We start from the raw sequence: 60,948 nt of genomic DNA, 5'->3' as shown, positions 1-60,948 counted from the left end.
CCTGCCGGTCATCATTTATATTCTTTTAGATATAAATGAACAACAGCATCCTATTTTCACCAGTCTGGCCTTCATTTGTGTTTATACTAGTCCTCTTGCAGACACAGCGATGTACGTGCTTCTTAGGGAAGGTGCCATTGACACAGTTTTGGCTTCATTGTGTTGCTGTGAAATGTCCAGCGATCAGGGATCGAGTACAATGGACAGAGAAAAAATATCAACTCTGTATACAGAGATAGCTATGTAGTTAAAATGTTGCAGTGAATGAAAAAGCATTTTTGCAACAAACATTTTGCTGAGTATGTCTGATTATTTTGAATAGCAAACTGTGTTCTTACCATATATATTGCAGCTAAATTTGAATAAAATTCTTCAAAGAATGGTTCATGTTTTCACTTGAGACAACTGGCAAAAGTTAACCTTTGAATGTTAGAATAAGGGAGGTGAGCATGTGTGTTTTGGGAACCTCTTTGTTGCAGTTTGCATGGTTCTCCTCATGAGGGCGCCAGGTAGCAGCAGGTCTGACTCCTGACTCCCTGCAGCTCATCCACGGTCATCAGGAGATGGATTTAAGGACGTGGACGCCAGTCCTTCAACACCTGAGGGTTAACCTGCAGCGTGAAGCTCTGAGTAGTTCCTTGTGTCTCATAGTTCTGCTGCTTTTCTCGTCTCAGATTTTAAGATCTGGTCACCAGAGTCTCATGCTCAGATCCTCATGAACTCTGTTATTCCTGGACAATCCCTCATGGCTGGCTCTGTCCCACTCCCTCTACTGCTGTGAAACCTGTCTGTCCTCCAACACCTCCACCGCACAACTTCCTGGATACTCACCTGGAAATCCATGGTCATACCAGTTCTCCCAGTACTGCAAACTCACCTGCCAGATTACTTCCTCCTCTCCCTGGCAAATGTGCGTCACATGTCTCTACAGTAAGGACGACCCAACATGATCATTTCCCTTCATCAAATTCTCCATCTGCTCCTCAGAGCTTCCGGTTCTCTTGCTGTACCAGAAGCCTTTTCTGATCACACCTCCATACTCTTCATTTTCTTACAACAAACCTGAACCTTAGTTCAGTTTGGTCTTTTCCTTCTTTAAAATGTGTTAATTTGACATCATTTGTTTTGTTTGTTTTAACTCTAAAAGTGGACTGGATTTGAAAGTTACAGGATCATATCACCTGTGGACTGGAGTTCTTTTGTAAAAACTAACTTAGTGTAGCTCTTTTGTAATCATTTCACATGAAATCTAGTTTATTCTGATTTACTGTAAGATCAGTTTGTTCATCTCAACTGTTGTGCTCATTCTGTTTCAGCTTGTCTCTGTTTAATTTCATGCTCTACTTCCTGTCCTGATGGATGGTGATTCCTTCACTGTGGAAAATGTTGTGCATGTTGATCCTTCATTCCTCTTCCAAACAGAAGGTGTTTCCTGTGACAGCTGCAGATATGCAGAGTTTTATACCAAGGTTTGGACTAAATATGACTTTGGTATATTACAAAGTGCATTGTAAACAATATACTTTCTAATGTAAATATGCTTTTGTTTACAATAAAAAACAAAAATATAATGTATTAGAATTTACAGTGAAATACACTAGAAAATGTATTTCAAGAAATGTGAGACTTGGTTCTATTTTGGAAATATTTAGTACTATATGAATGGACAACACATTGCTTTTGTGTTTCATATATTTGAAAATAATTTGCTGTGCAAACTAATTCCATCACTATTAGTGGTTACCACATAAACTTAAATAATAATAATCACTGACATCATTATTTCTGCTCAAGTCTGTTGGTCGCATGCCAACGACCTTTGACTCTTGTTACTGAACTAGGTCTGTTGTGTACAGGCTGAACTGATGTGATGCATCAACCAATGAGAATGTATGTGAGGGAAGGTTTCAGATAAACATCCTTCACTGGCCCTCATGGGGGAGAGTCAGGAGTGACAGCAGCAGAGTGACAGACAAAATGAAGTCTGGATAATCTCAAGATCACAATCTGGGAAATAAAAAGATTATTCAGTTTAATGGACTTTACCAAGCTCCGCCCACAACTGACCTAGAAAATATAAAGTCTCTCAAACAAAGCCTCGTGGCGCTTTGTTTCTATGGAAACCTCTATGTAAACATGGCGTCTTCCACTTGGACTGATTCTTTGCGGAGCATTTCCGACTCGATTAGTGCGTCATTTCTGCCTGATTTTCAACAAATATCATCTCCAACAATGAACAGAGGAACTAACAAGTTCATGTCATCGTTTTTGGATGAGATAAAGGTATTTGAGGCACGCGGTGCCTCCAACATTGTGCACATCACAGCAAAATGCTTTCGGTCGATGAGGAAACAGCAGATCCTCACATCAATATAGCCGTGGACAAGATCACTGATGCCTGTTGTTCTTTAAGGTTGGGTAAGTCGGGCATTCGTCATTTTGTAGGTTACTCTTGAAATCAGTGGATGATTCCTGTGGTTTGTTGGCGAATGTTTGAGTGTGTCTAGACCTGATACACTGCACTTGGTGCTAGAGTGGCTAACACGAGTAACAGTTTAGTTCCAAGCCTTTTCTGCTAAAATAAAATCTTTAATGTGTTTCAGATACAGTACACATTAGTTATTGATCTGTTGAGCTAACATAAGACTGTGTAGCAGAAACATCATGTATGCATGATGTTTGCATTTGGGCTCCATCTGCTGGTGTCGGATAAGGATGGGACGCTGTTGGCCCATCACCGCCGACAAAATGCTAATAAATAAGTAAATAAAAAGCAATAATACTTGTAGGAGCCATATGTACATTTTTGGAATTGATAAGCATCTGTAATTGAATCGTTGTTAAGCTTATGACGTGGTGCCTTTTGATTGGTTTTCGAATATTTGGTTTATGAAAGAAAAAAGGACTTGCTCTTTGTAGAAGTTTGGCACCTTAGGAGAAACACAGTCTTTTGACCGTCACTTTATTTGTTTTGAATCTGTTTGTTATTTTTATTTCTTTTAAGTTCAGTAAAGACCTAGAAAATACCGTCGGATTCAAGACCTCCTTTTTTAAGAAGAAAGTGTCGCGTTCGAAAGAGCTTTAAGGGGCTAAACTAGTGAGGCTTGCCGCAATTACAATACTGTCGAGTGCGAGAAATTAACAAAGTCCAAACCTTGTTAAAAAGAGAGAACAAAACACAGCTTTATTACATCTGGCCAGATGGAGAACCCAGAGAGATCTGAGATCTGACTAGACAAAGGAATCACTTCTCTATATTTACTGTTTAATGCCCCTCACACACAGACAGGGTGTCATCGCTGATATTCTAAAAAAGCTTATCAGATTAATACACATGGTGAGAGAAATGCAACCTTTAGTTAAAAACCAGTTTCAGGCAGAATATTCTGTGCCTAATAATAATTACTCAGTCGTTGGGTCTGGTCTGTCACTGGAGGTTTGACAATTATTTACTTATCGCACTGGAGCAAACTTGTGAAGGCTAGAAGAGAAACAATGACTCTGTAAGTCTGAGTAAGATATAATAAACTGATTAAACATGTAAGATTAACATTAAATAAACTTCTAATAAAAGTAAACATACTATGAATAATTATTTTATTCCACAATACTTACACCAGCACACACTCCCTTATTCTTGTTGATCCTATGAAAGTTGAGCTACTCATACTGTCGTACACAAGCTTTGATCCAAGCCCGGCATTCTGCTCCTGATTTTGGAAATCTGTGAATTTTCCGACCACAAATACGATCAGGATATCTGACATCACCACTACAGATACCCCACTGGAAATGGAGAACCATTATTTTTCAATTGTTGATGCAAAAACTTTATGCCGGTAAGCTTGTACAGTAGTAGTCTAGCACTACATTAGCATGCGCTAGTGAGACGCATGCTAATGTGTTGTAACTATGCTATTACGTAGAATCAGCCAATGAAAAGTGGCCCCTCTGGTAAGGTTCATCTCCTGGAACCTGAAGATTGTTACAGATCAGAATACAGTGATCCCTCGCCACTTCGCGGTTCACTTATCGCGGATTCGCTATTTCGCGGATTTTCATAATGCTTTTTTTTTTTTGGTGCATTGTGCTCTGCATTCTGATTCGCTAAAAACTCACTCCCGCTTCTTGTATCAAAACATGCTACGAATTGTGCTATCATTTTGTCGTCTCGTGCAGTTATGTGTACGTACATAAAACAGCTTGGCAAATTTACATTAAGTTGGCCAAATTATCTTGTAATTTCGAAGAAGAGAACACTGCAGAGCGCAGTCAGGATGCAGCGGCCCAGTCTGAAGAGCAGTGAAACGGCCTACACGCGAGTCACTGTATTTGTATACAGTACATGTAATAGTTGCTAATTGTAAAAAAAAAAAAAGTTTTCTATTTCGCGGATTTCACTTATCGCGGGTCATTTTCGGAACGTAACCCCCGCGATAAACGAGGGATATTGACTTGTTTGCAGCTTTATGTCCAGAAGTTTGTCCAAAGTAATTTTTTTATGCTTTGTTGAAGGCCATACATCATTTCACTCTATTGCCATAATTTCTGTCAAGAACAGAATCTAATCTAAATTCTCCAAGAACTGATTGAAAAAAAACAAAACAAAAAAACTTTGCAGTTTCTGTTTTATTGAGGCGCCAGCAGAAAAGCAGCAGGGTCTGTTATAATGCCAAATCCTGCTGTAGGACCTATTTACTTATTTTCAGTTAAAATTGAGATTATTTAGTTCATTTTTATTTGTTTATTTTCTAGTTGATTTATAATTAGAATTTTTGTTTAATTTGTTATTTAGAATAGGTTCTTTGGTTAACAATTCACTTAATTAGTTAATTAATTTCAGGTTAGGTAGGTCTTGGGTATCTAATTATGCACGTGGGTGGTCTTAAGGTTTTTCACCAGTCAGTTCCAGTCACTTCAGTCTATAACTTATTTTGCCTGAACTGGAATAAAAGCAACTAGAAGTGCATTTTGACTGTTTTGATCCCTTTTTTGAACTGTATAAACCAGAACCAACGTTGCACTATAGTGACTATTTGAGTTTAACTCACTTTTTGCTTTGATCACTTTTTGCTTTGAGTTTTTTGATTTTGGAATTTGAGTTGGAGACAAATAGTCACTACACTTGCATTTAAAGACCTTTGGATGTCAGACATTTTTGCATATTTTCGTAACTATTAACTTGTACACAGCTTTCATTGACGTTACATTCAAAACTCAGTGGAAACAAAGAGTTCCAGAGAAAGAAGAAGCATGAAAGTGAGTTTGGTATTCAAATAAGAAGGAGACGTGTGCATGACAGGGTGTGTAAATGATTGTCAGTGGAAACAAACTGCATGTTGTGTCCAGTGATAAATTCTGCAGACTGTTAATGCAGAGAGCAAACCTTCAAACACCAGAGGAGAGAAATCATCTAGAAGGGCCCTGACAGCTTTCAAAGGTAAACAATTTGAATTTATATCTGGAAATATAAAAATGAATAAAACAGGGAAGATGCTTTAGTATTTTAGTTAAATTTTAAATTTGTATTGATCTCTTTTTCAAATAAAATATCCTGAAACTTTTCAGATTTTGTCAGAACTAATTGCTCTTTTTATTAATCAAAACCAAATCCTGAACAAGTAGATGTTGAATTTATTTACATTCTCTGATAATCCAACTCATTCAGTTTTATCACCATAACGTGGCTAAACTGGACCTTTCCAACAAAGTTACTGTCAGATTCTGAACTGAAACTAAATAAAACACAGAAGGATTTTCACATTACAATGAAGTTTTTTAATCAGTTCAACACCAATAACAGTTTATTAAGTCTTCAGGAGAAAAAGTGAAGCTCTGTAAGTTTAACTCTTTAACAATCATTTACTTGATATTTGCACTATTAAATAGATCAGCATTAATAATAATAACAAGGGGATAAGTAGCTAAATATGGAGAGGTATTTTAACTTATTGCTCCTCTGTCTGCTGACTGTACTTCAACATGGATACAGCGCTGAATGTGACTGACATAAGTTACTCTGACAATATGATTGGCTGAAACAGGAAAACTGTCTGAACGTTACAGATCATTCCATGTTAAAAAAAAAGAAACATTTATGGATTGAACTGTGGCAGCAGAGTCTCAAAATTTCCACACAAATGCAGTCCAGAGACCAGAAGCAGCTTTAGGTTGAATATATTTGTCTTTGCATCAAAACTGTAAGTGTGAATCTTGTTCTGTGCATTTGTAAATTATGGGACTGTTTTAGCTCCATAAAAAATGGAATCTAAAACCAATGAAAGAATATGATCAAGACATTTGTCCACTTTTACCAGTATAATTTTAAATAATATAGATTCTGATGGTAAATAGTAGGACTTACTAGTTATACTTAATGGGATAAAAATAATATATTATATATCATCACTTATGTTTACAGTTACCTCAGTCATCAAAATCCTGGTTCAACAGCAAAGAATGGAAGAGCTGAACTTCAACGACACGTCATTCATAAACGACTTTAATTACAGCAACATGAGCCACTACATCAGATACTCAGATCCTGAAATCTTATACGATATTAAGTGCTTTGTGGATTGGGTCACCATTGCCATTGGATTTCCTTTAGTTATTATAATATTGATTGCAGTTTTTTTTCAGGTGAGTACAAAATAACTTTAACCTCTTTAGTTTTAATTATTACAGAGATTCTGTGGAGTTCTCATTACTTTTACAAATCCAGGAAAATTACCTTAGCAACTACGTTTTAGACTCCTGTTCTTCCAACCCAGAACAGGAACTAGACCAGAAGATACTCAGCAACCCTGAACAGGAACTCCTAGTTTACATATTTTAGATCAACATTAGATTATTTTTCTTCTTTTCTTCTTTCCTTTGGTTTGTTATTTTGTTTGTATTTCCTTTTAATTCCTGTAAAACACTTTGTATTGCCTTGTTTCTGAAAATGTGCAATATAAATAAAATTACCTTTACTTATATTTATAAAGGATGAGTTACTTGAGCCTGTTGTTTAACTAGGTGTTCTCTCTCATTTCTCGTCTGTCTTGTACCTAGAAATGTATGTAATGTGTGAAATATTCTACATGTCAAAAATATTCTGTCATTAATTTGTTATTTTCTCTGTTTTATTTCTCTCAGGTGAAAAACGGTCAGGATGCTCCAGTTTATGTTATTAATCTTCTCGTCTCTGATATCATTCAGTTCTGCAGCAGAATTTTTGTATATTTTGATTATTTTAGTTTAATCCCCATTCTCATCACATTTTATGCTTTACTGGTCAGTGTTGGATTCATGATGTGCATCTCCTGTGAACGGTATGTTTCCTTCTTCTGTCTCATATAATCACTTTAATCTGTTCTTATTAACCTTCAGAGACTAAACATCTCTATCTGTTATTGCAGGTATCTGGTTGTTGCCAAGCCACTGTGGTACAGATTCAGAAGAACCATCAAGACATATGTGGTGGTCTGCACTGTGGTCTGGATACTTCCTTTTTTGTTTCCGCTACTTATTTTTATTACTACAGGTGTTAAGATGATTGGCATCATCATTACAGTTTTTCTCCTCCTTCCTTTTCCCTTGTTCATCTTCTTCCTGGTTGGGACTATCAAAGCTCTCTATGGAGCGTTCAATGTCCCAGCAGATGAAAAACGACGAATCGCAGCCATTCAGGTTGTGGAGCTGATTATTTACACTCTGCTGTTTGTGCCCATCATCTTTTGGATTCTGGCTTCGTATATTGATTTTATGCATACTCTGTTTTGGAATGATGTAGCGTTTATTTGTGTTTTTCTTAGTCCTGTTGCAGACATAACTTTGTATTTGTTCAGTCGGAAAAGCTTCATGGATAAGTTTCTGGCTTCAATATGTTGTAAAATATCTAACAATTAGGAGACGAGCAGCACAGATAATGAAAGCAGGATTGTAACAATTACTGGGACTGTTTAGGTTTTAAACAGTTTCACTATTTAGTCAGTACTTTGTAGTTTGTTCCTCTAATCAGACAACTATTTTCAGTAACAAGTAATCTAACGCTTTACTACTTCAAGTCCAGTAATCAGATTAAAGTTACTTATCCAAATCACTGTGCATTATTATTTTTTGTCATTTTCTCCAGTAATTTATTCTATTTACTCTATGCTTCTTGGGTAGTGACCATTGTTTCTACAGTTATCAGCAGCTGATAGCATGCTGCTATAGAAATGTAAACAGTGGAGGCAGGAGAGAGATGTGCATTTAATTACTGGATAAACAGGAAATACTTTTAGTTTCTGTCTGAGTTGCCAAGTCCTATTATTATAGACGGCTTAGGGATTTTTTATTTTTTATTTCTTTTAGTTGCTTGCAAATGGAAAGCAACAGCAGCATGTCATAATTTATAGTGAGTGGTGGTGAGGCGGAGTCTGAGGACCAGGTTGGAATGAAGGAATGATGATTTAATGATGAAAATACAAATCCAAATGTCCAAATGTCCAGGCAGTACAGATGAGTGTAAGGCTGAGTGGTACCAGTTGTACCAGTTCACTACTGGTACAAATGAATAAACTGACGACTGAGTTGATCAGCAGACAAGACAGTTTAACACAACAGATTCAACAAGGAATTCAGGTGACAATAAATACACAGAGAGTAATCAGGGAACGAGACACAGCTGGGAACTATCTAGGGGTAGACAGGACGACTCGTTAAACTGAAGACAAAAACCTAACAGAGGAAAAAAAACAAAACCTCACATAGAAAACAGGAATGAACTGGAGAATCCAGCAGTGAGAGATGGAGAATCAGGAGCATAAATATTGGGACAATTAAATATTTGTGACAGATGAGAAGCTGTGAGAGGAGAGCAGGGAGGATAAAGGAAGGAGGCTGATGAACTAGAGAAGAAACTGAGGAGAATGAAAACAATAAGGTGAAACTCTGATCTCAGGAAAAGAAAGAAAAACTAAGATGGGGAAAAAAACATGAGATCTATGCTGTGCATTAATAGTAAGATGATAAAAAATCAAAACACAAGAGAATCCTAGAACTGAACCAACCCAGGACTGTAAAATGCTTCATTTCTCCTTATTGGTGCTGAATGAAAGTTTAGTCTGAACAGCATCTAAAAACAATCTGTCTCTTTCTGAACGTTTCTCCACGGCTTCCAATTGGGAACATTTTGTACTTTTGCTGTTTTTTTACTTATTAAAATGAGTGTTTTATTCATTCTGACATGTGGTTTAAATATTATTTATTGTTCTTTGAGACAAACCATAACATTATACATGTTTACACTACACTATGAAGCAAAGGGAAATATAAAATAAAACTTAAATATCACAACTAATTCATTTTTAATCCAGTTTGATTGCACCCAAAACTGTAAAGTGGATCCTGAATATAAAATTGTTTTTCATTGAATGAATCTAGAAACTGTTGTGCAAAGTGGAAAACTTTTCATCATCTCTGAATATATTCAAGAGATATTTTTAGGTTTGAAGACAAAAATAAGGCAACAAAAGACCAGAGAGTTAAATGGTTCAGAAACTCACCAAGATTTTATTATTATTATTTCTTTTATCTAATAATTTCTCACAATAGATAAGATGTTATACGCCTGAGCTCACAGTAGGAACCTGAGCTCACAATGATCTGTGATGGTCTTGCTATGGTGTCTTTTACCAAAACCGTCAGCAAAACTTCTTTCACACGAGTCACAGTCACTTATTTCTTTATTTCCATACAAAATGGAGTGAAACTGTCAGAACAGAAACAGCTGAGAATGATTTCAGAACAGCAAACAGAAAATGTTTCCATTCAGTTGCTTGCATCAGCAGTAACAATACTATCTCAGAAGGATAAATAACTCTTCTACCAAGTTGCAATAAAACATTTGATCAAAAGTTTAGCAGTTCCCTAAAACCCCAGTAGATGGAAGCAACACTCGATGTAAAATCAAATATTCTCAGTTCAGAAGCCTGAAGGACAGAGAGGAGATGTTCATTGTCTCCTCAAAGCAAAGAGGAAGAGAAAGTCATTCTGAATGTTTAGGTAGCAGAAATGGTAATAAAATGGATTGGTTCTCTTATTTAAGAATATATTCACATTGTTGTTCATTAAGCAAATATATAATTTCTGTTTCAACAGGAATAAAAAAAAAAAAAACTGCCCAATTCATTAACATAGATACAACATCAATAAAATGTTTTGTTTATTTATTGGATTAAAAGACTGTATAAATCAGACTTGGTTTATCTTGTTAAATATGTTGAAGTGCCATTTAATCTAAATTGGTGTGACATGAAGAAAGTGAATTAGAAAGAGAAACAAGCTAATTCTACTTGGCTACATAATCTACAAAGAAATTAATCAAATATTTTGTTGAAATGCAAACAGGAAGAAACTGGAATAAAAGGGCAACTTACAATAAAGGAAACAGAATCTGTCCTGCAAAATCAGGAAACAAGTTGATTCATGGCATTCAAATAATATCTGAAAAGTAGTTCTGGAGACAAATTATGCTGCAGTAGATTCTGTGGATTTTTATTCATTTCAGCTACTTTCAGTGTAAACAATCTAATTTTAATATTCATATTGAGAGAACAAAGGATTAGACAAACACCATTTGCTTTATCAGTACTGCTAGCAAGATTTTGCTTTTCAATGAAAATCTACAGTTTTGCTATAAATTGATCTGAAAAAAACAAAACAAAAAACCTTTGCAGTTTCTGTTTTATTGAGGCGCCAGCAGAAAAGCAGCAGGGTCAGTTATAATGCCAAATCCTGCATTTAAAAACTTTTGGATGTCAAACAATTTTTGCATATTTTTGTAACTATTAACTTGTACACACCTTTCATTGACGTTACATTCAAAACTCAGTGGAAACGGAGAGTCCCAGAGAAGGAAGAGGCATGAAAGTGAGCTTGGTATTCAAATGAGAAGGAGACGTGTGCATGTCAGGGTGTGCAAATGATTATCAGTGGAAACAAACTGCATGTTTTTTCCCGTGATAAATTCTGCAGACTGTTAATGCAGAGAGCAAAACTTCAAACACCAGAGGAGAGAAATCATCTAAAGCTGCTTCTAGGTTGCTTTAGATGCTTTAGAAGCAGCTTTAGGTTGAATATATTTGTCTTTGCATCAAAACTGTAAGTGTGAATCTTGATTTTTGCATTTGTAAATTATGGGACTGTTTTAGCTCCATAAAAAATGGAATCTAAAACCAATGAAAGAATAAGATCAAGACATTTGTCCACTTTTACCAGTATAATTTTAAATAATTTAGATTCTGATGGTAAATAGTAGGACTTACTAGTTATACTTAATGGGATAAAAATAATATATTATATATCATCACTTATGTTTACAGTTACCTCAGTCATCAAAATCCTGGTTCAACAGCAAAGAATGGAAGAGCTGAATTTCAACGACACGTCATTCACAAACAGCTTTAATTACAGCAACATGAGCCACTACATCAGATACTCAGATTATGAAATCTTAAGAGTTATTATGAACTTTGTGAATTGGGTCACCATTGCCATTGGATTTCCTTTAGTTATTATAATATTGATTGCAGTTTTTTTTCAGGTGAGTACAAAATAACTTTAACCTCTTTAGTTTTAATTATTACAGAGATTCTGTGAAGTTCTCATTACTTTTACAAATTTAAGGCAAACTTAGAAAGTCCAAAGAATACTAACTTATATATATTTAGCCACCCAGAACAGGGATTAGAACAAACTTTTAATCCAGGAAAATTACCTTAGCAACTACGTTTTAGACTCCTGTCCTTCCAACCCAGAACAGGAACTAGACCAGAAGATACTCAGCAACCCTGAACAGGAACTCCTAGTTTACATACTTTAGATCAACATTAGATTATTTTTCTTCTTTTCCTCTTTCCTTTGGTTTGTTATTTTGTTTGTATTTCCTTTTAATTCCTGTAAAACACTTTGTATTGCCTTGTTTCTGAAAATGTGCAATATAAATAAAATTACCTTTACTTATATTTATAAAGGATGAGTTACTTGAGCCTGTTGTTTAACTAGGTGTTCTCTCTCATTTCTCGTCTGTCTTGTAACTAGAAATGTATGTAATGTGTGAAACAGGCAACATTCTACATGTCAAAAATATTCTGTCATTAATTTGTTATTTTCTCTGTTTTATTTCTCTCAGGTGAAAAACGGTCAGGATGCTCCAGTTTATGTTATTAATCTTCTCGTCTCTAACATACTTCAGCTCTGCTGCAGAATTTCAGAACTTTCAAGAGATGCTAATTCAAATGCCCTTTACTTTCTCACATATTATACTATACTGGTCAGTGCTGGATTCATGATGTGTGTCTCCTGTGAACGGTATGTTTCCTTCTTCTGTCTCATATAATCACTTTAATCTGTTCTTATTAACCTTCAGAGACTAAACATCTCTATCTGTTATTGCAGGTATCTGGTTGTTGCCAAGCCACTGTGGTACAGATTCAGAAGAACCATCAAGACATATGTGGTGGTCTGCACTGTGGTCTGGATACTTCCTGTTTTGTTTCCGCTACTTATTTTTCTGGCTCCAGACTTTGACATCACTGTTATCATCACAGTTCTTTTCATCCTGGCTTTTCCCTTGTTCATCTTCTTCCTGGTTGGGACTATCAAAGCTCTCTCTGGAGCGTTCAATGTCCCAGCAGATGAGAAACGACGAATCGCAGCCATTCAGGTTGTGGAGCTGATTATTTACACTCTGCTTTATCTGCCCATCATTGTTTTGTTTGTGACTGTGTTTGTGAAGTGGTATTCTAATTTTTGGTATATTGCAGGATTCATTTGTGTTTTTCTTAGTCCTCTTGCAAACACAACTTTCTATTTGTTGAGTCGGAAAAGCATCATGGATACGTTTCTGGCTTCAATCTGTTCTTGTAAAATATCTAACAATTAGGAGACGAGCAGCACAGATAATGAAAGCAGGATTGTAACAATTACTGAGAGCAGTTCTGTAACCACACTGGCACGGTAAACACAATAAATGTTACTAACATGGGAATTAAATACCCAGTACACTGCTGCTTTAAACATTAAACAGTTGGGGAACAATATATAACAACTTGTGAGTTTGACAAACATACTTTTTAGGGCATTTTGAATATTTTAATATACAAAATGAAGGCAGCTCTGTATGCCTTCCTCTCCCCAGTGCAGCTTGGCGCGAACTGAGGAGGGCAGCAAGAACACACAGGATATGACGCGGAAACAGGAAACAAGAAAATAAATGTTTCTCCGCCAAAATAGAATACAATTCAAAAACTAAGAAAAACAAATAAACATAAATAATGAGGGTGGATTTGAGGTGAAATATAAACAGTTTTACACACATGCTTTTTAAATTGTTTTCTTGTGTGTTTCCAGTCATTGACTTTTAGCATCATTAAAAATACGACATGCAAATCAAAACAGAGCCGCGGTGGATGGAGGATAAATCTGCCCGGGTCTGGATGGACTCACCACTTGGAGCTGGCTTTCAAAGCACAATAAACATTTCAGATTTTTTGTAAACCTGTTCTGATGCTTTAAAATTAACATCCATATTTTACAGCTCCTTGTTTCCTGCTCAGTGTGAACGTCGGAGCTGTCAGACCTTAGAGCCGCTGTTGCTGCAGCAATATGTTGACTTTTACCTATTTACATCTATGAAGTGTAAAAGCTGCTCTAAAACCACATAATATTAAATTCAAGTCAAGGTTTGGTTCTTAACTTCTTGGTAATAGAAAAAGACAACATTGTGTGTTTGGTGACAATAACTACGGCTGTGTAGGACGGCCTGAAACTTTTGTCTAAAAGCATTTAGTGTTATGCAGACAACAGAGAAATCATAAAGAAACAGGATGAAGGTGTTGAGTTCGTTTCTTTTTTCTTGATTTGTTTTTTAGTTCACCGATTTAGCAAATAAAGAATGTAAATGATGAAACACACTGCTTAGACACAAGTTAGGGACCAATGGGATCTAATAACTTCAGATCTAAAACACCTGAAGAGCTTCACGGTTTACAGTCTAATAAAAACCACAGATAAGTCAGAAGTTGTGGTGGAGAATATGGATTGTAGGCCAGTGTCACCTGAGCTGGGATATTTCTATACTTCTGAAAGTATCATGATTTGTAAGGAGAGAGTTGGATCAAAATGCTGACAGGAATAAGAAAGTCTTATTGTGAGATGACTGAAGTCTGAAAACTCAGAGACCTCACAGGAACCCACAAGAGGTTTGACTGATGGCTGCTGCAGAAGTTGATGTAAGCTTCCAATGATGAGGCAATGAAAGGAGTTGTTTAAGTACAGAAGGTATTGATTATTACATAGAGAACTGGTGGCTGATTACTGATAGGATGCAGCTGAGAGAAGAGACCAGACTGGCAGGCTGAAGGAGAGAGAGAGAATAATAGCACAGGAGGAGAAAACACTAATGGATACATAAGTCAAACAGAAATAAAGTGTTTTAAATATGTGACTAACTTCATTAAATTAAACCGCAAAAGTACATGGGCCACATATAAATATCTGTATTTGTAACTTCAGCCATTTCATTATGAGTACAAGTCTGTGGATAGAGAGTCGCTGTGGGGGGAGGTTGTTGGTTGGTAGGCATCTGCACAAGCCCCAATTACTGCCATCCTGTTCTGTTGAGTTAGCTCAGGGAGGCCAACAGGAAGCGACCCCCACCAGTCTCTGTCTGAAGGCCCACAGTTGGCCCACCACAGCCAAAAATAATCATTTAATATCACACAGAGGAGGGAGGAAGAACCAACATGGGTGACGAAGCAAAAGAGAGCCATGCAGAGCGTCCTGCACCAGCATGCCTCTGCTTGACCCTGTTGCATAAATGTGAATCGACGTTAATGTCAGATGTTTTGCTTCTCTAATGTTGCAGTAATAACTTACAAATGAGGTGCTGCTTGCTGACAGCAGAGTCCCAAAACATAAATGGTGTAAACTGCTGAAAGTAAATTAAAATGTTAAAACAAGTGTTAAAACGTAAAGTGTAAATTTTTTGGTCAAGAACCTCGAGAGGATATTTGTTATAACTGAAATGAATTGAGTTGGAACAAGTTGGTTCATCAGAACTGAGTTTTAGAAAACTGAAACATTTAGTTATTTTCTTCAAAGTCACTTTTTTTCTGCTGGTAAAGGAAATGGACGTATTCCATCATCTCTGCACCCGTTTCCTTTAATACAGATAATAGATGTGATTGGTCAGACACTGTAACATAACTATTTATAGAGGACGCTCAGACTGCAGAGCGTTGAGATCAGAACAATAACTGGCTAAAAACAGAAACAGTTTCAGGACCTTTAAACTTTGAAAGGCAAATAGAATTTTTATTTGAATGTATAGAAACAAAAAACTTACATCCAATATAATATTCTGCTGAAAATATATTCCATGTGTTTAAATTAATGCTACTGTTAAATCAAATTAGGAATAAAATTCATTATTTACTCTCATACCTACTTTAAACAGGCAGAATGAAATTCATTTTAAGAAAAATTTATTAAAAATAGAAATTATGTAACACGGAAATTTTTATTTTCATTTTTTGTGTGTGAGGAACCTTCCTGCAATGGTTCCTGGGTAAAAAATAACATTTACCCTAAAACCTGATATGTAAGAAACATCAAATCATCCAAATTATATATAATAAATATATAATCTGCTGTCTCATTCTAAAATTGAAACTGTCCCAATTATTAATGTTTGTTAATGCAGGATTGTTAGTCGATACAGAAAGTAGAGCCGTAAAACACTGAATGGCCATTATTGGGTTTCTCAGGCTGGAAATGCGAATATTGACTTATTGAAACTAGTTAAAGAAAACTTGAAGAACAATGTCTAAACTCTGATTCTGGATAAACTTTTACACTCTTTCCAGTATAATTTTATCTTACATTCTGATGGTAAATTTCAGAATTTAATGGTTATACTTGGACAATAATTAAAAATGATTTACACATTTATTTTATCATAACTTCCTTTTGCAGTTACTCCTGTCATCAATCACAGCAACAAGATGAGCAACTGCAGCAATTATGAACCTCTGGACGGTGATGTAGCTGTAAAAATTGCAAAGTGGGTAAATTGGATCACCATTGGTATTGAACTTACTTTTGGGACTATCAAATCTCTCTCTGCAGCGCTCAATGTCCCAGCAGATGAAAAACGACGAATCGCAGCCATTCAGGTTGTGGTGCTGATTATTTACACTCTGCTTTATCTGCCCATCATCATTTGGCTTCTGCTTATTCTTCAAAATGCAACTGTTAAACACAATGACAGTCGTCGTGTTGCAGCTTGTATTTTCCTTAGTCCTCTTGCAGACACAACTTTGTATTTGTTAAGTCGGAAAAGCATCCAGGATAAGTTTCTGGCTTCATTGTGCTCTGAAATATCTAACAATCAGGAGACGAGCAGCACAGATTATGACAGCAGGATTGTAACAATTACTGAGACTGTTTAGATTTTAATACCTGTTATGATGCAAGAGAGCCTCAATAATAATCAGTTTGCTGCAGCCACTTTTTGGATTGATTAGCAAAAGAGAGATTATTTTTCTGAATTGTTTTTATGGGGAAAATTTCTACAAAAAACTAAACGTAAGTTATCAGCTACTGGAGACACTCTTTGGTTCATTATTTTGCTGATAATTCATAATACTGAATGAATCATTTTTATAATTCATTCTGAAATCAGACCTTTTAGTATAATCATTTGCATTTAAACGTACTTTTTGTTTACGTGTCAGCTTGAACAAACAAACAAACATACTGATGTGTGCATTACTACTCTGCAAAATCAAGTGTTAGGTTTCCACTGTTGGTGTTGTATGTTAAAAATACAGTGTTAATTCAACAACATGAGTGTTGGTTTCCCAGAAGAGTCGGTGTTTCTCCCACAGTGAACGTATCGGTGACATCGTGTGTTTGTCGGAGGAGTGGGGACGGCAGGATGGCGTCTTGTCTGGTTCCATGTTAAGGTTATTGTGGTTTTGATTATTTTTTTATGAGTGCAGTCATTTTCCATTTGCGCAATAGTAGCTGACCATATTGTCAGACATCTGCAGTATGTCTGACAATATTCTAATGATCCCACTTCTTGTGTAGAAGCATTTTATTATTAGCTTAGTTTGCTGGTCCTGATCAATTTTAAAACATTTTAAAAAGCAGAATGATCTACAGCAACAATAATCTATGATCCACATAATCATTTCCAATATAATTTCCTGTCATAATGGCCAATTCCTGGTTTGGGTAAAGATGCAACAACAAAAACAGTAGAGAAAACATTTTTCATTTCATTTTTCAGTTTATTTTTATTTCATTCACTCAAAAATAAATTGATCACCTTCACCCAGACGCATGTAGGAGATGTTTTATATGTGGATGGAAAGGAGATGGTTAAGGGGATGTACTGCTGATCTGACATTTGTGTTTTTATGTAGTTTTGCTTTAACATATTTGCGGCTTTTGTTCTTTTTGGATGTACTGCAGTTTTGCTCCTGTTTCCCAGACAAATTTCTCCTATAAGAGACTAAAAAATGATCTGATCTTCTGAACAGTTCATGTAAGAACAAAAGAAATCATCAATGAAAACAAACTGAATGAAACATAAACATATCTGCTTCCTATTCACATAAAAAAAATAACTATTCAGCTCAAAAGACTATTGCAAACATATTTCAAACACACACATACATATGTGCACACACTCAAAAACAATAAATAAGTCTGTCAGTTAATTCCCTTTTCTCACGAATAATAACCAAAATGTAACAGTAATGTGCCAGTAAGGTGGATTGGATTTGTCAAGACAAAATGGAAAAACCTCATGGACAGACAGATAGACAGACGGACAGACAGATGGACAGACAGCTCTCTTCTACTCTGACTTTTTCACCAAAAACAAGCTGCACCACTCTGGACTTTGAGCAAAGCTCAAGAGGCATGAACGTTTGTACAAAAATAACTGGATTATGTCTGTGAGAAAGAGGAAGCTGCATCAATATCTAGTCAAAACGGAGGTGAGGAGAGGCTGGAGAAAGAACTGGAAAACTATTTTATATTTAAAGACTGAGAAAAGCATCTTTCAAATTTGAATGTTTAAGATTAACAGAGGAAAACTTGAACATTTTGTGTTTATCTGGATGTATAATTTACTGAAACATGATGTCAGTGATTTCCAGTAGATGATGATTATTTTTGTAATGCAGCTGTCCAATCTGTGTGCGTTTTTACACTTCTGTAAATATCTATCAGATCTAATTTCTTAGAAACCTCCAATCACACTTAGATGAGTAACTATTGAAAGAAGAATTGAAAGTTTTCGGGGGGGTTTTCCAGTAAGACACGTTTTCTTCTCAATAATAAAATCTTAGTGTTTCCATCTTTCATTATGTTTGTTTCCTTCCAATAATTTTCTCTCCTGATCTCCCTGTTCATCAGTCCATGGTTCCATCAAAACACACCACAAATAAATAGTGAATCAAATCAGCTTGTTGTTTTGACTGTACATATTTACATTAACAAGCAGATGTTTTCATTTCCTGAAATGTTCTGAGTCATTGTTTATGTGACAATGACTCATGCACGGATAATATCTGATGATTTCATCTTCTAACAGTTTAGTTCTAATGAATTCTCTTTTAACTTCCTGAAAGTGGACGTAGATAATCAGCTCCCAGGTTTTGAGCTTTCTTTGTGGATCTGGACGAGAAGAAGACTAAACCTCACAGCTCAGCTTTTTACAGTAAAGAGTTTCAACTGCTTGAGGTAAAATCTATTCATTGTGATATCAGTAGTGATAACTACCAAAAGGATGGGCATATTCAGTCTTTTTAAAAGTCTAAAGCAACAGTAAAGGAGTCTGTAATTTCTGTGAAAATGTCTTCATTTATTGCAGTAACATGGGATTCTAACTTTTAAAAGAGAAACAGGATATATTTTGTGATTCTTGTCATTAAAAGTCTCTTTTTATGAATACGAGGTATTTGTAAATGTACGTAACTTTATATGCACATCTGGTTATGTTGTTATGACAACAGGGAGATTTCATCCAGAAACTCCTGCTCTGAAAATGAACAACTAACATTTAACTTCATCATGATTTACCATCCATGTTTTATAGAAAACAATGGAAATGCAGGACAACATCACCTTCAACAACACTGGTGACTTCAACATCACCAACAGCAGCAGCAGCCAGTCTGACATTAATATTGAGTCAGTCATGCATTTGATGGAGTTAACAGTGATTTGCACAGGACTTCCTCTGATGCTGGTGGCGATCTGTGCGGTTTATTGTCTGGTACGTACGCTGACATTCACACTGCCTGTCTATCCTGACATTCTGCTGTAACTAAAGACACTTTGGGTCTAAATAGAAATAAATTAAATGTTTTGTGCTGAAAAACAAATTATGTCACTTCTAGGAAATGTTTTGGTGTGTTTAGATCAAAGGTGTTTTGCAGCATTAAAACTGAATAAATCATGATTTAATCTTACACTGTAATTCACTATTTTGTGTTTTTTACTTGTTTTTTATACTTAAAACCACGTCGGGCAAAAAGTGCAATGTTTAACATAGTCAGTTCTTCTAATTGCTCAAAGCAGTATTTTTATTATATAAGCATTATTATATTGAATAAAAGTAAATATTCGCCACTCCAAGCATTCAGCATACTGAGGTGAGGGAATCTTCATCACTGTACACAGAGTAATGTAACATCGTCAACATCAGCATTTTTCAAAGCTTCTGACATGCAAAAATGAGGTCAGAATATTTGAACTGCTGCATATATTTAAATATGTATTCATGGATCAGCTGCTAAATGAGATGCTTTTTTTTTTTCCATAGTACAGATTAACATAGCGATGGTGGTTTGATGGTTTGATTCTACTCCGTCTACCCTGGTCGTTGTTTCCTGGGGTAAAACTTTTCCCTGCAGGTGTCCAGGTGATGTTCAGAGGCTCTAGAGTTGCAGCCTGCCTGTCAGTGAACTGGGCAGCTGTGGCTGCTGTCCAGTAGCTTCCCTCCATCTGCGTGTGAACGTGTGCGTGAATGTGTGAATGACTGAGGGTAGTGATTTAGAGTCCTCTCTGGTCTTGATAAATCAATATACCAGTACAGGCCATTTACCATTAATGCTCATGAAAAGCTTAGTTTTTGTCAAAACAAATCCAAAATATGGCCTTTACTCATTTTTTGTTCTGTTGTATTTATGGAACAAGCAACAAGTTTTATTTCAACATGTTTATGGTTTATTTCCCTGCAGATCCAGAAAGATCACTCTGCTCCTGTCTACGTCATCAACCTTTTCATTTCTGACCTGATTCAGCTCTGCTGCCTGGCGGCCTGGAAGGCAGGCGAGTTACATGACATCATAGGCTACAGTTACATCTTTGCTCTAATCAGCAGTGTTGGATTTATGGTCTGCATCTCCCTGGAGAGGTAGCTACCTTCAATTTACTTCTGTATTTAATTATGTGTCCTGAGTACAATCATCAGTGGGTTTCTTTCATTCCAGGTATTTGGTTATTGCCAAGCCGCTGTGGTACAGGTTCAGGAGGAACATCAAGACATCTCTGAGGGTCTGTGCCGTGGTATGGACATTGGCGTTTGCCAGTGTTCTCACTTACAGTTCTAATGTAAACCATCAGGTTGTAGAAATCATATTTGCTGCCATCTTTCTCATTCCATTCCCCATTTTGATTTTCTTCCTCGTTGAAACCATCAAAGCTCTGTCTGCAGCTCACAGTGTCCCTGCTGAGGAAAAACGAAGGATAGTAACACTTCTGGTTATGGTGCTACTTATTTACACACTCCTGTTTCTTCCTAACATTATTTGGTCATTAGTAGAAGAACTAAGATTTAACCAGATTTTTCACAGCTTGGCTTGCATTTGTCTCTGTGTAAGTCCTCTGGCAGATGTAACCATGTACTTTTGCATTAGAAAAAGTGCGATGGACAAATTACTGAAATCATGCTGCCATTGTGAAATGTTAGGCAATCAGAAATCAAGCAGCACAGCTGTTGGAAACATGTCTGCATCATGCACCGACACAGTGTAAGCTGTGCATGGAATAACCAGTATATTGCTCAACCCATCCATCGTCATACAGGGTTTTCCCCGGGGTCGCCTCCAGGTCACACTGGACAGTCGGCAGTCCATCACAGTACTGGTAAACCTCTACTTCAGGATTCCTTTGAATGTTCCTGCAGAGGAAACGCTTTCATTGTTATAATGGGTTTAGATACAGACAGGAAGATTAGGATTTTCAAATCAGCATTTTCTGCATATGAATTTATGTCACTTTGTTTTGTATGTTAAATGATTATTTTTAATCTGTAGTTGGTTTTTTGTTACAAAAATGTACAGATGACTAAAAAAATATGTATCTGTGTATTAAATAAAGCATTAATAAATGTTACTGTCTGGTTTATGGCTGGTACAATGTGCAACAGTTATTGAAGATGTAAGTATGTAGTATGCATTCATGCTCCTATTTGAATTGTAGGGAATTAATTGGCAAACAGTTTTCCTGAGAGTGCCTCCTGCTAAAAATAATATTGTTGAATTTAATGTTAAAATAAGTAAAAATAAGGTTAAGATTATAAAATGATTCATTAGGAAGAAATAGCAAGAGCAATGGGAGAGAGGAGAAAATGTTAGATGTTATTATATTATCCAAAAGAAAGTTAGAGAATTTAGAAAATGGAATTGAAAAAGTTATGGAGGTCATTGTAATCATAGTGGACAAATGGAAACAGAACATCATATTTTTTGGAATGTAAAAACCGTGAACATAAAAGAGAAATTCTAAACTAGAACATTTCTGAAGAAATTTAAACAGGGCCTGCCAAAGCGCGCCCCTCGGTCTGGACCCGGCGTTCCGACGCTGAAAGTTAGCATCGACGCCACAGAAAGCTGATCGACGGCATGAGGAGAATCAAGAGAACGTCAACTGACACGGACTTGCGCCATTCAGCGTGTTAAAATGAGCGTATGAGCTAAAGTTAGCCTAAATGCTAAAGTTAGCCTAAATGCTGTCAGTAGCCTGTGAAGCATCACCAGCATGTCTGTAATTCACTTACTCATTTCAGCAAACTAAACATGGCAAATAAGTCAGAAAAACAGCTAATAGCTTATTTAAGCAAACAGGCTAATGCTAATGAACTGTCTAAGCTTCACTAAATAGTAGTTAAAACTTTAAAGTAGCTATATACAGTATTATCAAAATCAAAACAGAAGAATTTTTCCAGTATATTTTTCTAAAACAAATCTTTGCAGCAGTCTGCAAAAAACCAGGCTTAATCAGTCCGACCCAACTTTCAATAAGATTAAGAAATCAATAGTTATAGTTTTTATCTTTTACTTTTTCATGTTGTTGTAAATAAATAACCCCAAAAATCAACAAATCCCCACATTTTTTCTGAGTTCATCAAAATTTTTCTCAAAATTGTCCAAAAACATTTGGTGACCGCTGTCTCAGCCTTACTTGATGTCAAGTTACAGTGCATGACCGATAGAGTGATTAATAAAAGATCACATTTAACATCATTTATTAGCTCAAATATTGTAAAAATTCCTTACAAATATTTCTAAATTAGCGCCACAAAATCTGTGATGATTGCAGAAAACCACAAAAACAATCCTGATTAGTGTGAAAAGATCTTCAATATTATGTTATTTTAAGAATTATTGAATGCTGAAACTCCTATTTATTGATATTTTAACAACTGGGTTGTTTTTTATCAGTACGATCTGGAGCAACAGGCCCTTTATGAACATTCAGGTTTTTGATCTGGTCTAAATGGAAATGAGTTTGATGCCCTGATATCTGGGATAAAAATCCTGGACTATTTTGAATGTTAACAAGAATAAAGAGTGAGATATTTGGTGGTGGAATGATGTCACACCACCAGCAAAGGAAGACTCTGTGATGTCACTGCCACAGTCTGTGATGTCATCAACTGCAGAATTGTATGCAACACAATTCTGCATACTCTTCATTGCTCGCAACAACACTGACCAGTTCAGACGTTCGCAAAGCTCTTTAGAGAAGTTTATCAATCGACGATTTTAGTGATTGGATTTAGAAGAAAATGTCTCATCATTCACCGACATTCCACAGCGGATCGATGGGATCCCACGGGACAAGGGGAGGCCAGCAAAACCCCCCAGGCAGGTTCCCTCCTGCACACCCGAATGTCTTACACGGGGAAATCCAGAGACTCAACTACCTCCTGGAAATGGAGAGAGCCGGAAGGTTTGAAGACAACCAGAGACTGGCTCATCTGGAGGCCGAACTGGAAGAGACAAAACTCCAGTTAAAGAAGGAGAAAGATCTCAAAGAAACATTTATCAACCAGGCCAAAGAGGCAAAGAGGGAACTTGAGAGAGCAGAGAAGTTCAGTGACCCGGCAGTCCTTAATGCTGCGGTCACTGCTTCCAAGGTTCACAGTGATGTGAAGTATATGAAGACGAAGTCCTTGGAGCAAGACTTTGAGGAGTTGAAGGTGGCCAACCTCCTCAGCCAGGAAACTTTTGTAGCTGAAGTACAGGCTGAGAAAAAGAAAAGTGAGGCGCTCCAAGAAGAACTGAACCAACTCCAGACTTCCTTCGAGGAGCTGAAACATGAGAAAGACGCCACCCTAGAAAGAGAGAAGGAGAATCTGCAGCTCATCAAACTGCTGAGAGCTGAGAAGGAGGAGCTCCTCCAAAACATGTCCAGAGAAATCACCATCTGGAAAAAGAGAGAGAAGCAGATGATCCATGATCTGGTTGAGGTTCATGTTTCACAGCAGGAGCTAAAACGTAGATGTAAAAGCAAACTTATGGCTATTCAGCAACACGTTGAAACATACATGCAGCAGAGAAAGGAGGAGAGAAAAGCTCACCTGCAGAAAACAGAGGAATACAAGGTGATGCTGGACAAACTGAGCGCAGAGAAGGAGGAGCTCCGCCAAAAAATTTCAGGGGAAATTAGAATTCGGCAAAAGATGGAGAAGCAGTTGCTCTATGACATGGATCAGATTCAAATTTACTACAAGGAGCTAAAATGCAGATATAAAACAGACATGATGGATTTACATCAGCAGATTCAAACATACAAGCAGCAGTTAAAAGAGGAGAGAAAAGATCATCTGGAGAAAACAGAGAAGGACAAGGTGCTTCTGGACAAGCTGAGAGCTGAGAATGCCAACCTCCATGGAAACACAACATCAGAGATCAAATCCCTGCAAGACAAGGAAAGGAAAGTCCAGGCTGAGCTGGAGGAGGTTGACTTTTTGTACCTGGAGCTGAACTGTCAGTTTGAAACCAAAGCCACTGCAAGAGATGATTTACTGCAGCCCGACAGTCAGAGAGCAGAGGAAGAAGATTTCCAGAACCAAGTGGACCCGGATAATGCCTCAAGTCAAGAGGTTTCTTCACAGGAGGGACTCTCAGCAGAACCTTTACCAGGTTGTTCCACAGATACTGAGACCTCAGAAGAGATCGAGACCAGTAGAGAAACCGTCCTGGAGCATTTGGACCATCCAGACACTGAAACCATGAAGGACGGTAAAAAGAAGAAATCAAAAATTTCATTTTGGAAAAAAATAAAAAACACTCTGCGATGGAAGAGGCCAAAAAAGAAACAAAACAGTGAAGACGATCAAGAACAAGTCTAAAGTTCTTGATTGTGATACTGAGAGAAGGAGAAAGACGTGCAGGAGACGAACCGGGGAATCGAACATGTGGAGGTCATAGCCTCTGTGAACGGGGCGCCATGCCACTCCGTCAAGACCAGATTTAAAAAGGTTTTCCTCGTTGACAAACTAGAAAATAGATCCCTCCCAACCCAATTGGAAAAAACGTGGGCAGCACGGTGGTGCAGCGGTTAGCGCTGCGTCTTCACAGAGACCGTCTGTGTGGAGTTTGCATGTTCTCCCCGTGTTTGCGTGGGTTTTCTCCGGGTGCTCCGGTTTCCCCCCACATCTCCTAAAACATGTCGGTCAGGTCAGTTGGTCGCTGCAAATCGACCCAAAACACTTTAAGAAACTCTAAACCATAAAGTCCAGTTTTATTGTTGAACTGGTCAGATTAACTGGTCAGATTAACTGGTCAGATTAACTGGTCAGATTAACTGGTCAGATTAACTGAATCAGTCGTTCGTTGGCCCTTTTCCCTTCACTGGTTTAGAGCAACAACAACACTGGGCTCAATATTTATAGCAACATATTGATTTGAGAGTTAAAATGTTTTAATTTAATAATAATGATTTCTGTTTATTTTCACTGTACTTGTGCTGTTATGGTTTGACCTTTGACCTTTTCTACACACTTTTTATATTAAATTGCACTGAATTGTAGCTCATTAAACTGTTTAAATCTGTATTTTAAAAAGATTATAAAAAGGATCATGCAGTGGCTGTTTTAGTGTGACTGTGGCTCAGCGGGTAGAGTGATCGTCTTGTGACCAGAAGGTTGCAAGTTCGATTCCAGCTTCCTCAGCCACATGTTGAGCTGCCCCAGGGCACTTAGTGCCAAGTTGCCCTCCGACCTGCATGTGTGTGTGAATGTGTGTGAATGTGACTGTAGTGTGAAGCTCTTTGAGTGTCAACATGACCAGCAAGGATCAACACAAGTTCAGTTCATTCTCCTGTTTTTATTTGATAAATCCTGTTTTTGTTTTTATACCAAACATTAAAAAGCTGATTTAACAGGTTTGGATTTCTTCAGGTTCCAGGATGTTAATTAAAGATTAGAGTTAAATCTGTACAAAATATTAGATGATAATTGTAATCATAATTTAATACTCTGGACCATAAAGAAGCTCAAACTTGTTTTATCTGGTTTGTTTGTTATAAGAAAAAACAGTTTTATCAAAAATAACAGTTACTGTGTGATTTTTCTGTTAGTCTTTATTTATAAATACAGATTCAAGATAATATAAGAAATTTAACAAAAAAGTGCAATTTAACATGAAAAACTGTAGAAAAGGTAAAAAGAAGAAGAATCAATGAAAGTATGAAAACAGAGAATTTAATCAGAAATCATTTCCATCACAGGAAGAAATGGATTCTTAGATCAATACTTTGTAATAAATATAAAGCTTTTGTGTTGTTGAGTTTATGTGTTGTCTGCTTGTATAAAAGAGAAGGAAAAGGGGCTAAGAAATGTCTAATTCAGTTATTTTTTTAACCAGATTTATAGTAAAACTGTAAATGATGTTTTATTTAGGACGTTACTTCTAGGTTTTGTTTGTCAACCTGGTTCAATTCCCAGTCCTGGGGAATCGGCTGCATGTCGTTTCCTTCTCTCTCCTCCCAACTTCCTGTTCAGCCTGTTAAATAACGGCCTAAAAAACTTTATTAGAGCCTAAAAATCTTTTTTGAAAAGATTCATTTCACCTCACAGCTGGACCAAAGGTCAGAATTTATTTCCTCATCTTAAAAAATAACTTTCTTCCTCTCTCTCTCATTTTCTCTCTTTCTTACATAATAAACAGTTTACTTCATATTTACACACACACACACACACACACACACACCCCCTCCATGGGCTGCCACCTTATCGTGGCGGGGGGGTTTCAGTGTCCCAGTGATCCTAGGAGTCTTGCTGTGGGGGCTTCATGCCTCTGGTTGGGCCCCCCAGTGCAGACGGGTCCAAGGTGAGGAACCAGACCAAGTGCAGCCCAAAGATCCTGATGATGAAAACGACCATTGGAAACAGTGGTTCTGCTGGCCCCTACATGAGGCCCCACCCTGGAGGCAGGCCTGGGGGGGGGGCACGTTGGGGAGCCCCTGGTGGCCGGGCTTTGACCCACAGAGACAGAAAAGAACCGATGGGTTCCGGCTAGAAAGAGTTGGACTCACTGCAGTGCATGGTTCTGGTTCTGGAGCCAGTCTCCTTGAAAGGGGTTGGATGTTCTCCCACCCTGGAGTTGCCCTTTGTGAGAGGCGCTGGGCAGGAGTGGGCCAACTTGTTGCCCCCCGTCTTGGTGCCTGTATGTTGGGGTGAACATAAAGGTACAACTGCCTTGTTATAAAAATCAAATCAAATCAAATTTTATTTGTATAGCACATTTCAGCAGCAAGGCATTTCAAAATGCTTTACATCAAATCAAACACAAAAATACAATGAAACATAGAATCAACAATAAAAACAAAGCATCAGTCAGATTCTGTCAATAAATTTACAATTGATTACGTTTCAAATAAAACTCTAAACAAGAGGGTTTTTAGTCCAGATTTAAAGGAAGTCAGTGTTTCAGCTTTTTTACAGTTTTCTGGAAGTTTGTTCCAGATTTGTGGTGCATAAATGCTGAAAGCTGCTTCTCCTCGTTTGGTTCTGGTTCTGGGGATGCAGAGCAGAACCAGAACCGCCTTCAGTTTGCATTGATCATTAAAATAATTACACTCCAGTAGTTATTTGTAAAAACAAAAAATGTGTTTACAGTACTTTTATTTGTAAACAAATGTTTGGGCCTGTAAAAACCCTTACAAAAAAATCCCATGAAAATCACGTGATCACATGTGATCACATGTGACGTTCACACAAATTTCACATGTGAATTATGTGAATCACATGTGAATCACATGTGAAAGCACATGAATACATGTAATTTTGGAACGTTTTGTGGTAAAATCACATGTAATCACATGTAATCACATGTGATCACATGTGATTTTCATGGGATTTTTTGTAAGGGAAGGTTTTGTTCTTTGGTTCCAATGTATTATGTAGTATTTCATTGTATAATTATTGTATAAATAAATAAATAAATGTTACTACTTCGCAGATTTCTCCTATCACGGGTTGTTTTTGGAACATAACCCCCGCGAAAATTACTTCAAACAGCCATGTTGCTGGAATGTGTTACACAAGTCAAGTATAAATTTGTCTTGCTTATATGTGAACCAGATTAGTTCTTGTACATATCCTTGCTTAAAATAGAGGAGTCAGTTTGTGCCAAAAGGAAGATCATTAGATACATTTTAATTACTTTAAGCTGTACCCACACCGTTACGCCGGGTCAGTCAGCATGTTACCATAGTAAATATTCATGATAACCCAAATAACCTGATAACAAGGTGGTCACACACTGTAAGATTATAAGAAGAAAAAAAGGCATCTGGTCAAGCAGATTGCCAAGCTACACCTCCATCATTTACTCTGGTCCTTTATCCTTAATGTCTCTAGAGACTCTGCTCTTCATCTTCCTCCTCCTCCAGCTCCAAATGGAGGCTGCTGCTCCAGTGGACTTGACCTCTGTTCGTCATGTCAGAGTGATGGAGAAGGGTTATCAACCTGTACACCACCTTCTCCTTTCACTCCTTCAGGAACAAAGCATGGTGGGAAAAAAAAAAAAAACGTCAAGCCAGAGGGATCGATCTGTTGCTCCAGCTGGAAAAAAGCAGAGCAGTTAGTGTGATGGAAAACGTGAATTTTCTCAGTGAGCAACGACGGAGTCGAACAGTACAGAGAGCTGGAGAGCAGCTTCATAGTGATATATTGATCCTGTCCAGGGCGGTCTGAGCAGATTGATTGATTCTTTTACAAGTGAGGGCCGTAACAGACTCAGACTGGCTGTGAGAAATTTTTTTTGAATGTATGTTAAAATCATAAACATTTTCAGCTAAATTCTGATTTGAGCTCTAAGTTGATGTTCACAGGAAGAAGCTTAAAGTGTTTTCTGTTCATTAGATTACAGTTCATTGTACAAATATGTTCATGTAAACGTTCTGCTGGTTTATTGTGGTTACAGCACAGGCCAGGAATTGTTTCTGAAAATCTACTCTGTTTCCTCTTCCATTAGGCACAACCAACAAGGGATTCAGTGATTTATAAAATAACATAAGTTAACAGTGTGGAAAATAAAATATTCGCAGTGCATTTACTTTTATTAGAAGTTTATTTAATATTAATGTTACAATGTTTAATCAGTTCTTACTCAGGCTTACAGAGTCGTTTCTCTTTTGGCCTTCATAGTTTGCCTTAGTGCATCAGGAGCCTAGCAACAGGCGATAAACAGTAAGTAGTTGTCATACCTGGGGAGTGACGGACCGGACCCAGTGGCTGGGCGATTATTATTAGACACAGAATAACTGGGTTTTAACAGAAGTGTTCATTTTTCTCTGTGTATGTGTTAATCTGATAAACTACTTGGGAATGTTGCTCTCTGTGTGTGAAGGACATTATGCTGTGTATAAACACAGGGGCATCCTTTCTCTAGTTTAGAGCTCTTCTGAGTTTTCCATCTGCGCAGATGAAATAAAACTGTGTTTGGTTCTTTCTTTAATAAGGTTTGAACTTTGTTAATTTTCTCGGTAGAAATAGATCATTGCCACATGGTTAATGTGAACATACACTTTAAAAATACAAACAACATGATTAAAAGATGGCTCTGGAAACGGACCAGACCCGGCGGTAAAGCTCTCGATTTACAGGTCGATCTACGTTCCCACCCTCTTCTATGGTCATGAGCTTTGGGTCATGACCGAAAGAACAAGATCACAGATACAAGGAACCGAAATGGGTTTTCTCCATAGGGTGGCTGGGCTCTCCCTTAGAGAGAGAAGCTCAGTCATCCAGGAGGGACTCAGAGTAGAGCCACTGCTCCTTCACGTCGAGAGGGGCCAGTTGAGGGGCATCTGGTCAGTATGCCTCCTGGACGCCTCCCTGGTGAGGTGTTCCGGGCACGTCCCACCGGGAGGAGGCCCCGGGGAAAACCCAGGACACGCTGGAGGGACTATGTCTCTCGGCTGGCCTGGGAACGCCTTGGGATTCCTCCGGAGGAGCTGGTGGGCTGGGGAGGGAAGACTGGGCCTCCCTTCTGAAGCTGCTAGCCCCGCGATCCATCCAACCATCCATAAGAACCCAAAACTTTCAGTCAAATATTTCTAAACCCTCTGCTGCTGATAAATCAAGTAACAGACCCGTCTTCTTGCATGTACTGAAGTATAAATTATAGTGAAGTATAAAGTTTTCTTACTGTACAAACTTACAAAGCTTACAACCTACAGCAAGACAGATCTGCAGCCAAACTCATAAATGTAATTTAATCACCAGCATCAAATCCCTGAATCATCCTTTACTACAGAGCTGTGAAAACATTCAGACCTGAGCAGTGAGCTGCAGCCAGCTGTTCTTGGAAAGGAGTGAATAATTGGAAAAGAATCTCTTTAAATCAGTCCAACTACAGTTGGATAAGAAAACGAACATCAAAGTTCAGTTTGTCCCGGTCGGTATGAACAAAACTGGATAAAAAAGCAAACATTTAACAAAACCTCCTTGCAAAATATTGAAGAGTCCTTAGATGAAACAAGAGCGCCCTCTTGTGTTCACATCTTTGGTTTGCCTAAAGAATCACTGTAAACTTCTAGTTTTGAATTTGTTCAGCCAACAATGAAACACCCATTTTCTTTTCTATATCATAAAGCTTTAGATTCACATTTTGAAAAAATAATCAGTAGTAAAGAAAGGTCACAACAAATAATCTTCATGAAAAATGGACAGTTTAAGATTTTAACCTCTGTTAGAATGCTGTACGAGTATAAAGTATTATTTTTCACAGTTTGAAAAATAATCAGTAGTAAAGAAAGGTCACAAGAAATGATCTTTATGAAAACTGTACAATTTAAGACATGCTTGCATTTTAACAGGAAGGTTTTGCTGTACAAGTATAAAAAAGCTGTGGAAATGATTAGACATGATGAATTAGAGGAAGTGTTCATGAGGAAGATAAACAGCATAAACTACACCACAGCTGTTGTACGGTGGCCTGTAAGAGTCTTTGAATGAAACCAGATGAAATCGACATTTGTTACCATAGTGACACAATACGTGGTTTTACTGTAACACAGAAGAGGACAAATCCCACTGATGTCTTAATAAAACACAAAACACTGAAAGTTTTTGATGGTTTGATGACATGACATAAATCTCTACATCATCCTGAGGCTGATGATGGATATATTTCATAAAAATACCCTATTTTGTGAGTGTTTAATAATGCACTTTATTATAAATATTAACATCCCAACATCTCTTCCACATTTTGTCACTTTACAGCCATTTGAATTCATTTTCTGGGATTTTACTGAGTCACCAGTATAAAGAAGTGCATAACTGTGAAGTGGAAGTTTAATGATGCATTGAATACAGATGCAGAAATCGCTGCATTCCAACTTATTACTAAATAAAATCTAGCACAACCAGTTTCCTTCAGGTTGTCTTGAAAACTCAATCTCAAAATCTCATTAAACATTTTGTGTGTTGGAGCATTGTTGTTGTTTCAGATCAGACAGTTCATGTTTTTCTCACAAATCGCAAATACGTTTATGTAAATTAAAAGTTATTAAAAGACAGTACCTCAGCCTTTTGGCTCCATTATAAGGACATCTTTAAAAAGAAACTAATCTTTTTTTCTAGGACCCCTGGAGAGCTTCAACAGAAAGCAGGAATTATTAAAATGAGCACATAAGGCTGCTGCTTTATTTCTGGAATGGATCACCAATCAGATTCCATGAAAACATTCAGTTGCTGCCAATCCCATCAACTCCAGCAGATGGGAGCAACGTGCAGCTGCTTTTGGTGGCAATTGTCCTCATTTCATACCTAAACACAACGAATGCAGACGTGATAATAAAGGGAGAGGAAAATATTTTATTAGTTTTTGTTGTTATTCAAATGAACACAAGTCTGACAAAATCCGTCTTAAAAACTTTTAAAGTAATAAACTTTATTTCAAAGTCAGATTCATGCTGATTTACTGTCTGCTAATAACTTTCTGAATTTACCAGACAGTTTTGGTATTTTTGTATATCAATAAAGAATCAATAAATAAGTAATAAATGAAAGAGCCCCGATTACATGCAACAATCCAAACATTAATACATTGCAACTTAATCAAAATCTTACATCTGTCCATTTAGTTTCAGGAAACAATCACTCTGCAGGAACACAACAGAGAACATTAGCTTTAGCCTCCTAGCAACTGACACGATGATTTGTCAGTTTCCTCCTTCAAATGTAAAAAATAAAGCTGAGTATGAGCTAATTTCTTTGTTTAGCCTTTATTAGCCCATTACTGTGTCACTCACTGATTTATTAACAGGCTAATTATCCTCTAAAGGATGATCACTTTATTCAACAGACACACAAAAAACAAACTACATCATTTTCCTGCTAGTAACGTTTTTGTCAGATGTTTTTTTTTTTCCTCAAATCGATGAATAGATATGAGATGAGAATGGTTTCTTATAGAAATCTGAACTAATAAACGGATCTAGAAGTAAAACACAGTCAGGATTTTTATAAAAATGTAACCATAAAACAGCAGCCAAAGTTTCCCATTGAAATTACTCTTTATATCATCTAACTAGAAAGAACTGCATCATTAAAGGTTATCGTTTTGGACCATCTTTTTGGATTTAGTAGCTGAGCCGTATGAGGTTGTGAATGGCCATCTAATGGACATCTAGTCCATTAGATGGACTAGATGTCCATTAATCAAAGAGATTATTGGAAGAGTTGTTGACATCCATCACCTTAAACTTCAGAAATGCCTCACTCCATCCTGACCCAGCAGGAGGAAAGAGGAAAGAGAAAACACAGACAGGAGGAGGACAGAGCGACTGCCACAAACCAGAATGACCCCAACCATCAAGTCTGCAATCATCAATCCAATGGCTCTAATGGCTGTGAGATTCACTGAGTAAGATTTCTGAATGAGAATAAGAACTTTCTATAAGAACCAGTTCAACAGCATCACACTGATGAATATGAATATGATCAATCAGTGAAGCAAACTGTGATCTGAACTTAGATACAGCCTTGAGACTGCTAAAGCATGCATAACCCTTAAACCTTTCATCCTGTTAGCACAAACTTTAATGTATTTATCTGGAATTTTATGTCATATAGCAAAACAAAGTTGTACATAACTATGAAGTGGAGGAAAATTATTGTTTTTAAAGATTTTGAGCAAGTAAGAATCTGAAAAAAAAAAAAATCATTTTTCTCAATTTTTTCCCCATGAGTTTGATTTAGAGAGAACACATAGTGTCATGAAGATCAAGAAAAAAAGGCTCAGACTTAATGATGCGATTCAGTCTGAGCAGTTGATGAAGTTAAATACAGTTCAGCCCTGAAAGAAAATCCCTTAGAAAGGAATGGAAACTGGAGTGAAATCAGTTGAAAAATGGCCCTAAAAACAACCTGAGCCCCTCAGGAGTTGGTCTATAACTACATGTACAGATACATAAAATGTATGGAAAAAGAATAGTATCATTATTTATTACAAATAACTTGCAAATAAACACTTTTTATTTCCTGATTCCTTCTGATGGCCAGGAGGGGAGTACATGTGTTCTTCTGCTCACCTGAACTTTCTGCAGGATTCAGGCAGATCTGGACGTCCACATGTTCCACATCACAAAAAAACAGACCACATGTAGAGTTAAAACCCACGGCAGCGCTGTCAGGAAGGTCGCTCATCTGTAATTCTTAATGTTTTCTACATACATTTACAAGAGAGCCTGCCTCACTACTTCACATTTTCTTTCTTTCTGATCTCATCACTTTCATACAATTTCCAAACATGACCACTAGAGGGCGCATTTACACACACAAAAAAAAAAACATGTTAAGCGATCTCAATGTTAAGGAGATCGCTTAACTATCTAAATGTAAAATAATCATCAAACACACTAACAATGTTAGAAAATTAGACATTTGATCTCTTATAAATTGGAAAGCAAACAAACAAAATAGATTCTCCAAATATGAAATGATTCCAACTGCTTCAATACAGATCAGTCAAATTCAATGATGTTTAAAATTTCAATCACACAGCAATAACTTCTAAAATGATCCAGTTGAGGTGTTGGACATGTGGTGGTCAGAGAGCTGTGGCTGGTTTACCACCATCAGTGTGTGAATGTGTGTGGATGAATGGGTGAGTGACTGGTTAGTGTAAAGCTCTGTTGGATGTCAAAACACTCGGATGTACAACTGTGTCCAGTTGTAGACAGAACTGAACACACACAGGCTGTGTAAGAACCCTGATCTGTCTAAACGTTTGTCTTACATATATACAGCAAACTGTATTTATATATTAATACACTTTAATAATGACTTTAATTGACTTTGTGTGGAACTCATAAATCCAAAGCTCATTGTCAAACTATAAAGTTCCTCTGCATCACCAAAATAATGCATGAATCAGATGAGTTGGGCTCAAATTTCTTTCAAAACTCAAAATTAAATTTCTTACACCTTATACTTTTGTATTTTTAAGCTTAAAGACCAGAAGGTTGCTGTGTGACATAAAACTACCTGCAGGCTTGGCATGGTGACTATATTAGTGCCAGTATTTTCTTTGTAGCCTTTCAGGGGACATGAAGGTGATGGTGGCGGAGCATGCAGGCTTTGAGTGACTCACGGTAGTAGCTGGGCTTGTCTGTACCCGTCTCCAGCAGTAATTGCACTGCCTGCTCAGTCTGAGAGAGCCACAACAAAGTGAAGCGATGTAATGGCCGAGGCAGTGCAGAAAAACAAGGCAGCAGGACCTCTGGTAGGTAACTGCTGGCAGCGAGCTGAGCAAAGCAGAACTGTGAGGGGAAATTATGCTCATCATCATGCTTTTTATCTGGTATAGATGAAGGCTCAATTTCAAGCAGGGGTCAGCACAGGCTGGCCTCAGAGTGTCTGAGTGTTGGATGTCTGCAGCTCCAGTACACATCCTGCTGATTGCAGCCTGTGATTATCCTGAGAGCAGTGACAGAGAGAGGGGAAGCAGCTGTCACTGTCCATATGACGTTTATGATCAATCCAGAGTTATGATGTATAAACATGGCTGAGTGACGCCTGATAATAGTTTAAGTTAAGAACTCTCATTCACCCATTCATGTGGGATCAACGTGTTGCTTAACGGTTCTCACAAAACATGTGGCTGATCAGTTACATCAGCATTTCTTACATCTAAAATGTAAAGATCCTGAGGGAAATGTTGACATGACAATCAAACTGTGAGGCTGTTAAATTACTGTGGAGAGCTCATGTCATAGAAGTTACTCAAAGTCCAGACTATTTCACACCAAATGTAGAATCAATCCGGACTCATTTCACACCTTGTTCCTGAGCTACTGTCACCTGAGGCTTCACCAGCAGCTTGAGACTTCAACACAGTGAAACATGATGCTTTAAAAACAGGGATTCATAGTTTCAAAGTTTGGATACAATCAACAGGAACCACAAAGAAAACATGGAAGCCAAATTAGTAACAAGTCGTATCAAAACAGACAAAACAAAGATTTCCAGCAGAACAAAATGTGAAATTGCTTTAAGTAAAATAAATGTGCCATAACTTTCTCCAGCTGAACAGGAACAAAACTGAAGTTATTATCTTTGGATACAATGATGAACGATCAAATCAACTCACAGCTTCAGTTCCTGCAGCTGGAAGCCAGAGATCATCTGAAATCTGGGTGAAGTGATGAACTCTGACCTGAAGCTTCAGAGCCCCATGGAGACAGTCAGGAACAACATAAGATATGGTCTGTAATAGTAAATTTCACATGAAAAATTATTATGATACGTTTTCACTACTAATAAAATAAACAGCTGAAAGACAGATCATAAGAACTTTACATGAATATTAAATTACTGCTTTGGTTACTTGTAAATTTTAACTGGATTATTTTATTTTAACTCGGCAGATTTAAGTTCAGTTCATGTATCTTGATTATACTTGTTATAGTTAAAGGATCATATTAATTAAAACTCTTTAAATGATTCAGGTGTTAGTGAAACATTTTTAAAATGTTATTTTTACACTTTAATATCCAGACGTTGGATAATAAACAAATAATTGTAAAGATAAAGAACCAGTTCTATTGTTTCTTTATTTTGAGTTGAAGCTAAGAAAATAAATTTTCTCATCATGAGTGCGTGGATGTCTGAAGTGATTAGAAACTCAACCTCTTGTCAAGTTGTGATCATGTTGTACCCGCTTAATCCAGCAGACGGCGCTGTTCGGCATATTTCTTGGTGCGTTCATACTGCATCGGTTCAGCTCCTGCAACAAAACTTGATCCAAACTGAACTTTTACTTGGTGAAACGGATGGAGCAGGAGACTTTTGACCACACATTGAGGTTAAATGTTCTCAATGTGTGGTAGAGACTCTAAAGAAATGCGCAGGTATGAACACAGAGATAATACACTGCAGACTAACGAGTAATGATGAGCAAAGAGAGATGGGAATAGAATTATACGACTGCAGAGTCCAGAGATAGAGAGCGTAATTATAAAGTCTTTAAAAAATTCAGGAGGCTCTCTGGTGCCACAGCCTCCTACATTTCCGTTCACTAATGGTGTCTGATTCCTCATTATTTTATTACTCGTTCCCTGATGGGAGGTTTTCAGTTAGCAAATGATATCCTAAAACCTGAAAACAGAAACAGTTTCACTGGAAAAAAAATGATTTATTAACACCAGGAGCCAGAAAACCAGAAAATGAGAGGAACAGGATGGACAATAAAGTACAGTATATGCATTTTGGTCTTAAATCATTATTTTATTGTAGCAACCTACAGTAAGAATATTACAATATGTAACTTTTTCAAAACTTTGTTTTTCACATATTTGTTGACAGTCACCATGTTGTGCCAGTATAATATGACACAGATCATTTTTGAAAAGAACAACCTTCTGCACTTCTGAGCGTTATCTGAAGCAACATGTCGCTCTCGATCACAAACAAACAATTGGAGCCAAAGGAGTGACTTAGTGCTGTCAATTAATCCTGTGTATGTGCTGCTAAACATGCTACTGGAGGAGAAACAACTTACAGTTCCAGGAAAAGTGTTTATCCACAGCCATTAGTGGACATGCTAACTAGCCTAGCATTCATGGAAGGCTTTGCAGTGGTGAACCAGCTGTAGTGTAACAGAGAGCAATGCTGAAGCTGTGTCCAGCTTGTACACTGGGGTGATTGACAGCGCTCGGAGCGTCCTTCTGGCTCTGATTGGTTGTTTCTGATTGAGCAGTGGAGTTGTTGAAATGACAGCAGGCCTATAGAGGGGAGGCAGAGGAACCTGATTATTTCCATAGCATTTGTGTACTATGGCTGGTGATCTGCTGTGTGTTAGATGAGTTGAAAGAAAAAGCTCCAACCTAAATTTACTGAAAGCTGGGCGTCTTCCAATGCCTGGGTGAATGACCCAGAACTGTTTCTGGAGAGTGGAATAGGTGTGGTGATTCTTCAATGCTCAGGATTTGTTTTTATCTTTTGCTCATTACAAAGTTGATTTTCTCTGTAAATTCAAACGCTGACTTTTAAACTGTGGAGAAATGAGGAAGGAGTCGCACATTAATCACCATGTCAGGCTACCAGAGCTAAGACTGTTTCATGAAAACAAGAGCCAACTGTTGCAGCGGACGATCTCTTCAGAAGTTGTTACTTTGTGATCACTGCATGCTCCCTCATTAACAGGCATCAGAAATATCACGAAAAAGAACAGAACAGAAGGATTACATAAAAAAATTGCTGGATTCATTTGGAGGGAAAATATTACCCTCCTATTTGAGACTTTTTAATTGGGTCTCTTGGAGCTGAAATTATGCAGTTCATTAACACTCTGCTATTGGAAACCTCCACGCCTGATAACAGCTGCTTGACATTCTTCTTGAGCGAATATGTTCTTTTTCCTCTGAATCCTCGGGTTTACAGACACAGAACACTGACTAGAACCTCCCCACGCACATAAAAGCAAAAAAGTACCACAGTTTCACAGTGAACAAACTTTCTAATTATCGCTCATATGTTCTCCAAACTCCCCCAGCCTTTTGCTCAGCGATGCATTCCTGCTGCTAAACAATAAAAGGAACCTTTAAGCAAAAAACTGTCGCTAACCTAAATAGTGGAATCCATCAGTCAATGTGTTTCCAAAAGAAAAATCAATTTGATGAAGTTGAAAGAAAAAGAATCAGGTTATTGTTCTCTTCGACCTTGGATGCAGCCTCGCTTATATCAACAGCAAGATTTATTCATTACGTCTGAGGTGCCACAGTTTAAACAAGACGAAGGTTTTTCCTTATAAATGAGCGTCTCTGACTGAAGGCTGCGATCAATCAGACAAATGTGTCGGGGGAATTAAATGATAAAAGGAATAAAGGGAGATGAATTTGACCTCAGAGTCTATTAAAACGTCTTTCTGAAATTCTGACCTGAGTGGGACAGCAGACGGATACAAAGAGCCGTCAGCAGAAGGGACAGAAAACTGTTAACCTTGTGAATGACAAGACATGGACTTCTTACTGGTATGAAAGTGCTGGAACTAAAGGAAGTGCATAAATGTTTGGCTTATGCAATTGTTAAAAAATATGATGAATAATGTATTAAAAGTTGGGGTTTCTTTAGCTGAACTGAGGCACACAATTTTTTTTACTTATAGTTAAAATAAATGTCAGGAACCTCCTTCTATAACTACAGACCTAAAATCTAACTACTGAATAAAAAGAGAAAATATTTTTGGGAATTTTTGGATCAAATCAAATTGATGATTATGATGAAACTAAATGAAATAGTGCAAGACATTTAAACAAAACTCTGACCATACAGTGAGTTGATGAGGTTCTTTCAGATTTAAAATGATGTCTAAGGATCGTTAAAGGAAGCTGGATGGCTCTTCTTCTACATGTGGAGCTCCTCAGACGACTCCTGACCTTCCAGCTCAGAGTTTTACTTTGGGATGATATGAGCAAATTATGCCCTCTAGCGCAATGAATGCTGGGAAATGTGGTTCAGTCAGTTTTACAGATGCGGTTTTAAGACTATTTAGGGCTCCATGACTTTAGCAGCATGGCAAATAAAGATGGAGCTGTGAAATACAACAATTCTAATAAAATCCACTATGATTGGACGTAGTGGACGCCATTATCCGGAAATGAAGGCGAGACTCGTTGGAGTAAAGCCAACTGCATCACATTTATCAGGGATAGGAGAAACTCTCTTTGGAGTAATTAGTCGGATCGTTCCGTCTCACTGGCCGCTCGGCCTTCTTAGTAGTTTTCTCACTAATGACCTCGGCTCCAACCCACTCCGCACTCTTTCACCATCCTCCTCCTGCTTCCCTCCATCGCTTACTTCCCACAGCATCCCTTAAAACAACTGCAGAGACCCACAGCTGTTGCTAGGTTACCTTGCAACATTAACATTACCTTGAAGATTTTAATGGCAAAATGCAGAAACATGATGAGTGGCTTCCTGTGTGAAATGCCCGTAGCATTCCACATTAAAACACAAACATTATTTATTTATTTATTTATTTATTTATTTATTTATTTATTTATTTATTTATTTATTTATTTATATTCTTTGTTGTGAAGCCACATGACGCAGCGTAATGCGACAGCAGGTTGAATATTTTCATTTCTTCTAATATTGCTGACCAATACATCCATGCAGACCAACACCATGAAGTGGTGAAACCCGGAGGCAGCAGTGAGCATGACTGAACTCTGGGTCCTGAAGACAAACTCTTCACTGGGAGCCAATCAGAGACAGACAATCAGCACACAGCCAGAGCCAATTACAGTTCTTAACCACAGCAGGACGAGTGAGGCTGTTCATACTCTGCAGCCTGCAGGGTTCCTGCTGCTCTGGCCCTGCAGCTTAAAGGACTGAGACTCTGACAGCCAGATCTCATCAAACACATTTTGTTATAAACCTAAATGCTCAGGTCTGTATGAAGTTGATCAATTTGGGGATGAACGCAACACATCAAGCGACTTTTTCGACTTAAGCAAACATGAACTAAATGCATAAAACTGAAGTTATTTTCTTTGATCCAACTATGGTAAAAAGGATCGAAGCAGGTTGAAATACAACGACTGATGCAGTGCTGTGAAAATCTGGATTGATGCCAATGCAGATGAAAATGAATAGACAGTGTTTTAAAGTCAGGTTTGTCCTGGAGAATCCATTCATTTAAATGAAAAGTACAGATTCTGTCAAAAACAAAGATGAAATATCCAACTACAGTTAGGACAGAAAAGAGTGTGATGTCTCTGCAGCTGGATGACAAACATTAATCCAGATATTAGTCAGAGGTGTGCGTATATTTCTGAACCTCTTTCAATACTTTTTGTCTCAAACTTAAATATTGTTCCCAGATTACTTTGTTCTTTGAAAGATTAAGAGTTCAAAGAAATGTTTAAAAGTCTAAGATGATGAATGAGCCTCATGGCATCTTCTCTTAGATCAGACTTTTCATCTGGTCTTTTTCAGAGTAATCTCTAAAATGGTGGTGATCAAAGAAAGTGAAGCAGCTCGACGGATATGTTCCTAAAATGAAACCGAACATTGAAGGGAAACATGAGAACCTACCTGCTGACAGGAATCTGTGTGAATCAGGTGGAGTGTAAATCTGACGGTTATTCTGAGGTGAAGACGTGACGCTGCTGCCTGGATTATCTGGGAATTATAAAACAAAACAAATTAATTCACTGAACTGCCAGATTGTACAAAACAGAGAAAAATCTGTCACTTCACCTGAACTTCAGGTTGACATGTACTAAAGGTTTTTTACATCATTGGTCTGTCAAATTGAATTGTAATAAAAACAATCATATTTATTTATTCTGTTCATTATTTGGTACGTATATGTTGTTTTCTAGATCTTTATCAAATCTACAGTATTATCTCTTAAAAGTTATTCCTGTTGATTACCACAACAGAATCTAGTGTGAGTTAAAAATAGAGTTAAAAATAGATTATTCTGAAGTTTTTATAGGAATTCAACTGGTTTGATTTAAACTTCTGCTCAAAGTGAGTCAGTCTGAAAATAGATCCTCTTCATAATTAATGATCATGTTTTATGTTTAGAGCTAAAAACTACTGTGTTTAAACTCCAGCTTGATCAATGTGAGAAGACTGCTGAGGAAGCAGGTTTGAAAATGTGTTTCATCTTCAGGTTGTTCAGTGATTTAAAGTTAAAATGAGCCGTTCCAGTTCCTTAAAGCTCACTGCTCAAACAAAGAGAGAAAGTTTGCAACTTTTTACAGCAACATGTAGAGTTTTCTCACATTTATTCTGACACCCTCACAATGCTGTGCTCAGCCAAACAGAATTTATTTCTGACTGAGCTGGAATCGTGTATATTTTCACAGTTTAACATAAACTGTATACTGTGGAGTGAAAAATGTTCACTCACTGGCAGATTCCCTCTGTTTTGTTTTGATTTTAATCAGTCTTAGATTTTCAGGTTTATAGGTGCATTTTAATACCACAAAATATAACTTGAGGAAGCACAAAAAACTGAACAAAACAAAAGAAAAAAAAAAACAATCTGGCACTTTGGGAAACAGCAATTCCCCCTTAAACCTAATAACTGGGTTTGCAGTATTCATCACTATGGAGAATGTTTGACTTTCTCTTTGCAGAATGAATTAATTCAACCAAACAGTGTGACTGAACATAAATGTTTCTTTAAGCTTATGCCACATTTTTTGTCCCTCTAGGTCAAATTTTTTATTGGCTCTCTACAAAACCTTCATTTTATTTTTTTAAAGGAATTAGTGAAATAGATGAACGTTGTGTTAATATTCAGATTGTTTAAAGGTGCCTTTATTTCAGTGAAATATCTTGTCAATGGGAACTTTCACTGTGAACTTGGATACAACAGTAAACTGGTGCTGCAGAGATGAATTAAATGGACCCGCCACAATATGGTTGTGCTTCAGTGATTCAGTGGCACAAAAACTAAATGAGTCTGCCAACAGAGGAACTCACAGTCCTCTGCTGCAACTTTCTGTCTGTCTTTTCTCAGGAAGGCTGAGCTTCCTGGAGATTCATCATGTGATCCACGGATACCAGACAGGTTTAACCCTGGAACTGTTTGAGTTTTCTTTATGGGAGGGTCACCAGAGCTAAAGGCTCCTGTTTACATGAGCAGCTCATCTTCTTCTTCTTCTGGCCGCAGTAAATCATCTCCTGATAAGATCAATCTTCTTGATTTTAGATAAATACTTTTCTTCTGATGAACTGATCTGCATCTCATTTTCATCTATTTACATTCCTGGGTAACTTAGATTTTTGACAAATATAAATACAACGCATATAATTGTTGAAACATTATAGTCATTGTGCTGCACATGCTAGATTAACAAAAGGTAAATAATGGAGAATGTGTAGCAGAGATCAAATCAGACCAAAGTCTTTAAATTTAAAATAAATTTGATTCATAGATCTAATGTGTCATCAGGCTGCACAGTGGAGAAGTTGCTCCTTTTGCCTTGACTGAAACCAGCCTGGAGTCTTTCTGCAGGGAATCCAGATGTTCTCCATGTGCATGCTTGTGTTTCTCTCTGGCTTCCCTTACAAAAAAATCCCATGAAAATCACATGTGATCACTTGTGATTCACACAAATTTTACATGTGAATGATGTGAATCACATGTGAAAGCACATGAATACATGTGATTTTGGAACGTTTCGTGGTAAAATCACATGTGAAAATCACATGTGGAAATGTATGAATGTGAAAGTCACATGTGATCCACATGTGATTTTTTTGTAAGGGTTCCTCCCAAAGTCCAGAAACATGACAGTAGAGTTAGTTGGTTCCACGCACAGCTTGTTGTAGAAAACATTTCATGAGTGTCTCTGACACGGCTTTTCTTACAGAAATATAAATAACCATCATTCAAAAAGTAAATCCTTTGGGATATTTAAAATTTAAATAATCCTGCTTGGACTAAAATGTGCTTTAAAATCCTCAGTGTTTCCTTCAGTGACTCTGAGACAACACAGCTGACTGAAGGAGGGAGCTGGAAGCAGGTCGTTCATTAAAAACACTACAGGCAACAAGATGACTGTTGTTCTCTAAAATGAAAAAGTAAACAAACATTGGGAGCATGGAGCATAACTTTAATATTACTACTGCTGGAGGATTTGGGAAATGGAAGTGCAGTGGACATCAGCACATCTTCATTCAGTTTGACATTCTGCCTTTAGCCGTCTCCCATCGACTGACGTTTCTTGTCTACACATTGTTTTATTCAGATTTAGTCTTGAACTTGAGCTAGACCGTTACCACACTTTATTATTCCTCTAAATATAATTCCTCTAAACTTTGTGGATTTTGACATAATTGGACTCACAGTGATTGGATCAAAACTCACCGGCATTTAAATATTCTCATCAGTTCATCCACCTTGATATTTTTCTATCTGAAATAACCCCAAAGCATGATGCTGCCACTGTCACCTTTCACACTGTAAAAGTAGTGCTGCTACTGTGCCAAACACACTTAGGAAAAATGTATCTATCTTTCAATCAAGCTGTTTAGTCCAGAGTTCAGGAGACAGTTCTAATAAAAGCAGGGAGAAATGTTGAGGTTCTGCAAGTTAGTTTAGGAAGTTGAGCTGAGAAACATCCAGATTTTAATTCTCCAGTTTCTGCTGACTCTGTCATTCTGTGGATGTTTTAAAGTGAGATTATTTTTGATTCTTTGTATCTTTTCTGCAACAATGAGGGAAAATTATCAAATGTCAAAGAAATGCTATCAGGACACTTAAGCTTTAGGTTAATCAGATCCTGTGTGACTGTTGGCATGTAAAAGCACAAGAAGACTGAATGTAATTTATGAGTGTGGAAACTCAGGCAACCTGCTTGTTTTTCCAATTAGTTTTTCTGTTAAATTTACAGAAATTATATCACATAAAAGCTGGAAAAACATCCAAAGTGATTCATTTTGGTCTCATTCTTTCACATCACAGAAACCATACATTTTAATAAGGATGTGGAAACCTTTTCAGTGCATATGCTTATAACTGCTTTGGTGAAGCATAAATCACTTCGGATAGTTTTCTAAGCAGAACTTTGTGAACTCATAAAAAGTAATTGTGAGTCACACAGTGAAGATGAAGGTGGTTTGTCATTTCTGCCAGGATACTAAACTGTGGCTGATCTGGTTGAATCTTTATCTGTGTTATTTGTGAAAACAGTTTTTGGTTTTTAAATGGAGCTAAAACTGGTCTTGTTCTCATAAACCTAATGACCTGCACTGTTTCTTCTGCTGATGTGGGATGTTGTTCCTCCTCTTTGTCAGCCTGTGTTGATTCTGCAGATGTAAGTAGCCTAATTGTTATTTTTTAACTTTATATAAAAGCATTCAGCTAAATTACCTTTTTGTTTTAAGTGTTTCTGTAACTACCACAGGGCTGTTGTACTTTTGCTAAAGATTATTTTACTGTTAAAACCTCATATTGGCCCCTTCCTGTTAAGATTTTACCTTTTCATCTACACATTAGCACCAAATAATATATTTTTACCTCACCCAAATGCAACCTTATAATGCCTAAAATGCCTTAATTTACATTTGTCTGTAATGATTTGACTCATTTATTGACTCATGAGTCTATGAGAGTTTACACTTTAGGGATGGAAATTTAATGAACACATGGAGAAATCGGTTGTGCTGGGCTTCAGGTTCTTCCTTTAGGGTTTTAGATATATTTGTCTTTTCAACACATTCAGGATTTTAATAACAACCTTGCAGTATGTTTTCCTCATCTTGTGTGCAGGGACCATTTAAACTGTTTATCTGGAAAGTTTCACTAACCTTAGCAAAGGTCTCTGTGGTTTTCTCACGACACAGAAAGGCTAATAAAAAAGATTAATAGTGGACAAACTTTTACTGGGGTGTCGTAATGTCTTTTCTGAAGTGAATGAAAAGAGCAATAAACTTAATAATACATGCCTGCCTCTCCCAGGCCCATATTGCTGTCTCATTTCCATATTGATTACAGCCTGGGGCCAATCGTACTGCAGCCACCGCGCTGCAACACTTTGACATCAGGGCCGGGTGACACAATGTCCGTGTGTCTGGGGCAAATATCTCTGACACTTATGTAAACATCTCTGATGCCTTTACTTCTGTTTCCTGGTTTTACTTTTGGTAAGATTTTAAGTTATTATTCCCATCCGTTCTCCTCCATGTGTCTCCATCAGATCTGGAGATTTGAGTTGAACTTAGACTCAAGACTTGGACTCACACATTTAAAAAGTTTCCATTTTTACTCACTACTTTCCACTTTATTTTGTAATTTGTGACTTACCTTGGAACATGCTCACTGTCTGGAATACAACAATTTGAAAGGAAGGTTTAGAACACGGTTTCTTAATGATTTCTGTGCAAACAATCTGACACCAAGGATGGAACATTTTAAACAGAAGGAGGCATTAAAATGTGTAATATGTATCAATACAGAGTCAAGTTTGGTTGTTTAAATTAAAATTTTACTTCATGAGGTGTCAACTTATCCAACTTATATCAATATATCAATGCATAATTATTACTAAGAATAACTCCCAAAAATTACTAACAGTTTCTGTAGAAAAAGAAAGAAAATGAATAAATTGCTCATCTTTTGTGTCTTTCGCAAACTATTTTACTGCGTAGAATTTGCATTTATGTATAATAAGTCATCAGTATTCCAGGATAACTGAGTTAATTGTTGCCATAACGGCTTTAAAAAAGTCATTTTGATGTTGATGGTGTTTTTTTCTTTTAACCTAAAGCATCCTCCTCCTTTCCTCTTCCTTTCCTCTTCCTTTCCTCTTCCTTTCCTCTTCTTTTCCTCTTCCTTTCCTCCTCCTAAGGGGAAGCAGGTGAGCATCCAGACCTCCCCAGCCAGGCAGCACTTTGTATTCACAGACAAAGATGAGCAGATCTCTCCAGGCCCAGTGGAGGCCGACATGGTGAGAGACGGAGTTAATCTCTCCCAATGTGAGACCAGACAGTTTAACGGGTCGTTTTTTGTTTTTTTCCTGGACCTCCTCTTGACTTTGGATCTAATTCTGACACAAAGTCTCTCCAGCCTGCTGTTGGATATTCTCTGTGTCTTCAGTAAATATAGAAATTCTTCCAGTACACTAAAAGTATTTCCTTTCTCTGTTTATTTTTGCTGCCATCAATACGTCCTCTATGTCTGCTGGTTTTTGTATTTTTCTCTCTTTCGTTTGTCAGCTCTATTAATCATTGGATTTTTTTTTCTGCACTGTTTCTTTCAGTTTCCTGCAAATCACTATCCATCACTGTCCAATCAGTCAATAAGAAAATTGAGCTGACTAATGCATTTTACTACATTCTTCTGTTCTGTATTCTGGCATCGATTCTCATAATCTGAAATCCGAAACGTTTTGTTCTCTGTTTGAAATAATCTGGGCCTTTGGATTATATCTCTCCTTTGATTATAACACTCATCTGTGAATGAAGGTATTTGCTTCAGAACGAAATATGCTTTGTTCTTATAGTTTTATACAGATGAAATCTTACAATATAACTCTTCCTTGATGAAGTCTCTGCCTTTTGTTTTATAATGTACAGGGACAGGAGGTGTCACCTAGTTTAGGTCAGCAAAACAGAACATGGATACATTTCATTGCCTTTATTTTAAATTCTTTTCACAGAAAAATTATTTTACCATTTGCAAAAAAAGATGTGAATTTAATCCTACAGACAATTTAATCCTGTGAATTTAATCCTACAGACAGATTCATGATTCAAATTAAACAGATCCCACTTTCATCCCAGTCAGCAAACAATGCAATCCAGTTCAGTTTGTCATATAAATTGGTAAATTTGTTTACACAGAAACCCATCAGATTACAATGAATCATTCACTTTGTAACAATTCCTCATGAAAACTGAATTTTAACAGGAAGAAATGTCCAGCAGAACCAGAGCCAGGCTCCCTGAATACTGTAAATATTCACATGTTCCTGTTGTTGCCTTAATTCAGATCCATCCAAACATAAATCTTTTCCTTATAGGTGTTTTATTAATACATTTCTCTGAGAATTTATATTTTATCAGCTGTAGATTTAATTTTAAAAACCTCAAATGTAGAAATAATTGGTCAAGTAAAATGAATTATAAGGACTAATGTGAACTATAACTGAATTACATGAATCACATTAAGGTTGCTTTGTTACACAAAAAAATAATCTCCAACCATGGATGATAAAAAAATTAAAAACATTCTTACTGTGAATTCACTGTTTGTGTTTTTTCACCTCAGTGAAAACATTTGTGCTCCTCATGGACGGACACCAGGACTTATGTACAGCTTAGGATGTAAAATGTTCTATTTTTTTATTCAAATGACATATTTTAGGTTTGTGCTCGTGAGCATTTCCAAATGCTATTCTCAGTTTTGTAAATGTTTGGCTTCATAATGACAATGAAGCAGTGAGCCGCTGCCAGGGTCTTTACGCCTAACAGTCTGCAGCATTGATTTTAATTACAAACCTTTACATTTGATTTTATTGTTGTTGTTTTTTTTTTTGACAAGCTCGATCAAGTTGTGGTGACTTGGATTCCTGAACATGTTGAGACAGAATCCAGTGTCCTGGATCACATCCCATCTCATCCCTGTGCAGTTAAGTTCAGTTCGAAACATTTTTAGAAATATTTTGTGTTTTCTTATTCAACAGAAAAGATCAATATCAATTTAATCTGTGTGTCTTCAGCAGGGAGATGAAATTGCTTTGGGATGTGTTCAGTGTTGCATAGAAACAGGAGGATGAGGAAAGAAGGACCTGACAGATCCAGTCAAATCTACAGCAAAATCTCTCTGCATCTCAGAATGAGATATTTACAGGAACCCACACAGAAAAATAGACAACTTGGATTAAAAAACCTTACACTTTTTGAACCTTAACTTCCTCAATCTGACCTTTGTGTTCATTATGGCTGCATCATTTTATAATCAGGTTCAATTATCTTCTCAGTTACATTATTCTGAACCTTTAGGCTTCTGCTGTGAAGCAGACAAACTCTTCATTTCTACCTGCTTGTGGTTCAGAAACTGCAAACTTCTCTGTGGAAATTAAATCCAAATTATGCAAATTAGTCTCAAACATTCATATTCAAAAGAAAATGCAGCTTTGGAAGCAGAAATATAAAGGAGTTTTTCTACTTGACAGGCTGTTGGCAGCCAATCCAAGAGCAGCATTAACTTTCTTTGGTGCTGATTGGCTGTAGCAGAGACAAGGAAGACTGATGCTAGCCTCTGTGTTAGCACTAACACTGTTTCTACTGTGTGCTATAATGCATATTAAGGTATATTTGGTAGATTTTTATATTTAAAATAAGAACCTGTGCGTGTCTTCAGATGGGATCTCTTTAGTCACTGTGGTCACTGACCCAGAGTGGATACAACATAAAGTATGGAGGCTCTGCAGAGATTCATAACTGTAACAATTAATACTCATGCTCTCCGTAAATCTGGTATTTATGGAAAAGTGTCAAAAAAAGCAACTGTTGAGATAAAAAAGAGGGTAGGAAGAGCAAACATGGATGCATGACAACATTCATCTCTTTTTTTAGTCAGAATTTAATCTGCACCCTTTTCTAACTTCATCTTTTGGGAACAACTTGGTAAGTTTCTTTTTTTTCACTATTGCACACTTGAAACATCTGATTGCAGCCTGATGTAGATGTGAAGAACTTGATGCCTCAAAATAAGTTCTGCAATCAGTACATGTGACCACTCCAACTGTGTTACAATTAGGGAATGAGAGAAGAAATGATTATCTGCTCTTCATTAGCCTCCAGTGCACCACAGGTCTCCAAAGTTTTCCTGGAACCATATGTTCAGATTTTCTGTCCCTGTTTTTCGTGCGCCCATGCAGCCGTTAGCAAACTGTAAGGTCATCCACCTTCCAAACCACCACAGGAAGAGCTATGACTCTTACATTTTAAACAGACTGTTCCTTTAATTGTCCTTCACAAATCAGATCAGCTCCTCCTTGAGGACATGCGAGCGCAAACACCTGAAGGACATTCTTGTTTTGTTGAAAGGGCCACATTGATGCTTTGCATAATTCTGACTTTCAGATGTGGAAAGTTGCCAGTAGAGAGAAGATGTTACAGTAGGTGGTAAGATTAAATTGTTGTTTATTTCTGAGCTCCAGCAGCAGAGAAAGAAGCAGAACAAGCTGGAGCTTAAGGAAAATGAGATGGGTTTCTATTTGAGAGGCACAAGAAAACAGAGTTTTTGTCTTTCATCTTCACCTCCTCTTTCTCACACTTTCTGTTTTTCTTCCTGCATTCAGAGGAAAGCGAGGCGATGATGAGCCGCCCATTGAAATTATTCAGTTCAGTTCTATCAGATCCAATAAGTTGAAACTTCTTTAAACAGAGCAACAGAAAGTAACTAAAACAAAGAACAGTTTCCAAGCTTACCATTCAAAAGTATTTACACCCTTTTAACTTTTTACAACATTTTGTTTTCTTTTCCTTCTTCACAATATTGCAGTACAGTGTTGTATCACAAAATAAATGCAATAAAACTGGAGGAATATTGTTTGATGTTGCTATACTTGAATATTTCACATTATGAAATGAGCCAAATCTACACACTTTTTACACGTTTCTTCAAAAGTGACATCAAATCAAAGTTATTAAAAAAAAGCTCATTCTTCATAATCCTGCAACTATCAAGGTGTGACAATATGCTAGTATCTCTTCAAGGGAATCATACTTTGCTGAACTTTGTGCATTCATTTGCAGCGAAGTGGAAAATGGAACAAAAATATACAAAACTTTGGGCTCAATGGTTTGGAATAGATTTTGATCTTAGTTTGATTAATGTGAATTCTGTTCATGTTCAAATGCACATGTGGATGCAAACGGACCAGAAACAGCTTCAAAAGCAGGAAACAAACTGAAGTGTAGGGGATTCTGGGTCAATAGAACCAAAACAATGCAAGAGTCCAATGTTAAAGGGAGAAATGGTTCTTTAACGAAAGACTTTCTGCAAACGTTAAAATCTGATGCTACTCTGTTCTTGTTTACATTTTGTGAAGAAGAAGCTGAGCTCAGCGACTTCATCAGGGGGTTGTGTATAATTTCCTTCGATGGTTCTTGGTACAGCGCCCCCACAGGCGAGGAGGGGAACAGGTTCTTCAATTAGTTTGAATCGTTTGACTCAGTGCAGTGAAAGAAAACCACAGCAGCTGAAAATCTAGCAAATGTTTCAACTTTTATCCCCAAGTGAACCAGGAACACTCCAACTCCATTAATCAGAACCGGGTGACATCCATACTGCTGCTTTAAATGCAACCCACATGCAGCTTCACAACAACTGTCTAACATGGTGGCAGGGGGCTTATTATTTACCACTCGTAGACTTACATTTCTCTCTACAGTAAAGTCTTCCATAGAGGAACATGAGGCAGTCTACCTGACAGCTGAAGCTCTGCCAAAATACAGCCGTTTAAAAGGACAATGCTCTCAAACAGAGCTAAGACTTGTACAACAGAAGAAAAAGATGAAGAGCTGAAAAAGAAGAGAATGAAGCTGTTACAACCGTCCAGGGCAAGGTCAAGACATCAACTTGATTGGAAAGCTTTGGTAGACCGAAGAGAGCCGTAGTACAGAAAATAAAATACTCTGTAACTCTGAGTGAACTGAAGAAGAGCAGGACTACATTTGTCCCTGACAAAGAGAAAAACCGAGAAGGTCAGGAGGGAGTCAGACGCTCTGAGTTCTTATAGAGGTTGGACACGTTGCTGAATGATTAACTTTATTCAGCTTTTCCACAAACTACTTCAAAAACTACTTCAGATTTTTGGCTTCTTTTTACAACATAAATAAGGAATTAAATGCTAGCATTTGTGTTTATTTAAATGCAGCAGATTGTGAACAACACAACAGACTCCATAAAACTTCCATGATAGAAAATATTTAATTGGATTACATTTTATGCTACAGATGTTTGTGGTTTTGCTTCACAGTACCTGGTGTTATTTTTTACAGTGCAGATAAAATGTGCAAAGTTAGAAACTAATAGGAATCTAAATTAATCTAATGGATGATTTGTTTATTTTTATGTTTCCACTGAAACATAAAATAATGCAGTTACTACTCCATTATTACACCAAAAATCAAACTTATATGTATTTACTAATTATTTATTTGAAAAAAACAAAACAAAGAGACAAAAAATAGATACTAGGACTGGTTCTACACTAAATCTATCACTTCAAACTCAGAGAGGAAAGACATTGGATGTTCAAAACACTAATTAACTTAAATGTGTTGGGAGATTTTCTCTCAGGAGATTAAAGAAAAGATTTTCACTGAATGGGTTCCTGGGGGAATTCAAATCCTAGACACTCTTTTGATTAATAAATTTTCAGTCAGAACCACCAAGATATAACAGTAAAATCAGCTGGCTGGTTGCCATAGTTACGTATCTCAGCTAACTCTTGCTATCGATCAGACATCACTGCAAGCAGCTGTTGTTTTGTCTTAAAGCCACTTTGCAGTTGGCAGAAGTTTTTGAAAGTGTTTTACTTTTGATTCAGAACCAGATTGCACATCAAACAGTGAATGGACATAAAGGAAGTTATAAAGTGACGCCACATTTGGAGAAAACAAAATAAAATGTTGCTGGAACTTTTGCACAAAATCTGAAAATGAAGAAAAGCATATGATGTGAATGCAATCATTTATTGAAAAGTAAAATCTGAAAGGTTACTTTGCACTGCATGTGTTTAGACACAGTGTTGAGGTCTGAGACGTCAGGACGTTAATACGGTTAAGAACTGTTCCACTGGATGCTAATTGAATGCTACCATGGATAATCAATTATATAGATAACATGTTTTTGCTCACTTTCACACTTTCAGAACTTCCCCAGAGTTACTGCACTGGGGAGTAACTGCATGTTAATAAACTTTAGTTGTTCTTACCAATCTGACATGCTGGGTGTGATTCAGACACATGAAAATGAAAACAGAATAAGCTGAGTTTTAGGTAATCTAGGCTGTTTTTGAACTATTCTGTGAAATCCAGACCTTTGAATGAGAATCCTCTTGTCATGGCTCCCTGTAGTGGATGATGCTTAAATCCACGTGACATCTAGAGAAGAGCCCGTGTTCTTAGGCTCACATACTTTGAGGAAATGTGAACAACAGCTGTCTTCAACTTGCTTAAATGTGTCTTAAGATAGGAAGAAACGAGACATGAATTTAGTGACTGACATTCTTTCAGGCTTTAAAATGTGTGAAGCATCGTTTATTTGACAGAGACATCAATAACTAGCAACGGGTGAAAGCATACAGAGTATTTTCTTGAAAGCGAGTCCTAATGGCATGCTGCTCCTGCTCAGTTATTGTGTTCAGCAATTGCATCATTTTCACAGGATCATTTTCTCAGATGGAACACTTTTTCAGAATACAATGCAGCTGCTTTAGCCTGTCATTGTGGGTAGATGTGATAATTTAGAGACATCATCTCTGTTTAAATCTTTGTTTCACAAGAGGTGCCACTCTCTCCATCTAAGCTTCTTCCCATGTTAAAATGTTTCTTTCTGAGGAAGTGTTTTTTTTTTTTTTCATTTCTTGTGATTCTCTTCCACATCATCATCCAAACACGCCTCTAAGACGTGGCAGGTCACGATCTGATTCAGGATCTAGAGGTTCGGACAGCGTGGCCACAAATTTGTGTTCTTCTGAGCCAAGCATCATTTAAAGACGTCTGTTTCTGCACAGAATATGTTTTTCAGCAGAAAACGTGGAAAATATTTTTGTAGAAACCATCTTCAGTAGATTTCCCACAAACTCCAGAAAATATAAAATGTGAGAAATTTGATTTGTATTTTCCAGGTCTGAACCAGCATGTTAAAAATAAAATAGATCATGGAAACATTATGCATCTGTCTGTTTTATGTGCACCATTCAGAGTCTTATTTCTGTTTAAATATCTGCAGTAAATTCAATTCAGACTTTTTATTTATGGATCTAAAACTGAACAAGTCTGGAAAATGTTTACCATATCCATGTTTACCATATTTCTGTTACCATTATGTTTTGTAGAAAATACCTTTATTAAGTACCACATATAAGCATTTTCTTTCAAAGACAGGAGACTAAAACACATGGATTACTGAGAAATAAAAACTAGCTTGAGAAAACTTCCTTGTCTTCATTTGCATGAGTGGATCCCAGCCACTCTGAACCCAGTCATGACTAATTACCAGCCAATCAAAGGTCCCACACTTCCAGACTGAATCACACAGGAGGCGGTCTCAAGATGAAACACTCACAGAACCTCCAAAAATAACCTCAAATATCGGTCAATTTAAAATTGTTTTGCATATTGAACAAATTTACAGTGAGAGTTACCTTCTGTCAGTGACAGGAAGTCTCCTCAAATAATGGACTCTGGCCCTTTAAGATGAATTTGTTGATTTATTTAAAAACAAAGTGGTAACAAATATGAACATGATACTGTTACTTAAAATTTCTCAGATACATTAATCAGATCAGTGCAACTCTGTATCCTTTATTTAGATCAACCTTCCATTATAATTATTAAACTATGCATATTTAAACATTTTGATTTTGAATAAAACTCAGATGAACTGGAGATGATTAAGTTTGGTGTGACTTCTTTCCTAGATCATAATTCTAAACGTAATTCAAGCTAAGCAGTCAGATTATGTTGTATCCTATCACAATGTTATAAAGAATAACTAAACGCTCCAGGGATTAAATCAGCCACTTTTCTCTTACTTGTGTTCAGAAAGACAAAAAAATGATACTTGTTGTCTTTTTATTTCATTAAATGAATCAAACAGAACCTTCCTTTTCCTTCATTGACAGTAAACATGCTGTTGATGTGTTTAATCCTGTTTTCATTCAACATTTTGTAAAATCAGATCATGTGTTTACATGTAAACAGAGATAATCATCTAATCTTTTCCTTTCCTATTGGTTTGATAACTAGTCGCAGCACATTTTGTATTTTATACTCACCACTTGCAATGTTTGATAGTTGAATTAAAGCAAAGTTTTTTCCTGATAAAATGGTTGATATGAATTTTGGCAAGATCATCAGTGAAAATATAAATTTCTTTAACAGTCAACCTATTTCTTCTGCACAGTCTGGTAGGAAGGTGTAAAAAACCAGAATGCATGGAATATAAATTATGTCCATTTTAGGGAAGTCGGCCCAACTAAAAGAGAACAACCTGGGTCATAAAGGGACAGTAAAAAGGCCCATGATTAAGTAGTCAGAGACACCATGAAATGAAAATGAGAATGTAAATGGTTTAAATTCCCCTGGCATGGCGGAGCAGGGCAGAGGGCTGCTGGGCTCGTCACCATGAAGCTCAGCAAACTGCCAGCAGTTTAACATTTACAGGGAAGGAAAAGAGAAAATTCAAAGAGTTTCACCACAAGATTCAATCTAATGACACTATTGATTTAATTATTAAAGATCTGAAATGTATGTTTCTTTCACTGCATGTTTTGCTCTTCTTTGTAAAAACTGAAAGAAGCTCCAAAATTTGTTCAACAGGAAATTTTCTGTTTTGAAGATTAAATATTTTTTATAGATATTTGGCACAACAAAGGAAAACCAAAAATCTTTGCATTGCTCTGATGGTAGCAGAGATTCTCAGATGTCAGCGCTTCATATGTTTCCCTCAAACTCCCACAGAAATGCAAGCAACTCAAGAATAGTACGTTTGTGCTGCGCTGTTCATTAAAGTTTGAGATTTGCTCATGTGGGTAGCAAGTTCTCTCATTAAAATAAAACCAGACTTGCTTTAATGCGGTGTTTTCTCCTGATCGATCGTCTAACAGCAGTAATTGATTAAATCTTGTGCCTAATTAATCCTGGTGAAATAATGTCGCTGCTCATTAGAGAACAGAAATTAATGAAGCAGAGTTTTCTTTCTGTTGTTAAGAGCAGCATCGTGTCCAACATGGTGCTGATTCATGGCTTTAGAGTTACTCACTCACTTTAAAGAAAGACGGACCAGTGAAGGAGCTGCAGTGGTTTCATGTTGTGATGGTGAAAACCACCTCTGACCCAGTAACCGCTGGAAACCGGGACCAGTTACCAAATCCACCAGTTACCAGTTTTCTAGTGATCTATATTTTTTTTATGTGATTGATAAGATGAAAAGATCTTGCAAGCAAATACAATTTTTATTTGAAACAATTCTTTTAAGTTTCTTACTATATAAAATCTTTTTGATTTTAGATTCAAAGTGAAATAAAATTCTGCATCTTAAACTGCAGTTTACTGTGAAGGATTCTTCTTCTTCACCTTCACAGAGAAACCTTCAGTCTTTTCAGACATTTTCCTCTAACACGTTGGATTTTCATCAACATGTTTTATGTGTATTGGTGATTTTAATGACAGCATTTTATAAAATGTAATGTCTGTTACTGGTTTATCAGTGCTAATACTGCAGTCATATTTAATAAATCTGGAAGACAATTTTACTTCCAGATATATTTACATGTAGCCAAGTTAATCAGGTACAAATAGATCAGCTAAGAGGAGGATGAAGAGAAATGTCATTTAAATGTCCAGGGATGTATATGTACAAGAGTTTTGCAAAATAATTTCAGGTTTTTTGTAGGTCAGCTCAACAACACTTATGGACGGCATGTAATTTAGGAGACACCTAAATTATGTTGTTAATCAGTAATGACCAGATTCGTAGGTAAATATTTCATCGTTCAGTCGAGGAAACTCTCTTCCACCGCTGGACCGGCTCTTCTGAGAGATGCAGTGAGGAAACGTCCAGGTTCTTCTTGAGCAGCTCTTCTTCTGTGGTTCTGGTGAGTTCACAGAGGACACTGACCCCTGTTGAGTCCTGCCTGGCAGATTACTCAGCACTGATTCTGTTTTGGTGAAGGACCTTCATCTTGGCTCATCTGCATATAGGATATTATTTTAAAAATGATGAAAGAACACAAACAATCAGCTGACTGTGCTGAGATTTATTCAGCCTGTATGTGTAATTATTTTTTACTTTTTATAGAAAGTGTCCCTAAGATACAGCCGAAAAGAGCAACATTTAAGATGAGGTTAAACTCCTGATCACAATCTGAACACAACAAAGAAAGTTAAACTTTTTGCCATTCTGATAACTTATACTTATAATTTCCTTGTTTATTAATGGAGAAAAATAAATAAACTTGCTCTGTCTTGTGTCGCTGGTTCATAAGACAGTTGAAAGTTGAGCTTCAAAACACTAAAATATATTTTTTAATTTGAGAAATATAATCCCATGTCAGAAAAGACCTTAGATAATAATTGTTGTCAGTCGGCTGGTGCCCACCTTGAGGAGATAACTCCACAAAGCCATTTTTACAAACCTCCATCCCCCAACTTTATGCTGTTCATCCTTAAATATTTAAAATGTTCTCAGGAAAACATTCAAATGGTCCAGAGGGGGCGCTGTTCTACATGTCCTGCAGTGTTGCCCAGTTGACAGGCAGCAACAGGGTTGCCTCCTGCATCATCTCTGCATACCTGGAAACTGTTTCACAGCTTTGCAAAGCCTGAAGATCCATTGTTGCATCGTAGAAAAAGTTTGAGGTCACGATGCTTCGTCACTGTGCAGCGCAGAAATCATCTCCAGTGAAACTGAATTCCAGTACCTTGGAGTTGCATCTTCTCTGTTTGGTTGTGAGTCTTTTCCTGGATTTTGTTGTTGATGGAGCTTTTATGGTAATTATTATTTAGTTTTTCTGTCTCCTTATGGAATATTTCTTTTGTTCAGCTTTGTCTCTTGATCAAATCTTTGACAAAATCATTGCTGCTATTTTACTAAATAACGTTTTCTCAATTTGGTATAAAGCAATAACTATATTTCACTGCATTGGATTGCAGTTCATATTGGATGTATGTTGTTGCATTGGGATCTTCTTGCCTCTTTCCCAGCTGAAGATGTCATCAGCCTCCTCTAACCCAGCACAGATTCACTTTGAATTTGTTGGGATTCTGGACTGGAAACACTGTTGATGTAAATAATTCTCTTGATTGAAGCAAAATCTATAAATAACTAAACTGAAGTGAACACTGAGTTCTTCATCTCAGACCATGTCAGTCCTGTTGGAGTCGCCTGAGAACAGGAGATGGAAATAAAAACAGTGCATGAGGAAAAAGCAGCAAAGAAAGAGGAGAGTTACACTCATACTGATCTTAGCAGCGTCTCGTTGTAAGTGTGATCACAGAGGAGACGTGTCAGATTGCAACCCTGGTGAGTTTCTTGTTATTCCTCTTGTCATGGTTGGTGTGAGAACGTCAGTTTGATCTGCTGCTGCTCCACCCAGCCCAGAATACAGCAAGGTTGCACTCTGACATCGAAAACACTTCAATAAAAAGAATCTGTTTCTTTATGTAACATATACATCATTTTTATTGATTACAAACAGTTTCTCTGACATATTGAGTATCTCAAATTCATTCTGAAACATATTTGTAGTAGAGAAAGTCCAGAGAAATAGACTAGAATTGCCATTAACAGGAAAAATTTAAAACAAAACTTATTTTGAGATGCCATGTTTAAGTAACACTTGTATAAATACAATATGAAGGGGAAAAATTGCATAAATATGTATAATTATTATTATGGAAATGTATATTGGAATAAACCAAAACATGAATGCTTTGTAAAAGTAACATTTACACCTCAGGGTGCATCTCTGTAGACAAGAATACTTTTTGTAAAAGTTAATTTACTTTGGTAACGAGTCTAAAAAAGTGAAACTTATAGAATAGATTCATTAAATTCAGAGCTTCATACATTTTCAGGTTAATTTTCATGGTCAATCAAGTGAAGTCACAGTACAGTCGTTAAGGCAGGAAGAGCAACCAGCTGCCAAGTCCTGCTGGAAAATGTCAGCCTCCCTATAAATCCAGTGAGTAGCAGGAGGAAGAGCTGCTCTAAATGTCCCAGTAGATGAATGATCAGACTGTGGAGGTGATCAGAAACTGAGGACCAGCAGCAGGACTCTTGGCAGACACAGGTCTCTGAGTGTTACATCCAGCAGGAAGAGAAAACCAACAATTTGCCACATCAGCAGAACTTTACAACATTTGATGTATTTGAAGTTTGTTTTGTCCGTCAGAATCCTAAAATAAAGCAACTCCATGGTAAAACTCAGCAACAAGATAAAAAAATGAATAAGTAATGTTTAAGAAATGAGAATCTTCTCATTACATCAGCTGGAGTTAAATAACCTTTTACCAGCTGAACGATAATCAGTAATTATTCATTATCTACTTGGTTAAGGATCAGGCAGTGAACTTTTAAAGACTGATCATTACTCTATTCAATTCATGGTTTTATTCATTATTTTCAGACTTTTAGGTCAAGAATTTGCAAGACTGCAGTATGTGAAAATATTTATCAGTACAATGTATGTAAATTATTGAGCTAAGTAGAAGAAAGTGGAAATCAGACATTAAAAACAGGAACAACCTTTAGGCAGTACAGTTACTGGTTCTGTTTTGGATTATTTTAAAGTGAAAATGTCTCTTTTCCTACACATAATGATGGAAAAATAAATGTATTAAACGTCTCTAAGTATTCTCTTGAAGTGACAAACAGGAAGCTAGAGGCTCTGATAGTAAATCAATTATTGATTTATAAATAAAAAATAATCAGTGCAATAATCCTTTAGACAATAAAGGCCAGTTAACAAAAGATCACAAAGCACAATGAAGGAAGAATCACAGTGTTAAATGATAAACAGTTAAAATTAAGAAGTCAAAGTTTTTTTTTAAGAAAACAGAACATAATCTCAATATTTCAATAAAGGTAACGTCATCCTCAAATCCCCAAAGTTATTATTACAATATTCACAAACTGGCTCACAGGAAGGAGAACTAAAGGCTTTTATTAATAATGCATCTAGTGACTGTTTAACCATTTGATTATGCAAGAGCACCTTCAGCGGTCTGATGTGCATGGAAACGTAATCACCCTGCTCTGGTTTTAGATTCAGGATATCAGCTTCTCCAGGTCAAACCTGCTGAGCTCCTTCTGCAACTGGACCAGAGTCACATGTCCATCAACAGGAAGGACATTCCTTTCTTTTTACTAGAGATGACCTTCATCCTGCAAAATAAACACATTCCTCCTTCACTGCAACACAACAAGCAGACAGAAGAACCTGCTAATCACACAAACAGGCTGGAGACATTCCAACAGCTCTGAAGAACTTATAAAGCCATTAAATAAAAACCTGTTGTTGACTTCAGACAATGTGTCCCAATATGAATGTGAATCAGAGAGATGTGGCTCTAAGACGCGTGGGATGAGCTGATTTTATTTATCTGCATGTCTGTAGGTGTGAAGGGGCAATGTATCTTTGAGGTCTGATTAATTTATGCAGGTTCAGTCAGGGGAGAAACTGTAGCGTATTTTTCAGCGTGACAACTACACTGAAGGTTTAATGTATTGGGTAAAGCTTAGTGGTGCTGGGAGGCTTCCAGTGTTGGTGAAAAACCCTGAAAATGTGTGCAGACAGATGTGAACACCCGGAATGATAAAAACCCCACAGATTCACATCAAAGTTTTACGCTGCGACCACTTTTACATGAATCATTTATTGAAATGTTGTGTTCATTTCGCACATTTAGCGCCATCTGCCAGTCTGAGGAGCCCTGCATTGTGTAAAGTCATTTTTTGAATATCTATAGTAGTTGATGCCATGAAGGAGCTACAAAAACCTTTAACTTTTCCATCTTTGTTTAAATCAGTGCTTCTGTGTTTTCTGGGTGTGTGTTTTGTCTCCTCAAACCCCCAGTTGACCACATGTGGGTCAGGTTTTGGTCTACTGCAGCTTTCATCCTGTTAAACAGGAGTTTACAGTCACTGTTTACTGTCACTAAAAGCTTGTGTAGAAGGAGAACATGTTGCAAATCAATGACTCAGCAGAATCTGGTGTGTTTCCTTTAAAAGGAAACATTTTAAGCTTCTTGAATAATGAATAGAATCTGACTGCATTGTTTGATTATTAGGATCAACTGGAACTGAGGTCATTTTGCACTCAAACATCAAATTTGAGTTCAGTCTGGACTCTGTAGAGCTCGAGTCTAAGTCAAGTGTCAACGCCTTGATTTTTGCAACAATCAACCATCGATTGGTAAAACTTTTTTTTTTTCATATCTTCTAGAAGCAGTCCTTAAAAACCTTAAAAAATTACTCTAAATGACTGGAAGTGGCTAACTTCAAATGACGGCTCATTTAAATCCTTTATTGCTGCACAAAATGTTATTTTTTAATGATTGATGGGGATAAGAACTGGACACACTCACTGGAAACAGAGTCTTCAAGAATGAAACTGACACATTTCACAAACTAAAACTTTGTAGAGGATGTATTCGGTGGACAGTTCAAAGCAGCTGAATGCCTGCAACACTTCCCTCATAAGGTCACAGATGTAAGGCTTTTCTCTGCTGTGAATACGTTGATGACATTTCAAGACCCCTGGAAGCTTGAGCGTCCACTCAGACAGGTCACAGCTGAAAAGCTTTTCTCTGGTGTGGAAATGATGATAACATTTTAAATCACCAGAAAAAAAACGAAAAAAAAACTCTGACACTCTGGATTTATGGCCACAGGTGTAAAGTCTTTGCAGATACGCTGATGACATTTCAAATTCCCAAACAGCTTGAGACATTTCTGTGAATGAGTTCAAATTGGAGCTTTTTTCAAGTGCAGATCCTGTTAATGCTTCCAAACTCGTGTGGCTTATTAAAGGCTGATCAAGATTAGCCTCTTGATTGGCAAACAGGCTAATCAAACCCTGAATAACTTTATAATCCATCATCTGGTTTAATTTGTGAAAATTATTTATTCAGACAAACAAACATACAAGGTCATGTGGGAATTCCAGTATCTACAAAGTTTCCATTCAGTTTAGTTGATTTATTGCTAGTATACAACACATTGTTCAAATGTGCTATAAAGTTTCTATCTATGGAAATCCAGTAGATTTCATCGGGTCACTGATTCCTGAGAATGAAGCGACTCTGAACAGTTGTTAGTGTTGAGGATTCAAAACGTTACTCGAGTAAATATAACTGATTAAATAGTAACTGCCCACCTA

The 60,948-nt window shown here is 37.0% G+C and overlaps 3 protein-coding genes across 3 annotated transcripts; all 3 read left to right on the top strand.

The window, feature by feature from the left end:
- Positions 1–2,186: 2,186 nt before the first annotated feature.
- Positions 2,187–7,913, top strand: LOC122842414 (mas-related G-protein coupled receptor member B1-like). The gene is made up of 5 exons (XM_044136237.1): positions 2,187–2,418; positions 5,365–5,440; positions 6,422–6,642; positions 7,141–7,316; positions 7,404–7,913. The coding sequence occupies exons 3-5, from the start codon at positions 6,460–6,462 to the stop codon at positions 7,891–7,893; spliced, it is 849 nt and encodes a 282-aa protein (XP_043992172.1). The 5' UTR covers positions 2,187–2,418; positions 5,365–5,440; positions 6,422–6,459; the 3' UTR covers positions 7,894–7,913.
- A 3,476-nt stretch (positions 7,914–11,389) lies between these two features.
- Positions 11,390–16,481, top strand: LOC122842413 (mas-related G-protein coupled receptor member A4-like). The gene is made up of 5 exons (XM_044136236.1): positions 11,390–11,572; positions 12,161–12,339; positions 12,427–12,760; positions 13,499–13,530; positions 16,301–16,481. The coding sequence occupies exons 1-5, from the start codon at positions 11,390–11,392 to the stop codon at positions 16,479–16,481; spliced, it is 909 nt and encodes a 302-aa protein (XP_043992171.1).
- A 2,669-nt stretch (positions 16,482–19,150) lies between these two features.
- LOC122842757 (G-protein coupled receptor 4-like) lies at positions 19,151–21,260 on the top strand. The gene is made up of 3 exons (XM_044136899.1): positions 19,151–19,324; positions 20,292–20,467; positions 20,544–21,260. Exons 1-3 carry the CDS (start codon positions 19,151–19,153, stop codon positions 21,085–21,087), a joined length of 894 nt encoding a protein of 297 aa, XP_043992834.1. The 3' UTR covers positions 21,088–21,260.
- Positions 21,261–60,948: the final 39,688 nt, after the last annotated feature.

The sequence above is a fragment of the Gambusia affinis genome, linkage group LG13 (assembly GCF_019740435.1).
Source record: "Gambusia affinis linkage group LG13, SWU_Gaff_1.0, whole genome shotgun sequence".
Lineage (NCBI taxonomy): Eukaryota > Metazoa > Chordata > Actinopteri > Cyprinodontiformes > Poeciliidae > Gambusia > Gambusia affinis.
The sequence above is the reverse complement of the archived record's forward strand: the minus strand, read 5'-3'. Positions and strand labels throughout refer to the sequence as shown.

Bases quoted from the DNA above. Each gene is read 5' to 3' on its own strand.
- LOC122842414 (XM_044136237.1), top strand. From the start codon at position 6,460: ATGGAAGAGCTGAACTTCAACGACACGTCATTCATAAACGACTTTAAT. The intron at 6,643-7,140 runs GTGAGTACAAAA...TATTTCTCTCAG, and splicing joins TGATTGCAGTTTTTTTTCAG to GTGAAAAACGGTCAGGATGC. The intron at 7,317-7,403 runs GTATGTTTCCTT...CTGTTATTGCAG, and splicing joins ATGTGCATCTCCTGTGAACG to GTATCTGGTTGTTGCCAAGC.
- LOC122842757 (XM_044136899.1), top strand. From the start codon at position 19,151: ATGGAAATGCAGGACAACATCACCTTCAACAACACTGGTGACTTCAAC. The intron at 19,325-20,291 runs GTACGTACGCTG...ATTTCCCTGCAG, and splicing joins TCTGTGCGGTTTATTGTCTG to ATCCAGAAAGATCACTCTGC. The intron at 20,468-20,543 runs GTAGCTACCTTC...CTTTCATTCCAG, and splicing joins GTCTGCATCTCCCTGGAGAG to GTATTTGGTTATTGCCAAGC.
- LOC122842413 (XM_044136236.1), top strand. From the start codon at position 11,390: ATGGAAGAGCTGAATTTCAACGACACGTCATTCACAAACAGCTTTAAT. The intron at 11,573-12,160 runs GTGAGTACAAAA...TATTTCTCTCAG, and splicing joins TGATTGCAGTTTTTTTTCAG to GTGAAAAACGGTCAGGATGC. The intron at 12,340-12,426 runs GTATGTTTCCTT...CTGTTATTGCAG, and splicing joins ATGTGTGTCTCCTGTGAACG to GTATCTGGTTGTTGCCAAGC.